General features: G+C 31.9%; 1 protein-coding gene, 2 long non-coding RNA genes and 1 pseudogene across 4 annotated transcripts; all 4 read right to left on the bottom strand.

Annotated features, from left to right (window-relative positions):
* Positions 1 to 3,815: 3,815 nt before the first annotated feature.
* LOC134245528 (uncharacterized) lies at positions 3,816 to 8,034 on the bottom strand. 2 transcript variants are annotated; one of them, XR_009987451.1, is made up of 4 exons: positions 7,936 to 8,034; positions 7,739 to 7,835; positions 6,137 to 6,766; positions 3,816 to 5,425 (listed from the first exon to the last, which is right to left on the bottom strand). It is a non-coding gene; the product is annotated as an uncharacterized LOC134245528 (long non-coding RNA). The 2 variants fall into 2 exon arrangements; XR_009987452.1 differs by lacking the exons at positions 7,739 to 7,835; positions 7,936 to 8,034 and having other exon boundaries at positions 6,137 to 6,290; positions 6,389 to 7,016.
* A 1,750-nt stretch (positions 8,035 to 9,784) lies between these two features.
* Positions 9,785 to 10,434, bottom strand: LOC134245518 (uncharacterized). Its single transcript, XR_009987449.1, has 2 exons — positions 10,348 to 10,434; positions 9,785 to 10,177 (listed from the first exon to the last, which is right to left on the bottom strand). It is a non-coding gene; the product is annotated as an uncharacterized LOC134245518 (long non-coding RNA).
* A 12,039-nt stretch (positions 10,435 to 22,473) lies between these two features.
* On the bottom strand, positions 22,474 to 51,134 carry LOC134245540 (uncharacterized). Its single transcript, XM_062727821.1, has 6 exons — positions 50,893 to 51,134; positions 49,765 to 50,652; positions 26,747 to 27,018; positions 24,040 to 24,210; positions 22,762 to 22,915; positions 22,474 to 22,514 (listed from the first exon to the last, which is right to left on the bottom strand). The coding sequence occupies exons 1-6, from the start codon at positions 51,095 to 51,097 to the stop codon at positions 22,474 to 22,476; spliced, it is 1,731 nt and encodes a 576-aa protein (XP_062583805.1). The 5' UTR covers positions 51,098 to 51,134.
* A 6,372-nt stretch (positions 51,135 to 57,506) lies between these two features.
* LOC134245529 (uncharacterized) lies at positions 57,507 to 59,158 on the bottom strand (annotated as a pseudogene).
* Between the last annotated feature and the right edge of the window lie 12,931 nt (positions 59,159 to 72,089).

Here is a 72,089-nt window from a genome sequence, read left to right on the forward strand (position 1 = left end):
TGACATTTAATCTCCGACAGTTTCTATCAAGTCAAACAGGACGCCATACATTTTGACTATTTCTTTTCCATTTTCTTTTCAGACGGCTATCGAAAAAATGAGTTAATGAGCATCTACTGATAGTACTCAAATAAAAAAAGTTAAGAACACAGTCCATTGGGTCATAAACCATTGTAAAGCTGCCGTTATTATTCTTTGTGCTCGAGAAATGAGCACCGTCTGAAACTGTAATAGGTCTTTGAACCCCGTCAATCATGCTATTTGGAATCTCTGATTAGATGCTAGAGATTGATAAACATTCTGATATTTGTCCTCGTGTAAACTCTGTCCACATGTCTAGGACGTGTTGTAATCCTCAAATTAATATTCATTTTAATGCGAACTGCATGTTCATATAGTAACACGACTCATGACATTAAAGTTCAGATGTGAACATTTTATTGTCCCCCACTTGAAAAGTGGGGGATATTAATTTGGGTTTGTCCGTCCGTCTGTCCGTCCGTCCGTCCGTCCGTCTTTCTGTCTGTCTGTAACGCTTTCGTTTCCACACGATATCTCGAGAACCCTTTGAGCTTTTGCAATGAAACTTAGCATAGCAACTCCCTATGGACTAAAGAAGACCCCTATTGATTTTGAGGTCAAAAGGTCAAAAGTCAAGGTCATAAATAAGCAAATTCTGTCTGTTAAAACACTTTCGTTTCCACACGATATCTCTAGAACCATTTGAGCTATTGCAATGAAATTTTATATAACAACTCCATGTGGCCTAATAAAGACCCCTATTGATTTTGAGGTCAAAAGGTCAAAGTTCAAGGTCGTAAATTTATACATTCTGTCTGTGTGCAACACTATCATTTTCGGGCGATATTTCAAGAAGATTTTGAGCTTATTCAATGTAATTTTATACCAAAACTCCCTAGGACGTCTCTCACCCCTCTCAAAGTGCCCCGCCCCGTTTGTTTTATTAGTATTTATAGTATTACATGTCGCTATTTATAGCGCAGGGGCATGACGAGAGTTATTGCGTATAAAACAGGTTCTCGGCGGACTTTATGTTCTTATTACATCTATTAGAACTGTTTAATAAAGGCTAAATAAATCAAACACCATGGATTGTGTAAAATTTTGAGAATACCGAACATGAAAACATGAATATATACATGTATGTGACTTCAGTTCTGCATATACTTTGCTTCGTGAAAAGCGATTCCGTGGTCTAGTGGTTATGTCTCTCGATTCAAATGTAAGAGGTCCCGGGATCGAATCTCGGTCGATCCTTTCTTTTTTTTTCTTTTTTTTTATTAATACTTTTTTTTTACTAAATGATAGTATTCAGCATGTGAAATGAAAAATTTATGAGGTTATAAAATCATCATTACAGTGTGATAAACATTCCATATAAAAAAATCTTCTGTACACATAATAAAGAATAAGCAATCAAATCTTTATATATGCATATTGACATACATGTATTTTATTTGCTTCAGTATACATGTATACATTTAACAATTCTACAAATTCAGTCAGGGGGAGCCGACTTTTTCCCTAAGCGGGGGACACGAATTCTCTGAATTAGCTTGTTCTTATATAAATAAGTACTGTTAAATTGAACTTTTAAAACAATTTAAAAGAAAAGTACAATATTCTATGCATGGGAAAAATATTTTGAATTGATAACGTACAGAGATAAATGTATGCCGAAAGAAAGTGTCGTCTATCTTCCAGTATTGATAAATTGGTTTCATCAGTAATGGGTACATAAATGGATCGCTCTCCGATGGAGAAATGCTCAATTGAATTAGAGGGTTTTTTTTTTATTTAATGACCAAAATCAATTGCATTATCAATCAGATTATTTAAAGGATGACAGCACTTAAGGATATGCGAAATTTGCGTCAAAATTAATTTTTAAAACATACATTTTTCTTTCAGTTGTAGAAATGATCAACATCTAATCTTCAACTTTACTTAATTACAATAAATAAAAGTATGTATTTACGATGTACGAATTTGTTTTCTAAGGCGGGGTTCACCACAATTTCTTCTATCTCCATACGATAATGAGGACGCCCACTTTCTTTACTGACTTTATACATAGTCAGCGCATGTTTGTCTATTGTTCTCCTTTTAACAGTAGTTGTATATTTGCTTTTTGTAATGTTGTGTTAAAAGGAGATTAATAGACAAACATGCGCTCATTGTTAAAAAGAGAAAAGACTGCTTCTTCTTTCACTCGCCCTAGACACGATGAATATTATAATTCACCACGTGATATCTTTCCCCGGGTAATTTTGTGGATACTAAATTCCGTCACGTGACTTATTGGTCGCATGTTTTGAGCTAACTAGGACGCTATTCTCGAACACGTTAAATAGTCAGCCATCGATTAAAAATATTCTTTACTTAAATGGATGGGATCATACCCTTTAAATCTTTGCAAATATTGTACTTATGCCGAACTACAGAATAAATAGGAGGATGGAAAATAGAGATCTCGTAGTTTTTAATACATGCCATTGTTATTCATCCAGTCTAATTTTAGATTCATTCTTATGATGTTAGCTCCACCTCTCATACATACATAATGTTCAGTCAAGGGCAGGTAAGTGTAAATGCTCTGTATTCGGAAAACCGTAAGGACAAAACACATGAAATTAATCACTGTACTACAGTCTAATATTATATTTAACATTTAAATTGGGTGTCAAATTGACATAATTCTGTAGTAAATATAAGTCAAGATTTTTTTTTCTTTTTTAAGCGTCGAGATTTAAAAGCAACAGAAGCGATCGAAAAAGACCCAAAACACAGCGTTAAGTGCGGTCATCCTTTGATTTTAAATAAACATTGTAAAAGACCACTTTGGTTCTAATGAAACATATTTCAAGATACAGCTAATTTGTCAGCTGCAATTATGTGGCAACATTTGAATATGAATTCATAATCCTTTTTTTTAAATTCCACATGTATTATATTATACCATTTTGCCTTACATTGTGCATTTCTGAATCTTAACAGTATATCTACATTTAAATGCACAGAGAAACATTGGCTTCATCAACTAACTGGTTTGACGATGGGCAGTTTTCTGTCATCCAAGATTGTCATTGACAAACAAAAAGTGTACTGATCAAAAAGGAATAAATCTAGGAGATGTAGCTTTTCCTTCCCAATTGTTTAATCAATCCACTTGTTTCCAGACAATGTCCTTTCTTATATATACAAAGATCCTTTTTCTGGTGACCAAAAAATGCTAAAATTAAAAACAAAATACTCGAAGAACGAATCGAATGCGAAAAAAAGATTTTCTGGGTTCTGGTAGTAATGTCTCCAACATGTTGCAACATTTAAATTGGCTATCACCTGAGTTTTACAACACCAGTGAACACGGTTGAAATGCACATGTTACTATGTGAATTCACTGTGACCTTTTACCGTGACCTCATAGCCACCCACCTTCCTACATCAGTCGAACCCTACCAGTCAACCTATTCACAACATTTATTACCTGTTCTGTTAAAAATATGTGTATCCATTATGTAAACCTGTGTTATGTTCTCCTTCGCTTCGCTTATCCGAACATAAATTTCCTGTTCTAATATAAAATAAAACAAAACACAGAATATAGGGTAAGACATAGTTAGCCATTTATTAAAGTCAAATTGTACAAAGATCATCGCGTCTGTAGGAGGGCAAATCAGTATCCATAATGAAGGAGGAGGCGGCAATGTTGGGCAGATTAATTCAAACTGATTTGTAGAATTGATATAAACGCGTCCTAAGGTGCGTCTACAAAGAAGCTCTAAGGACTTGCTTGCTGCATTTATTAGACGAATACATTTATGAACACAAGTCTTCAATAGTACCAAATCTTTACCTTCCTTCTACAATGAATCAAAGAAATAATTAAATATATTACAGAACAAGAAGATGTTTAACACGATATTTATAGTCCCCACATCACTGAAAATATATTTTAGATTTTAGCTAGGCATACCAGGTCTTATTGGGTTGGACTTCGTAAATGAAAAAAATATGAAAAACGTAAGAAACAATTATGCTTCTCTCGCCGCCCAGGAAAAACCATAGATAAAAAACAACCTTTTGTTGAAAAAACTATGGAAACCTGTAAGTCCGCAGCAATTGCGAGGTAAACAAAATGAATGGCGGACTCATTCTCACAAACTTAACGCAAAAGTGTCATTAACTATAATGTACAATAAATTGACTTAATTTAGTAGAGCTAACAAAATAAAAACATATTAGAATGACTGTAAACACTACATCAAAGCAAATGCGGCATTATTGAAAGGATTCTAAATGGAGAAGAATACAAAACTGCAGCTGAAATGTGAAATCAGTAAACATCCTGATTGAAGGAGTTTTCCTATTCAACAAAACTTTTTCCAATATCTGAAAATACATCTAAATGAATCGTCGAAAGTAATATTCATAAAAACTTGTAAGTCGTTGGCTAACTTTTGTCGAGTGATTACAATAGCCGATTCCAAGATTTAAATACCCTAAACCGAATGCATGCAACTTACTACGATAAACAAAATAGTGCCACTCAAATTGCCAACATCAAAATTAATTTAAATACACAATACTTGCAAGCCTTGCTGGTCCAGTGGAATGAGCGAAAGCTCCCAATATCAAAGGTCCCCGGTTCAAATCCATCGAGGGACACGCATATTTTTTCTACTTTTTAAAAACGAAAAGAAATTTATTTATGTTCTCCTTCGCTTCGCTCATCCGAACATAAATTATTTCCTGTTCTAATATAAAATAAAACAAAACACAGAATATAGGGTAAGACATAGTTAGCCATTTCGAATAACAAACGTCGGGTGAGTGGAACTTTGTAGACAGATTCATTAAAGTGATATTAACTTACACCAATTCAAATCCAATATTATAGATATAGAGAGAATATTATAAATATAAATCCTAAGATAACTATCTTTACATGTAGCATACTTACTCTATCTTCTGAGCTCTTTTGAGCTACCTGTCTAGAATGTTACGCAATATGTTTGCTGCTGCTATAGCTCCAGCTGCTCTAAGGGAATGCGTCCAGTACTTTGTACTATTTTCTCCAAGCTTAGATAATGCACTTAAAGAATCTCTCGTGGAAAAATACGATGATTTATTCATAACACAATTTATAAGAGCTGCTTCCTTGAAAATAATTTTAAACACTCAACTAGACAAAATGAAGAATTAATTCTTGCAAAATGCACCGAGTTACCCATTCTGAATAAATCCTTATTTTGATTTCAATAATGCCAAATATATAAAAACTACACCATTTATAAAATTTAGGAAATGTTATATTTTCACAAGGTGGAATCAGAAGTTGATTAATCGATTAACTATAGATCTGACTGGGCAACAAAGACATACTAGTAGTCCATCCGTAAATCTGCAAAAATTCTTCCGAGTGTGAATGTGACAATGACTGGAAAAAAAAACCGAGCAAAACACAATTGAACAATAATGTCATCAGTATTCGAAACTGTGACGACAATAAGGGACATGTCAAATTAACAATAAAGCAACAGTGTATACTTGAGCAACATAACGTCTGTTAACCAATCAATACAAATTATGAATCAAATCTATAACATGACATTAAAGATTTCATCTTTATAAAATACAATCAACATAATCTCAATCTCTATGTAGTGAATTTGCCTCACAGTTAAATTGGCTCTCAGCCTTGACTCATAGTTTAGGTGGCTCTCAGCCTTGACTCACAGTTTAGGTGGCCCTAAGCCTTGACTCACAGTTCAGGTGGCTTTAAGCCTTGACTCAAAAATCAGATGGCTCCCAGCTTACTCTCACATTACAGGTGGCTCTCAGCCAATACTCACATTTCAAGTTTCTCTCAGCTTAGACTCCTAAGTCAGATAGCTCTCAGTCTTTACTTACAGTTCAGGTGGCTCTCAGCCTTGACTAGAAGTTCAGACCGCTCTCAGCCTATACTCACAGTTTGGGTGCCTCTAAGCTTTGCCTCACAAATCAGATTGTTCTCAGTCTTTACTCACAGTTTAGAAGCCTCCAAGCTTTGACTCATTAATTAAATGGCTCCCAGCCTGACACTAAAAATTCAATTGCTCACAACTATACTCACATTTCAAGTTGCTCTCCGCTTAGACTCACAAATCATATAGCTCTCACCCTAGACTCCAATCCTTTCAGCCCATAAGAATAACATTTTTAACCATTATTTCAAGCTCTCAGCATACACAATCTCAGATTTACTCTTGGAGTCTTCCCTAAGCAACCTAGAATAATAGTTCCGTAATATCTGAATCATGTATAAAACATGACAGAAAATCATTTTTTTTTTATTAAAAAATTACTAATAGTAAGTAAAGCTTACAACAAAATTTTATGTCCAAACATAGCTTAAGCTTCAATACAGTTTCTACATAAATGCATTGGACAAAAAATAAGTTTGCGCAAATATGCTCTTACCATCAGATCCTGCTATGAGAATTTTAAAAAATAAACCTAGGTATATCATAATCGTTACGAACAACCACAAATGATTTAAATTGTCTATAGTTATCAACCAATAGGGCCAACAATGAAAAGAGGTCTACCTAGGAAGTATAATGGTATCCATAGCTCTACAAAGAAACATATGATTTATCATATAGTTGGTACCAAACTAACCGGAAAAACAATCCAGGCGTTGAGTTTTTTCCAACTGTAATCTAAAGCGTCAACTCCAGAAATACTAGATGTCCAGAATTTGCTATAAAATAACTGATATTATTCCAATCGGCAAATAAATCCATGAAATAGATTGAATAGCTATAATCATGGGCAGAAACTTGTCAAAAACGTATATATATATTGCCTAATACTTTCTGAAAAGAAAATAATAGAATTTGTATAGACTCTGAGTTGTACCTCAACTCTTATAGATTTTCTGTGTAGCCGATAAGTATAGTCAGATCACCTAATAAGTATACCCAATAAAACTAAACCATTCAAGGGTTCCCAATATTCTTTTGTAAGTTTGCAACAAATCCTGCCTTACTTAAATTTAGATTTAAAGCATTTGTGATATCAAGACAGGATTCATAGATAGATGCAAGACCGAACGCGTCATCCAAAACATTACTATTCCATACCCCTTTTCGCCAATGTTTTACTGAAAGTTTAAGTAGAAGAGTAAAATGTTATGGAGCTAAGGTCAAAAGCTTAAACAGTAAAAACAATGTAAAAGAATATTCGTACATCTTATACATAGTTACCATTTTCTGTTCAAATTTTGAAATGAAGTTATTGACTTTTAATACTCTGAAGTATGATTGGAACTCTTTAATGTAAAATAATCATTTCGTACACTCTTTTTTAAAATGACATAGATCTTAGATAAGTAAAAATTCCCCTTACCTTGAGAATTTTGAGTTAAAATACATGATTTTCAAGAGTGGAAAAGAAATTACATTTCATGATTAAAATTATACATTTGCTTAAAAGACGATGGATTTCAAGGTCGTCTTTTTTTTTTTTTTTTAAGAAACAGACTTAATGTTCAACGAATTAATAGGCTTAGGAACACATTCAAAATCATTAGAATAACTGTAAGATGTAGTGATGTAGTACTAACAATAAATTTGTCAGCAATAAAATATTTTTCCCCAAAAAAATTGAATGCTATTATCTAAATTGCCTTTAACAAGAATATCATTTTCTCAGTACATAAAGAATTGCATACCATGTTATAATATGTCTGATCCGGTACTTGGAACAGTTTGAGTTGCTGTAAGTTTTGTGATCCCCAGTATCCGAATGCATAAGAGGCACTGATCTGGCTAGAATATATTCAGTGTAAATGAAGTTGGAGTTGTCAGAAATTGGGTCGTCTTTATATCATCTGGGCATGACACATCCATAATAATCAGCATTACGTACACCCCGATTGCTTTTTACTGATCTTTGGTTTAACTTATAGGAATCTGCAATGAATATCTCTAAGCCAGCAAAATTACTACATTCAATAATTTTTCATTATATATATATATATATTTTTTTTTTTAAATAAAACTGCAATTCCGATAAAAGAATTATAAATTATTAATCATATAAACCTTTCGTAGTGATTAACAAACTTAAAATCAAAATTCTTATATGTTTTTGTTGAAATTGCTGTCCTGGACTCCAAATCCTCTTATTCGAACTTATATGCAAACAACTGGTAAGCCTCAACGTTGAAAAATATTTGGATAAATCGGCATTTCCAAAAACGCAAAATGGCCCTCCTTAAAGTCTACAATTCAGCACGTGCGTAATGGCGACTTTCAATAATGTCAGGCATCGGGAAACTTGTAAGTCGTTGGCTAACTTTTGTCGAATGATTACAATAGCCAATTCCAAGATTTAAATACCCTAAACCGAATGCGTGCAACTCACTACGATAAACAAAATAGTGCCACTCAAATTGCCAACATCAAAATTAATTTAAATACACTATAGTTGCAAGCCTTGCTGGTCCAGTGGAATGAGCGAAAGCTCCCAATATCAAAGGTCCCCGGTTCAAATCCATCGAGGGACACGCATATTTTTCTCCTTTTTTTTTTTTTTTTTAAAAAAACGAAAAGAAATTTATTGATTGCGTAACCTTAAACAAAGTTAGGTAACATTTAGTAAAATCCTTTGTTTTATAACAATACAAAGTTGTGGACAACATAGTTGTGATAGACCCAAGCCTCTCTTTAGTTCCACAGACTATACCACCGACACAGGCAATACAAGTTCTTCTTACTTTCAAACCTTTTTTCACTCACACAATTTAAATATAAAGCTGTTTAAAAAATATTTCTCCATGCAATGACATTATAGAAAATTCTCTTCCACGCTCAGTGGTGTCTGCAGCCTCTTTGTGGTCCGTTCAGAACCCTGATCCTAATTTAGTTGTACATTCATTTGTACTAACATTCACAGAGTATGATGTAAAAAATATATATTTATTTTTTGAAGTATGTTCATGATCATTTAAGGACTTATTTTGAGTATTCAATAGTTGAAGTGCCTGGCATGATTCGTACAGCGCCAACGTTATATCATAAAGTTTGATGAAACTTAGATGCAGATAATCAGCCAATTAGTCATTTTGCTTGTGATTTCAGCAATACACAACAAAATTGCTACTTTTCTTGAGTATTAAGAATGAAAATAAATTTTGTGAACGTGTAAGGATGTGTTGATCAAACGCGTCTATAAATTCGAAGTTTCAATATCTTCCAGAAAAATTTTTTTTATTAGATTTTCATATGAAATGCAATAGCAACATATGAAATTATACAGAAAATTTGAGAAAACATTAAATCTGTATCAAAGCGCCTTTAATGGATGTTTGTAAAGTATATACTTTTGTTGAATTGTTTGCAGCGCTGTTGGATTTTTTGTATTTACAGAAATAACTTTTTTATATATGTACCATGAAATTGTTAAAGACACTTTTTTTTTCGTGATTGCGGGGAATTATCCTTCAAGCCAAATGCTTACATGATATATCACATTCATATACTTAGCTTACATTTAAGCCAATTGCATAATTTTTTTAACTTTAAAGTTTAAGAGCGCTATAAAGGTCAAATTGTGCCTACTTCTTAGTTGAAACATTTGTTTTGAAACTGCTCCCGCAAACACCACGGATCACATTGATTAATTATATTATTTCCAATTTTAAATTATACTTACAGTTAGATTATAAAAAAATACATCCATAAAAAACCTTTCTCAAGCAATAAAACGTATAAGATTATTTTCATATAATTTGATCTTTATTTCAACAATTTGTAAAATTATTCAAACATGAACAATATATATCCATTCCTGAACAAGATGTTGCATAACCTGAAAAAAGGAAATACGATGTGAGAGATTTAAATCTGAAATTTTTTTTCTGCATTGAATCCAAAACAAAATAATTTGATTGGAACCATCAAATTAGATTTACAACACTTGCCTTTTCTCAATTATCCATGCCAGCTATAAGATCCCGAGCTGTCGGAACTTGACCAGCTCCTGGACCATCTCCCGGGAGTAGCGAAAGACCCCATCACATAAATGGTCAAGATCACCAGAACAAGAAGCAACAATAGCTGAACAAAGTTCATTGTTATCTTTGAGAAAGTTTTTCTGTCAAACCAACCTAAAATGTGATAGAATTGCAAAAGTCTTTTTGAACATTTGATATGACAAATTTCAATTAAATGTACCACAATATCAAAAAACTTTTAAACTTGAAAAACTGTAATAACGTTCAAATACGTTAAATACTAGTATATATCAGAATAGAACATTTTCAGATTCAATTCTTACCAGATGACTGTCTTTAAAAACTTTCTGCTTAACAAACGAAAGGCTTCCTTTATATATACACAGATGAATTTGAAACCTTTATACGTCAATGACGTTAAATGAAGGATCTTAATTGACGACCTTGGATGTATATTTTTCCAATGTCAAGCAACAAATTAGATGATAAAGCCAAAATAATATTTGTAGACATTTGCAATTGAATAGATATGATGCAGTATTGCATAACATAAAGAGCAAAAACGGTACTACACGTAGAATATCTTCATGTTAAAAAACCGCATGTCTACAACTGGCATTTGTTTTTAGAATTATATTTGATTGAAACTTTGCTGACTTTGTTAACAATAAGAATAAAAACCAGTTAAATCACCATTCGATTGATTTATTGTATGCTGTTTAACGCCCTTCTCGAATTTCTTTTACGCATATGGAGACTCCTCCACTTGCCGCTTGAGAGCTAGAAATTTTGTCCTTTTCTGGGCACTCAGGGCCATTGAGCTGTGAGGGATTTTTTTCGTGCCACAACCTCATCCGAAGGACCGGTCTCTATGTCCCACAGTTGGATTCGAACCAGCGACGTAAAGATCGACTTCTTACTTCGCAACTCTAGAGCAGACGCTATGACCACTGGGCAACACGGGCGACTCACTATTCTTAGAACTCATACATTGTATTTGTAGACAAGGGCATTGTATCGACTATTACGATCTGACAAACATTTACTTTCAGAGTACTGGGTTGGAGGTGGGGGTGGTGGCCATTGTTATACTACACATTTATATTGATCTCCTTTAGAAGAAAATTTCCATATAAAAATATACAACAATGATCAAATTTTAAAACTGAAATGTATGAAATTTTTCTTTGTCAAATAATAGTTGACAGTTTAAGATATCATATCTACAAAATTAAGTTAAGGTCTAAATTCGAAGCCCTTCGCCGGTAAATGGTAACGGTATACTTCTCTGTATGAAAAATATTTTGTTAATAGGAGGTTAAAACAATACAAAATTGGAGCAGAGAAGGAAACACGAAGCTTGAAAGCATCAGAAGTGGGATCAGGTGACATGGAGGAGTGAGCATCCCCTGCCAACCGGTTTCACTCGCCTTGTGCTCCTTGTCATGATCGGCAAATAACGGAAAACTCCGTCGTCGATTCAGTGTATAAATAATGGGCTAACAATTAGTATGAAAAACGACAGTCAGCATTTTACTCTATGATAAATTGAATTTGCTGACAAGGTCATTCTAACGACCATAGAACTTGTCCTACGAGCTGATAATCATATACTCATATTAGCTGATCACCAACTTGTGAGAAAGACGTTTTATTTATACTTTTCCGTCTTAATATTATTCGAACCAAACATTATTTATCAGGAATTATATTGAAACATTAAGATTTTGTACTGAATTTTTTAAAAATTTCTTTAGATGTTAATAAAACCACGTATTGTCACAATGAAGTTTTATAATAAATACGACAATCTCAATTTTTCCTTCGACAAGCTTTATTATTGTTAGAGAAAAAACATCACCAGTTTATTGAGTTTATATTTCTCATTTGATTTGAATCGCGAGGACATGCTTCTAAAAATGAAGCAAGTAATTATCTTAGAAAACTATTGAATTACAAGTTGATCAAACAAGATCATTAATGGCCTTATATACTTTCAAAATAAGCTTCCTTTTTTCTTACCAATTTAAGAAGATCTTATTTTTTCTCTATTAGAACAATGTATTTGTAGTAGACCATATGTATATATTTTTTTTATTATAACTATCTAAGTTTCTAAACTTGTGTCTAATCCTTTTGACTCTTTGTCAATAAAATATGTTCAATCAATTTATTAACGAACTCTTTATGATAGCTGGGGTTCAACAAATTAATCATCAGATATAGCTTAAATTTGTAGATATATCGTAAGCTGTCAACTGTTATTTTACACAGAAAAATATCATACATTTCAGTTTTAAAATTTGATCATTGTTGCATATTTTTATATAGAACTTTTCTTCTAAAAGAGATCATTATAAATGTGTAGTATAAAAATGGCCAACACCACCCCCACCCCCTGCCCTCTGAAAGTAAACAATTTGTAAGATCTATAGTCGATATAATGCCCTTGTGTGTAAATACAATGTATGATTTCTTCGAATGGTGATTTAACTGGTTTTCATTCTGTTACCAAGTTTTATATCAAGTATAATTTTGAATAACAAATGCCAGTTGCAGAGATGTGGTTTCCGTGAAGTACCGCAATTGCTCTCTGCTATGCAGTACTGCATCGTAACTATTCATTTGCAAATCTATGCACAGAATATTTTGGCTTTATCATCTAATTTGTTGTTTGGCATTGGAGAAATATACATCCGAGGTCGTCAATTAAGATTTTAAGACATTGACATATAAAGGTTTTAAATCCATATGTGTATATATAGAAGTCTTTCGTTTGTGAAGCAGAAAGTTTTCAAAGACGATCATCAGGTAAGAATTGAATCAAAAATGTTCCATTCTGATATGTATTTAACGTATTACGACATTATTGTAGTTTTTCAAGTTTAAACGTATTTTGATATTGTGGTACATTTATGTCTATGTGATAACCCCTGCGAAATGATATTCATGATTTTAAGAACCTTTATGAGTTGTTCATAATTGTTCATGAATGGTTCTTAAAGGATTCTTAACAGGTTCATAAAAGTAGTTCATGAATAAAATTCATGAAAACATTCATAATTCATAGTTCATGAACAAATGATGAACAAATATGAATATTGGTAATTTTCAGTTTAAAGAAAAAAACTTAGTAGTTTAAGGTAATGAATGTTCATAAATTTTATGAAGGATTTAAAAATGAAAAAATAATTTTAAAATTTTGATCTCTCAGAAAACATCATTACTCCCATACTACAACTTTTGCATGCAGATGCAATTGTTGAACAAGTACAAACTGATTTAATTAATAACATGCTTTTGTTTTGATTTTGAAAGTTTTTTATGGATCAGAAATTTTTTTAAGAGGTTAAAATATATATCTACTTATGTAATTGATAACTTAATATCTCCAGGATAATAAAACTCTGTTATGAACTGTCTAGACGGGAGATTATAATTAAATTATATCGAATTTAAAAAAACACTGCATCTTTATTGACAGCATTTTATTTCATATTGAAAAAAATGTTTTTCATCATTTAAATTGGCCAGCTATATTAAATTGTGCTTTAAATATCTCATTTTTCACGACACAAATACCGAATTTTCTCTATATATGTCAAACTTTTAACAAAAAAAATCAAACAGACTTACAGTCTAGGAAAAATTTCATAATCTTTAAAAACTATCATAAATTTATTGACAACTAAAAAATTATTATTCTTAGAGTACTGTACAGATAAATAATATATGAAAAGTTATATATTTTGATGCTTTATAAAGTCACATTTTTAATGTCCATCATGTGTAAATGATACAGCACAGGCTGCATGGTTGTGAAGAAGCTATGACATGAACCACATTCGTATTTTAGTTATTCTCCTATACACTTTCATATTACTCAGTTTGAGGGAGAGTGGTTCCAACAAGATATTTGTTGTCCTCTGATATGGAGGCGGCCATACTTGAATACGAAACTATGGCTCCAGGTATAAATTAAATGTAAAAAAAAACCAATTCAATAAATGATATAACTTTTTATATTAATTTAAAAAAAAATAATTTCAGTGAAAAATCATTCAGATAGTGTTTTTATTTTTTGTTTAACAAAAATCTTGGCAATTCGAAAATTTTTAATTAGCTCTGCATGACACTTTTTAAAAGGCGCAAACTTTGAAACGCGCGAGACGTTGGAAAGTGAATTCTGTGGGAGGATTATTAGCGTAGTCATTCTTTGTCAACCTTTGAAGAAAGTAACAGAATAACAATGAAGGAATATCCAAATCAATTTAATCATAACTGCAGATACTTAGTGGTGACTTACAAAAAAATGGAGGCAATCGCTGAATCTGTGAGATATTTGTCAAAGAAATTTGTAAGAGTTCAGTCAGATGAAAATTTTTCAAATTTATCATGAGTATAATAAACCAAATTACGTTTATAATACATTTAATAATTAAAGATTGAAACATTCATCCTGTTCACCTATAACATCTTGAACATGGTGGGCAAGGGAAACAGGCTAAACTCGTGGGCCGGAATGCTTTTAAATATGGCAGTGCCTATGATGCAAAATTAAATGAAACAATTATCAAGTCAAATTTTCATATTTATGAGCATTTTCAGAAGATCTTTGTCTTCTAAAAATAACAATTTCACATATAATGTATGATGATATGAGATCAGAAGGTTAAAAAATTGGCTGTTAAAAAAAAAAAAGCAATATAAAAAAAGGCTCTTGAAAAAAATAAAAGAAAGGAATGAAAATATGAATCGTAATCGATTAAAGTGATCCAAGTGATGAAATTCTGAAAATTCCACAGGGAAAGCCAATAAGACTTTTAGATTGAAAAACGTCTGCTCAAAATCCTTGAAGGCCCTTAATAAAACTGATTATATTTGCTGAACACAGTTTTCTGCCAGACAATGAGAAATTTGATTAAAAATCATGCCATTTTGTCATACACTTTAAGTTGCTGAATAGGTAGAGCATGCTCCTGTGTATCCAATAAGGTTAAGAGAGAACAAGTCCCGTTTGAATTGAATTTATAATGGATTTTGACGATGAAAAGTACATAAGTAATCACATTAATCGTTATAAAGCTTATTGAGTTGTTTACCAACAAAGTCTTTTTAAATTTAAAACAAATTCTATGAAACAGATGCTATTAAAATATTTTCTTTTAGTTTTTCATTTTGCTAACGGGGATACATTTTTGTTTACTAAAAGCATAACATGGGAATAACATTGTTAATAACTTTTACAAATTATTCATGAATAGTTCATAAATGCATTGAACCTATTAATATCATTCATGAACTTTTTTGAAAGTTTATGAATATATCATGAAGAGTTTGAAAGTTCAGAAGTTATTCTTGAAAATTTCAGGCATTTAAAAATCCAAGTTTGTTCATGAACAACAAATAATTCTTGAATATTCTTGAACTTGGTTTTCAAAAAAATCCTGAAATCTTGAGTGTCCAATTTTTAACTTCATGGGATCTTCAGAACAATGTGTGTACAATTCAAGTTTATAACACAATAATTTTGCAAAAAATCAATTACAATGTGTAAAGTCGATGCATTAATCTCAATTGTAATATCAAATGTTTTAAAAACACTTTTGCAATTCTATCCTGTTCTAGGTTGGTTTGACAGTTCAACTTTCTCAAAGATAACAATGAACTTTGTTCAGCTATTGTTGCTTCTTGTTCTGGTGATCTTGACCATTTATGTGATGGGGTCTTTCGCTAGTCCCGGGAGATGGTCCAGGAGCTGGTCAAGTTCAGACAGCTCGGGATCTTATAGTTCGGGTCGATAATGGAGTTAAGGCAAGTGTTGTAAATTTAAGTTTATAGTTCCGACTAAATTATTATTTTAGATTTAATTCAGAAGAAAAAATAATTTTAAAATTTTAATCTCTCACATCTTATTTCCTTTTTTACAGGCTATGCAACATCTTGTTCAAGAATGAATACAATCGTTCATGTTTGAATAATTGTACAAACAGTTGAAATAAAGATCAAATGGTATGACAATCATCTTAAACGTTTTTTTTTTCTTGTGAAAGGTTTCTTTATGGATGTAATTTTTTTTTACAAGCTTAATATGTTTAAAATTAGAAAAGAATATAAATATTCCAAAATAACAATGTCTGATATAATGTGATCCCCGGTGTTTGCGGGAGCAGTTTCAAAAACAAATGTAATATCAGACGCTTCAACTAAGAAGGAGGCACCTTTATAGCGCTCTTTAATTTAATGTTTAAAAAAATGCAATTGGTTTACATAAAAGTTAAGTATATGAATGTGATATACCATGTAAGCATTTGGAATGAAGGAGTATCATTACAAAAAAATAGCCTTTTTAACATGGTATATATCTAAGTTTTAAACAAAAAAATCCAACAGCGATGCAAACAAAGCAGTAAAAGTATAATTTACAAACTAACATTAAAGTATCAATAGCACTACGGTATTTTTCCTAGAGTCTTGCAGATAAAGTAATATATGAAAAACATATATATTTTGAAAGACAGCGATTTGCATAGGAATTTGATGAAAATGACCTGCAATGTAAATTTTGCGCTATAAAACACAAATCAGTAGTCCTCAGGGTTTTTTTTATTCCAAATCATTCAGATAAAATCTTTAATTAATGATTATCAACTCTAAATTTGTCGAGATATTTGTAGTATATCCACCTTTTTGCATAAGATTTCAATGTCGCTCTAATCAATAACAATTGAATCGATGAAATCTATGAAGATATCGTACAGTATTTAGGATTAACAGTTTTTTAAACAATACAAAAGAGCAAAGCAATCAAGGACCTCAAAAACATCAGAGGTTGAATCAGGTGCCATGAAATAAGTATTTCTTATCGACCGCTGACACCTGCCGTGTGCTCCTTGTCATGAATGGGAAATAACAGAAAAATACGTCGACAAATAAGGGTGTTAAAATGGCCTAACAATTAGTTTGAAAAACGTCAGTCAGCAATTGACTTAATAAAAAATTATATTTGCTGACAGTGTTCACCATAGAATTTACGAAATGTTGACTTAAGACGAGAATGCTGATATTGTCAATAACTTACCTGGTTTAAGAAATTGTTCATAGGTAGAGCATGCTCCTGTGTATCCAATCAACTAAGAGACACAAATCCCGTATGCAGGTGATGAAAGTATAATGGAATGTTGACGATGAAAAGTAAAAGTAATCACATTAATCATAAGCTTAATTGTTAGATTACCAAAATGTCTTTTTCAAATTTAAATATCAAGATATGATACTGATGTTTCAGACTTTGTGGTATCTTTTATTTCAAGCTCACGGGGATATATCTTATCGACATAACAATTTGGAATAACCATTGTTAATGGACCATACGTCGTCAATACACATGTCGAGTTGAAGGTCCTAGCAAGTGTTTTCTTCTTTAAAATTTATATAAGAGTTTGGACAAATTCAGCGTCATACGAATACAAAAATAGGTCCGTTAATAACGGCACATTTAGTACCCATGGGAATTCCGATAGATTGTTGGAAGATCTGGTCTTCAAAAACCACTCAGATATGGTTGACCAGAAGCATTTTTCTATATCAACTTCAGAGTACATGTATGTACAATCTGAATGTTTTTAACAAAATAATTTTGTAAAAAATCAATAACAAGGTGTGTAAATGTACGAGGTTCATTTGTATTGAAAAAGCAGCTGTCAATGATATCAAAAAGCCTTGACTTTGATTTATCGTGGGAATGGTTGTAAATAAAGATGAAAAGTCAAAAGTTTTATTGCTGTTGATTTTGGTAAAATTTTATGATTTCAATTTTTCCAAAATTTTCCTGGATTTTTAATATATCCACATCCGATTTACACCACTTCTTGAATATATTGCTGCACAGTACTCTTGAAGTTTCTCCTTCACTACTGTTATATTTTAGTAAGGAGTAAAGAAAGAGGCTTGGTAGAACATTTACGAACCCGCTAGTAACTTTGTGAAAATTTTTATGACGTTTTGGATTCCAATATAGATATGGTTATTCAAATCTGTTATGGTTTATTGAAATATTAAAAATATATAAAAGACAAGTGATTTTGAAGATTTTTTTTCCTTAGAAAGGTATGTATGGGTATAAGGTGGATGAGAGCTGGTAAGGGGTTTTATTCAGCTTAGGAAATGTTGAGCTATAACCAAAAAAAAATCTATAGTTCGATTCTCGTTCGCGACGCCGCGTCATACCTAAGACGAACATAGGTAGTAACTGTTCCTTCGCCAAGCGCTCGGCACTAGAGGTGAAAGTCACGGGTCTTTCGGATATGACCTTAAAAAAGTAGGTCCCGTGTCATGGTAGGCGTTGGCACGATAAAGATTCCTCACTGCTCAATGGCTCTGAGTACCGAGTATAGGTCTGAATTTGAAGTCCTTTACCGGAAAATGGTGACGTCTCCATATGAGTGAAAAATTCTCGAGTGGGACGTTAAACAATATACAATTAATCAATCAATGAAGGACTCCAACATTGTTATAACATCAATTTCAGGTTACTTAGGTGCACTTGCAGAATTTTGTTGATGACAAAACAGAAGCGATATGTGATTTCATGATGGACAAATCTATATTTGCATCATTGATTTGTTTTTTAGGGGAGTTTGTAAATTAATAATAATTATTACCTTTTCTTTTGCTACAGTAATTTTTTTTTTGTAAATTTTAATTCATATTTTTAAAAATTATTTCAAAAGTCACAATTTCAATTCACAATAGTTAATAATCGCAATGATGCCAAACATTGAAAATAAAAACATTGCATCAAGAAATATGTTTTTATTGCATTATTAGGTTAATATCGAAATGTAGAAAAATTGGAAAGTCCCAAAGTTGGTGTATGGTAATGCTTTTGCTAATATTTTTTTGAATGATGTGAATCATATTTATTCTAGTTGCAAGGTTGTGTGCATGTTACTTGATTGTCATCAAAAGGCATTTGCCAGGTACCAGTTACTGACAGAAAATTTCAAGGTTTTCGTCAAGGTATTTATTTATTTACTTTTACCAGCATAAAGTTCAATTTAAATGGTACCATTAGTAGAAGTATATAAATATGAATACTTCTGTCTTTAGATATAAAGGGTCTTGTGATTCGTTTAAGGCAAGACATTATAATAGAAAAAAATTAAGCGATACCTGTTATGAAATGTTTTCACTTGTTAAAAAAATCGTATACATGAATTTTTAGTTAAGCATTATAAAAGGTCCTAAATATAGGGAACCCCGGTCCTTCAACTGGCGTCGGAATTTCATAATTATGGATTCTGTTGAAAATTACGCCAGACGATGGGCCAGATATGAAAAAGAAGACGTTTACACTTTGTCAGAATGGATTAAATGTATCAGATCCATGTTAAAGTCGCGTATTAAAAGATTGAGAGGTAATATGAAAACCATTTATCGTTCTGTGTTTAATAATCCAGAAGTGAAAAAGAATTAGATAGATTACAGTCATAATCAGTACGTACTGGTCCCTGCCGACAAAGCAGGTAACAACATTGTCTTCGTTTGTAAGGCACATTATATAAATTGTATTTTAGAAGAACTTGGATTTAATTCTACAAGTGGTAATCTTACTTATACTCATACTTTCTCAGGAAGAAATTCTTCAAAATCTTATGTAAGTTTTGAATATTTTTAATATTCCACAGAGCCAAAATGAAATTGAACTACCCTATATATATATTGGATTCCGAAACTTCATAAGAATCCTTACAAACAAAGATACATTACGGGTTCCAGTAAAATTTTCAACCAAGCCTCTTTCGATACTCCTCACTAAGATATTGACAGTAGTGAAGGAAAAACTTCAAGAGTACTGTGCAACAATATATTCAAGAAGTGGTATGAATCAGATGTGGATACTCAAAAATTCCAAAGAACTTTTGGACAATTTGAAATCGCAAAATTTTACCAAAATCAACAGCTTAAAAACTTATGACTTTTCAACTTTATATACAACCATTCCCCACGATAAACTAAAGTCCAGGCTTTTTTATATCATTGACAGCTGCTTTTTCAATTAAAATGGAACTCGTAAATTAAATTACCTGGTCTTTGGTCATTAGCAAAATTATTTTGTTAAAACACATTCTGATTGCACATACAAGTACTCTGAAGTTGACATCGTAAAAACAAGATGTGCTTTTTGGAGAAGTTTCCAACAATCTGATTTTTAACAATGCGCTCTATGTGGTTTTTGTATTCATACACAGAATCCTGTGCAAAATCTTACCGTGAAAATACAGAAAAACTTTACGCCTTAAACGAAAGAACTATCAGATTATTGTAATAATTTTGAAATTCATAAACTGATAAAGTGATAATTATTTTTAAATAATTTTTTATTAAAATTTGGTCTCTATGGTAAAATATCCAAGTCTTAGTTATGAAGCCATAATCCTTAATTAAACATGTTTAAAAAAAATTTTACGATATTTTCAATTTCGTAAAGGTTACACGAAGAATTAAATTTGGTAAATAGTCAATGTTCACAACTTTTTTTTAATTTTTAGATACTCACTCCTGTCCACGAACTCTAACGGACAACCCATTTTCGTATATTGACGACGTATTCTCAATTAACAACCAATATATTTGTCTATTCGTATTTGAAGCAGATATATCCCGGTAAACGTACATAGAGAATAAAACACTTGCTGCGTCATACAGTCTTGACGACATTCTGTTTCATATATGGACTTTTATCTTTGTATTGTCAATTAAAAGATGTTAATGGTTATCTAAATTCAAAGCTTCATGATAAACATGATGACTTTCACTTTTCAATCGTCAAGTTCCCTTACTTATGCAGCAATGTACCTTTGTCACCTGCATTTGGATTTTATATCAATTAGTTTATTTGACAAGCCCGAGCATATTCTACGCATGAACAATTTCTAAATCGATTATTCACAAACAAGTTGATGAAGCAATTATATAAGCAGTTTCGTTGAAAGTCATCATTTCGTTAGGTCTATGGGCGATATAATGTCCTTGTTAGCAAATACAATTTATCATTAAGTCAAATGCTAACTGACGTTTTTTTTTTTTCATACTGATTCTTAGTACATTATGTATACACTGAATTGATTTTGAGCATCCCCGGTCGACCGGTAACACCAGTTGTGTGCTTTTTGTCATATTCGAAAAAAAAAAATTCAGGAAAATCAATGTGTAAACTTTTTCTTGAATTTTGTTCTCGTCCAACCAATACACAGGGAATCAATAAATAAAATTCAGATTGGAATTATTGGTTCATGATTGTCCTCAGTGAATCAGAAGGTGAAGGGGAAACTTCAGGAGTAATCGAAAAGGTGTAAATCTGATGTCGACATTTAAAAACCCCAAGGAACGGAAAATGACTATCACAAAATTTAATCGAAATCAATAACATTAAAAGGTACAGTTTCCAACATTTTAACAACCTTTTTCAAAGATTAATTAAAGTCCAATGATCTTTGAACGATCGGTTGGAATTCCCATAGGTATCAAATGGGCATATTACTAGACATATTTTTGTATTCATACAAAGCAACATTAATTCAAAAAATGTAAAATAAAAATAAGAAAAGGAAAAACAGGATGCTGTAGCTTGGATTCGAAAAAAAAATTACAGCGTTTGACACTTTTAGGCTTAATTACGAACTTTGATTAACTTAAGTGAAAATTTTGATTTACTGTACTTATCTAAAGTACTTTTAGGTGAAAATAGTTGGAGAAAAAGTATACAGATTACACAAATGTTCGCAACGCATACGTTTTTTTTATTTAAGACAAAATGCATTCCAAATAAGAAAACTATAGATTTTTTTAAAAAGTTACCAACTTCATTATCTTCAAGATGAATAAATATGATTAAAGAAAGTGCCAGCTTTTGTTCTCATTTCTTTTATCCGTCTCAATAATTGTCAGTAATTAAGGTAGAAACATCCGAAAAATCTTACTTTTACAACAACTTGTGTCCTTTTTCAGAAGATTGTTTAAATTTTCCAAAATATATAAAGATCATATTTTGTCTAATATAGAAGTTAGATTAAGATTTTATTTTATTTTGCAAATATAAAGAAAACAATTTTATATTCGAAGAAAAGCGATACTCAGAATTGGTAAGATAGATCCCTTAAAGTGTTGGCTAAACAAAAAAAGGTACTGGTAAAGGTTACAACAGAGAGAGATTAGGTAAATAATGGTATGAATAGTTCAAAAATGCTATGGAAAACTACAACTTTACATGTAGATTTGTGTTCTTTAAAATGCTCAAAAATACACTAAATTATAAGTCACACATGATTTGAACCTTCGACAAAACATTTTTTCAAGAAGAATAAAAAAAATGTTGTCCTTTGTATGTTCATTACTTCTATCTTTTTTCCATATCTAAAAGGATTTTTACAAAAAGCAGAAATATTTCAAGCATTACAAATTAAAGCCTGGGCATCTGCACCTGAAACTAAATAGAAATATTAGTGAAAGAAAAAATACTGTTTAATTAAAAGTTCGTTAAGGAATAAACTTAGTTTTCTTTTCTGATTAATTGTGCTGTATAAATAAAATTGGCAGCTTGCGGTGGTAAGTTAATATTTTTACGCTTCAAAAATAAAATGAATAACATATATATTATGATCTCAAAATTTAGAAAATCATAAGTATTGTATTGCAATATATAACCAATTTATACGGATGTAGGAAAATCTTACTAAATTCGTCAGATTGTTGAAAACGTATCGACTGGGAGACGGGGCCACATCTACCACACCATCCTGCACAGTGAAACGTTATCTGGGCATTGTCTTGAGATCGCTGAAGGTTTCGTATTTCTGGAGACCATCCGTGTATTGCTCCCCATGTCAACTGAAAGACAGGAATTCTTCATCAGCTAGTACTGTATCGCTGGATTTCAATGTTTTCTTTTCATTTCAGCAATATATTAAGTACCAAAGACCTTCCGATCGCGGAGCTAGCGCCAGGCCCATAGGAATCGATGTCAGTGTTGGGGGGGGGGGGGGGTGCACAGCTATACATTATAGGAATATGAACTACCAACATATTTTTTATAAGCAATGAGCATACCATGAGACATCTACCGTCTGAGCGACCATGATGGCTATTTTTTTGTCTGGAACAATACTTTTTCAAAATAATTTCCAAGTATATGTTGGTAAACTTTCACACAGAAAACAAAAAAAGAGGAAATGAAAGGTTTGGGTTGGATTCACATGTACACTACTTAAGCAATATAGGACTGTTTCTATGTATTGGATCTTTTTTCAGCAGAAGAGCTTAGGTGATAAGGTGTCCGTCGTCCGTCCGTATCTGCCTGTCTGTGAACATTTGTTTCAAAGTGCTATTCCACCTACAATTTTAGTCTGATTTCATTGTAACTTGGCACATCGGTAAACGGCACTAAGATACATAATTCAATGCATTGGGGTTTTTTTCTTTGATAAAAGATGCAGTCATGGTTTCTACAAATAGAAGTTTCTGTGAAATTCCTTGAAAACACTACTCCTCCCTCAGTTTTGGTTTGATTTAATATAAGATGGAACACAAGAGAGACTTTGTTAATTAAAGGTTTATTATTTTGTGCATTGGTTTTATTTTCAATTAACGGTGATGTCATTGTTTCTGAAATAAAAATTTCTGTGAAATACTTTCAAAATGCTACTCTTCCTACAATGTTGATCTTATTTCAATATAAATTGGAACTCAAGTAGACTACACTGAGGTTCATTTTTCTATGTTTATGCCTGTTGCAAAGCTTCAAATCCAAGTGCTACTTTTCTTTTGTTATTCGTACAGACCAGTAGAGCTACAGTCTTCTCGTTCTTTATGTATTCGGAGATCGATTTTGATGTACTAGCAAAGTCTTATTTCATGTATATTATAACTACAATTTCTTTATCCTGACAGGATATCCGAACCTTTTTTTGCACAGTCTAGATTGTAAAGAGAATAGTTAGGAATTTGTGTCTTACAGTAGGATCCACAATCAGCCCCGTCCCTGTGGTGTTGATGACGGCCTGTGAGAAACGAGGACAGGGGTCTTGAAAACTTTCGCCATTACAATCCATAGTCTCCCCATATGATATCGTGGGGGAACCAGTCAACAAGGTAAAGTTGTAATCGTTACCGTTGATTTCCATATTCTGCATAAAATATGTGTAAATTTTCGTTTTCATAAATGTGTTTACTTTTCGATTAATTTAAGACGATTTCTTAATCAATAAAATTTTCGATTGTTATTGCAGGAAAAAATGGTTGCGTCAGTGTTATGGTTGCAACCTTAATCGCCACATTAAAAATAAAGATTTTTTTAAATATTTCATTTTTTAATGAAATATTTAAATAAAATGAGTCGAAAAGTTATGTATTATGGTCTGTAAGTTAAATTGATGTTAGAGCTCACTTTTTATGAAATCTTTCGAATGGCGTTAAAAACAGGTTTGATAATTAGTTACATTGTTAATAGATATATAAGAAAAACAGTTTTTTCTTAAGAAATAAGGTATCATTTTGAAACATTAATCAGGATTTACATGTAAATATTGTTTGCTCATGTAAATAAATCCTATAAAGTCCGAAGGGTCAATAAAATAAAGGAGTAAAATTATTCTTATCTGTGTTAATGCAGGAAAGTCTGATTTTCTGTCATTTTTATGACCGTCATTTTTATATCAACATTCAAAGAATGATCTTATTTATACATATATTGTTTTGTATATATTAAGGATGACGATTACTGTGGTTTCAGATAACAGAAAGGAAATTTTATAAAGTATAATATGTTAAATCAAAAATTGTTCTAAATGGATAGAATAAGCAAGTTTTAAATCGAAATCAATTTAAAAATTTAATATTTTATTATTTAAAGAAAATATACAGGTACAAAAGTCAATGTATGGTAATGCAGAGGAAATTCGGACTAAATTTTTCATTTTTCATTTTTGTCAAAAATTTTGATTTCTTTCAATAATAATTACGAAGTAAAGGTTAAGGTTGTCCGATCCTCAGGTTTATAAAATTAGCAGTTAAGTAATCAAAAATACTCATAAAAGTATCTCTGAATCCACAAAGTTATGTAAATTTATCCACAGTATTTCTTTAAAGTTACATATTAAAGTTAATCATATTATATAGGGAAAATTGTTAAATCTTAAATATTTTTGCAGAAAAAGCGAATTGGAATAACAACAATGCATATTCTAATTGCAAATTGATCAACAAATATATTTTAGGTTTAAAAAAGATAGGTATCCAGGCATTCAGAGAAATTGTCATAAATTTAATACTTATTTGGTATTTTTTGTCTTCTATTTCCGTCATATTTTCCATAATACTTAATGTAAAAGCCTTTTTCTAGCATTGCAATACACCACAAATCACTTCTTATTTAATATCATGCTAGTAGGCATTGGTATCTTAGTCTGGATTCAAGAAAATCTTATTTCTCTAAAACTGCATTTTTTTCTCTTTTGTAGGGTACAAATTTAAACTTTTTAAAGACCTTTTTATTAGACTTCCAAAAACCTTGAATCTTATAAAGATAAATAAAATGAAAATTGTTGCATAAAAAAATTTCATTTTCAAGCTTCATTTTCATTTCAAATTAAAAATTAATTTTTGGAGTTATCCTTCCTGTCTGAGGATCGGATATCCTTAAATGTATTTTTAAACATAATTTTGCAAATATTATATGTGTTAAAGCTCATAAATTATTTCAAATAATTGAATGCTACGAAATAAAGAAATTCAAAAATATGTACAAAAACCATTCCAGACAATAATTTGATCATTGATCCCATATAATATTAATACCATGAGAATTAGGGCATCAAAAGTAATCTGAGGCTATAGATAGTTTAGAGTTCTTATCAGTCAGATTTTTGTAATATTCGATTTAAAATGGGGAAAAATATATAAAATGACAGAGGAAATTCGGACTGTTATAATTATCACATTTCTGGCCCAAACTCCAATCATTTCTTCATATGAAGCAACTGTTCAATTGCTATAATATTTCATTATTTAAAGAGTTTAGTTGCTTGTAATATTTTGTGTGTATAGAAAAAATTGGTCATAGTGTGAGAAATTGAGGTATTTCCCGAGAAATACTCAGGAGCCACTAGCATGAAAAGTAGGTCATTGACCTAGTCATTTGAAATTGAAATTTAACACAAGAATCATTGATGTACAATGTGCAATAGGTGGTTTTTCGTTCTTATCAGTGGAATTTTTGGTCATCTGAGTAAAGGTATACCTTAAAATATTATTTTGGATGTTTTCGGGGAAAATTTTATGTTGCATTTTGTTTTGTAAAGTTATGCAACAGGGGATATCACTTTGTCATATTCAGGGATTTTTATTAAAGCAACTTATGCTGTCACTTTTTTTCTGGATCTCCCCAGATGATTTATTGAATAAATAATTGACTTATTGTAATCCAATAATGACAGTATTCACACAACACTGTGTTATGTTATGGTTGGATGGTTGATCTGTATGATTTAGAACTTTGCCAGATCACAAATACATTGTAAGAAATATATTTTTAAACATTTTATCTTAAAGTTAAAATTTTAACAAAACAAGAGGCGATGAATAAGAAATAAGAAAAAATCTAACATTTGAAAACTGAATTTCATAATTCTTTTCACTCTGCTTATGTTACCGATTCTTTGTTACCTGAATTTGAATTCCGACTTTCATAAAATCCACTTTTTTAAGGGGAAGAAGGTAATTTGATTGGCATTGCTGAAACTTAATTGGCCAGTTCGTGGGATCGTGCTGGATAAAATAATTTGAATTCATTAGAGTTATGTACTCAGACGCGCCAGTTCCCATGTTGTGACAATAGATTTTTACTCTTTGTCCATTTGTTGCTTTGGGATAAATCCAATATTCTCCATCCGTCATCGTTCCCGAACAATTGAAAAGATCTTGACAGGACTTTGGTACTGCAATAATGTAGACACAATTACCTTCAATCTAAATTTTATTTATTATTGACAAATATACAACACTGTAGGTGAATGAATAATTATGTAGTATTGATAATTAATGAATTATATTTCTGTGTCCTCCATTTGGAAGTAAGAAACAAAGGGGCATTGAAAAATACATATTCACTTGTCTTCAACTCTTTTTCTTTCTTTAAAAACCCCAAAAATAAACTAAAAAATTACAAGATAATAGAAATTTGGGAAAACTATTTTGTGATTGCTTCAATAAGTCAACACTGCGTTAGACATAATTTTGATGTGAGCAGTCCCTGTCTGGGAAAATTAAATATCCGACAAATATCTGTGGCTATTTTGAAGAATTTTTATTACTCATATATACGTACAGATAAACAAAATATCACAGCTTTCTGTGTCCTTTAAAAGCAATGGATCACATGATCTGATGAATTGTTTCGGGACGTTTAATTGATGGTAAAACGAGTAAGGAAAGACGATTGGAAAGTTAAAGTAATAACGTTTATCATAAAGCTTTATTAGATAAAAATTAACATCTTTTTTAGTAAAAAATCCTAATATGAAACAGATTTATCAACCTGTGAGGTATCTTTCATTTCAAACTCACTGTGATTGTGATATATTATGTCAACATATAATTGGAAACAACTATTTTGATTGACAATACGTCTTCGATACATCTAAATGTCGAGTTGAAGGCCACAGAAGTGTTTTCTTCTTTTCATGTAAAGATTCTGAACAATTTCTGCTTCATATAAATACCAAAAAAAATGCTTATAACAGGGCGCAATTGGTAACCATGGGAATTCCCATGGATTGTCGAAAGACCTTGTTTTCAAAACCCACAAAGATTTTGTCAATCAGAAACTCGAGCATCTTTTTAATATCGACTTCAGAGTACATGTACTTGTGAGTACAATCAGAATATTTAAAAAAGTAATTTTGCAAATGACCAGTGACAAGATACGTTTATTTATGAGCTTCATTTTTATTGAAAAAACAACCGTCAATGATGTCAGAAAGCTTGGACTTTAATATATCATGGGGAATGGTTGTTTCTATAAAGTTGAAAAGTCGTAAGTTTTTATGTTTTTGATTTTGGAAAATTTGTGAATTCGAATGTTTAAAATTTCCTTTGCATTTGTTAGTATCCACATCTGATTAACGCCACTTCTCGAATACATAGTTAATCAGTACTCTTGAAGTTTCTCCTTTAATTTACTACAGTTAACATCTCAGTGAGGAGTAAAGAAAGAAGCTTGGAAGAACATTTACTGGAACCCGGTAATGGCTGGTATGTATCTTTGTCAGGATATTTATGAAGTTTTGGTATCCAATATTGATATGGCAATACAGATTCATTTAGGTTGTTTAGAATATCAAAAATATTGAAAACTGACATAATATTTTGAAAAATTTCCTCACCACTATAATTTAAAGGAACCCCTGGCAAAGGATGAAGCTAAATGTAGTTAAAAATAACGTCAGCCATTTCGAATTCATCCTTCTTCCCGGGACAACTTTTCAAAATGCCTTGTACCAGAAAATTACTCTTCACATGCATTGCATAAACTTCACAAGAGTGTTACCAAATATTGACATCAATAGTAGCCCAAGAACAAAGGTATATAATAAACTTGATGATTGCAACTTTTTTCAACTGTTTTGTTTAGAGTTATTATTATTATTTTTTTTTTTTGGCAATTCTAAGGTCAATGATTAGTTAACAAATATAAACTAACATTATGTAAAATGCTGATAATCTTTTTCACTTTTAAAAATTGTTAGGCTATGATTTACACACTGAACAGTCAAATGATTTTTTCCGTAATTTCTAATCATAACAAGGAGCACACGGCGGGTGTGATCGGTCGGCAGGGGGTGCTTACTTCCTTATGGCACCTCATCCCGCCTCTTATGTTTTAGAGGTCTGTGTTTGCTATGCTTCTGATTATTTTTTTTTTTTGATTGATTGGGCTATTTAGTTACAAAATGACTTTGAAAAACACTTTGATAACGAAATGCAAAATTAATTATATTCATTTACAATGGTGATCAGAATCAGGTTCTCTTTTACATTTCAGTATCAAGTAAAAAAAATGTGGAAAATTGTCAAATTATCTCTAAAATTTACAGCTAATAATTCATTTATACTTTCTATAGAGATTGAAAATTGGTTATGTTGCACAACGTAAATCAATCAATTCAGTTTCCTCAAAAGGTGTAATATGACAAAAAATTACTTGCATTTTAGAATTTAGGATTTAAAAGTGAGAAATGTCAATTTATGATCAAAATTTAAAAAAAAAAACTCATTGATTCAGAGAAAGGCTTGATATGAAAAATGTGAAAATAACGAGCAGTGATCAATCTCAAAGATTCCTAAAAATACAGTCGTACAAAGCATAAAACATCGGTGGAATCAGAGGCATAGAAGGAGTAATCATTCCCATCTGTCTACAATTACATTCACCATGAGCACTATTTATGTATTAATCAGGAAAACGAACTAATTTTGCAAAAAAAAAAAATAAAAATCATAAGACGAACATGGAACTTACGAAATACTGATTTTCAACATGATTTTTGAAATTTCTTGTAACAATACTTTATCTGTCAGATACCTTACTCGGTTTAAAAATTGAAATTAGAGCATGTCATTTTACAACTGATCAGATTTAGAACACTTAAATGTAAACATGATTAAAAATTTGTTTTGTAGAAATCAATGTTCAATGTCAAACTATTGTACTTGTTATGCTACGTACCCCACCGGGAACCTCCGCTATCCAGAATGTAATATTTGACAAGTTCATCGCCATTGCTTTCTTGAGCTTTGTAAATTACATTGAAAAGTTTACAGGAATTGTTCGTAGAACTGTACAACAGAGACACGCAGCTACTTTCATGCAAACACATGACACTGCATTGAGTCAAGCTTGAGAAGTATCCTGACCATATAGCTAAAGAAGTCTCTATTGTGTCGACTCTTGTTATTATCTGCCGAAAGTGAATTCCACCTAAAGATATAATTACTTGAATAATTATTGAATTTTAATTAAAAAACAATAATAAATAAATAATAAATTTTGTGGGATACTAGTATATATATTTTAAAATTATATTTCTATATATAATATACATTGTTCAGACATCTGTTACTAATTTTGACAAATCAAAACAATTAATTTAAGATCTTTTACGACTCTATTTTTCCATTCAAGTTTCTAAATTTATAGTTAAAAAGGGTAACTTACTTGCTTTAACTACTGAAAGTATCATTGCAAAATTGAACAGAAACTCAAGCATGTTATGCAGACACATGGCCTCCGTTTGCTGAGTTACATTTGTAGCAAGGAACACAAAATGAAATACCATATATTTACTTTTAAATCAATCAATCAATCACCTTCTTAGAAATATACGAGTTCTACATTCGAAAAAATGTCTCTGCGTCATCTGTTGTCGGTTACCTTTTCACGTCATCGACTTCTTTTCCAGAATCATTTAAATCACACTTAGCCTCTTAAAATCATCGGGACATTAGTTAAAAGTACCTTTGAGGAGATCAAAGCCAATCGACAACATTATCTCAGACCTATTACTATGTACAATTACAACTATGTTCAATTACTATTGAATTCTTTTTTTTTTTTTTAAGAAAATTTTAAAATCAATAATAAAAAATTAGCCACTTGTAGTTTCGGATTTAAAATGAATTTTGATTTTATTTTTTAAAGATAGATTGTATAAAGGTCTCAATTTTTTTTTTTTTTTAAAAACTTGTCAATTTCCCATTTCTCTTATATTTATTTCAATTTTTAAAACTTAATTGTTTCAGAAAAGAGACTGGAATTTTGCCTTCCTACCGCTTTTACATCAGAATACAATTCATTTTGCCTTTTTTTCCGAAGTGAAAGTATAAGAGGTGACAAATTGCAACATTATATTGGATATATATACTGGAAGTAGATATGTTAGATTAATTATAAGAATTTTAGATACGTTAGATGAATTATAAGAATTTGTTTATCTTTCTTTCGCCTTCCCTTTCTCAATTTTTGATTCAAAACCAATGTTGGTTTTACAAAAAACATCAATTAGGTCATCTTTTAAATTGTTTGTCTACCCTATCCTGGCCGTCTGGGTTTAAAATGGCCCGATGTTGTATCCTGCAAAAAATATTTTTAACGCCTTTTCCCCTAGCTTTTTTATTATAACAACAAGAATATTGAAATTTTTCTTTAAAAGATTTTTACCAACCTATCAACGAGTGAGGAGAGGGCAAAAAAACTTATTTTAAACATGGTCTCAAGTTTTTAATTAGCAAATTGTCAACATTGTGACTGCATTGTACTTTAAGGACAGACGAGACGTTCCTTAATAATAAATATTTTTTTCAAAGATTTTTTCATTGAAGTATTGCTACTTAAACATGTTTACTCACAAAAAATTGAGGTACCTTACCTGGCATTTCTACAAGATACCAGAGGTAGTTTTCCTTATATAATCCTTTTGGGAAGAAAACTAATTTTCCGATTTCAAATGTTTAAGTGCTTGCATTTTGTAAAAACGTTTAGAAACTGGTTTAGAAATCAGAATGTTATTAAGATTTAGAATATTTTTCATACATTAAGAAGATATACAAAACAGATATTGAGGAACTTCTCGTCTGACCTTAAATATCTAGTAGGTTGTCAAGTACGGTTGTTATTATTTATTGTCATTGCTTCTAAGCATGGTTGTCAACTCCACTGCTCACCATATGCTCTGTTATGAAGCTGGCAACAGAGTTAAATTTTAAGGGCCATTTATCTGTAACAAAGTACTCACAAATCACCACTTCAATTACATACCCGATTGTCCTCGTTTTGTGAAACAATCTTAGTTTTGTTGTACGGTGACAACTGGACTTTTTTGTCATCCATAGAAAATATTTTAAAGTTTGCCAATCTATTTGTTATAATTTGTTTTAGGAAAAAATTTTAAAGTTTTTTTTTTAATATCTCTGCAGACACTATTCTATCGATTACTGTAACACGCTCTGCTAGAAAAAAACACACTGAATATTGGTAATTTAATGAGTTCTTAAATATAACTAGCATAATGAGCAAACAATTAATTTATTCCCTTGACTATCTTGTGTACAATTTTCCTATTTTCTTTGAAATAAGAATTGAATTTACTTTCTCATTTAAATGTCTTACTTTAAACTTTGCTAATTGTAAATATACAGGATCTCCTATGATTTGAAGTTAGATATGATTTTTTTTTCAACAGTTCTCTCCATAACTTCTCAACAGTTAGAGCCAGGGCTTCCATACTTTACATATGTTTTTTTTTTTTGCAAGACCTTTCAATGGATACCAATGACCTTGACCTTGCAGATTTCCGTACTTATATATGAAAAAACCTTTAACCTTGGCCTACTTTCATATTTCACAATTGTATTTCCGGTAAGAATAAACTACTTTTGGTACCAATATATTAAATTTGCATTCAAGAAAAGTTTAATCTTTGCTATGTTGCTATACGGGGGCATCAGTGTTTCACAAACACATATTATTAAAAACTGTTTCTTGTTTATTATGCATGATTGGTGTATTTTAATTAACATTATTATGTAGTTGGAAAATAGCTCTTCAGAGCTAATGTTTTTCGTTGATGTACCCGACTTGAAATAAATATTATCTTATCTTGTCTTATATAGGACTCAACTTTATTCTGTGTTTACATATATATATATATATATATATATATATATATATATATATATATATATATATATATATATATATATATATATATATATATATAACGCAAAAACCATTGTTATATTGGATATATATAGGACCTCATATGATTTGTGGTTGGATAACGAGATGGATAAAAATCATATACAAATACAAATTATGTGAGATTCTATTTATCCCATGTTTTATACAGCACTATCAATGTTTACACTCATTCATAATATTATATAGACTCCACTTCATCTTACTTCATCACTCAAACGCAAAACCCATTGTGACGTCACAACTGTGGAATATCAAACAAAATACCCAGTATTAAAACCAGTGAGGTAAACAGTAACTAGTTCGTTCCCCTCGAGTATCAAGAGAATTCAGAGAGATGTGAAACATTTGGATATTTTCACTTTTTATTTTTGATTTTGCAAATTATCCATCAGAACATTATATTTGCAGGATTTTTCCCCTTTAAGTCATCTTGCAGACTGTTCACATCCTCAAAAAAATAAAATATCAATTTACGCATTTGTTTTTTTTTTTAATCTCGTTTTCTATTTTCACTCCAAATTTTATACTATTACAGTAAAAATATAATCAAAGGAAACAAACACAAAAGAAACACTTGGTATTTTAATGATTGGCATAATTCATTTAACATACATTCCAAACTAAATTCGTTATAAGTTATTATTACCGGATTTTTCATCAATCCCACCAGTCTCTTGAGTCCCTAGAGTATTCCCAGGAATCGGATCTCCATCGTCTTGGCCAGTAACGACGTGCCTCTGTAGTGGTGAACATAGAAATGGCCAGAACCAGCAGGATTAGGAAAACGAACAGAGTCAGGGAAAACTGCATCCTGGAAATTCTTAAAAGATAAACTTTAAATTATTTTCAAATTTCTACGAACAATAAAAAAGACAGCTTTATATTAAAAATTCACTCACAATAACTGTACTTTTCAAATGTTCATTAAGCGAGTTATTCATTCAGAACAGTTGCTGCATGCATCTCAACTTGTGATCAGTTTATGAAGTTCTGATACTGGTAGCTTCCTCCTGAACAGCTTATATACGTTTTTGAAAGGTCAAATTAAATTCGAAATCAAGATAACCATCTTAAAGATATTCATGTCATCAAATTGTGAACAAAAAATGTAAATCTGTTAATTTCGCTTAGTAGAAAGGAGTCAAGAGTATTAGAAAATTACTTATCATTTTGACCTCCAATGTCACTTATTAACACAAAGAAACAAAGTTCTTTGAATTAATGAAATGTAAAGGTGAGAAAGTTACAACCTTGATTCTGAAGTGGCAAATTTTGTCAAGCAGTAATAAGCATTAACATATCTTTAACTATAGAATGGTTTAAATACTTAACACGGAAGAAAAACAAACTTGGTTTTAAAATGACATTTTTTTTTGCTTTTTAAATGAATATATCTGTTCATGTAGAAATTCTTCCGATAAACAGATATATATAAATGTGGAATACCGAGTCGGCAATGTTTCCGCCATAATTTTAGGATCCGATCAATAACTTGAATTTTACAAGTTGATTTATTTTCTGCTTTTTAGATATAACTTTATATCTGATTTTAAGAACATTTTGTACATTTTTGGTCAGTCATGAACTTCTTACTCAATTAGAAATCTACAAAACATTTAAATTATAAAAAAAAACACATATACAGTGTAATTGTTTTATGAATTAAATCATATCATATCATATTTTTTCTAGTATATTTTTAAGGTTTGATTATTTTGTAAGATTGACATATTCTAATTAAAATCTTAGTAATTTAACACCAATGTTATCAGTTTCTCCTCTCTAATTTATTTCATTTGAGAACTTTTGTCGCCATATCTTAATGTACAGCACTGGAGGTCAGACTTTGGACTAAATGTCAATGAATTCTATTTCTACTAATTTAAAAACTTATAGAACACGGATAAAAACAAAACATCACGGAATTTGCATTTATGGACGACGTATGACGCAAAATTATTATTCAATAATTAATTTTTTGCCCTACCCGAAAGAAAAAATATTTAGATACAATCAGATATGTCTACGTTGAATTTATAGCGATAATGCACAAATTCATTGATATGAAGTTTTTTCTTTATTGATTACAAGCTTTTGGATGAGGCATATTTTTATGAAAAAGAACGTGGAATTTTCTGTCTATACTTACATATACACAAGTAGTAGATACATCCTAAATACATTTAAAGAGATCATTTTAAACCTTAAGAACATTATAATTACCGTGACAATGTGATAACAATACGATTACATGGATATTAAAATATTCATTTAAGTAAGTCGTGCATGTCCGCTAATATAATCAAAAGTATAGTCTCAAAGTATTGTTTAAATTCTTTTCTTGTTACGTTTTCAAGGACTAAAATACTCAGGATGCAGTTTTCCCTCACTCTCTTCGTTTTCCTGGTCCTATTGGTTCTGTCCATTTCTACGTTTACCACGACAGAGGCACGGAGGTACTGGCAACCAAGACGATGGAGATCTGATTCCTGGGAATACTCCAGGGACTCAAGAGACTGGTGGGATGGATAAAAAAACTCAGTAAAAATCAATTTCTTCCAAAATAATATCTTTTATCTACATTTTAGGGGATAATTTAATTGGGTAAAAAATAGAGATACTAGTATACTGTATGTATATGGTGTTTATTATTTGTACAAAATAAGCTCTTAGATATTTCAAGTGAAAATTTATTGCAGAGATATATGGAAAAATTATTTGAGATTTTCATTTGTGCGTGGAAAGATTATTCACTAAAACAATTCATTTTAAGCTAAATTTGGACATAAAAAAGTGACTTATAGGAAAAAGTATTCTCAAGGTGAAGAAAAATTAAACATGAGTGTGTTTTTATGTTCTGCTAAATAATAATTGGTGTCTTAACCCACCCACCCCCATTTTTTTTTTAAATCTTCTTCAGGTTTGATAAACTCGTATGTTTTTTTCCTACTGTCTGACATAAAACGATGGCCAAATTTTTGTAGAATATTTTAATTCGATGAAAAACATATTAATGACACTCTTTTCTGCAGATTAGCATTAGTACGTGGCCTTCACACCCCCTAAATATGTCAATTTCTGCTAAGTAAAGTATCCTTCTGCGAGAATAAAATTATGCAGAAGTACTTTTTTATCTTTTATCGCCCAGAAAAAGATAAAAACGAGAGTTAAGACAATTTTTTCAAATTATCTTGACATATCCCACAAAATAGACTCTAATGTTAAATGGCTAATTGAACAGTATTTCATAGTGGATTTTTAAACGAAATTAGTAATAAGAAGTGCAATATTGAAATAAAGTTGGAAAAGCAGCTTAACAAAAGATACATTTTGTTGAAAAGAAAAAATGGAATATAGGAATATTGAACGATGTAATGAAGAAATGACAAAACAATAAAAAATCTGAAAACAAGGTGGAAAATTTTTTTGAAATTCTGTAAGTGAAGTGCAATCTGTTTCCTAGAAAGAGTTTACATCTCCTAATGACTATCATTCCAGCTGTAAGTTCTATGTATTGATGGGATAGACGGATTATTCCTTTGTCAAATTAACAATAAATAACGAAAGCCTAGACTTTAAGAAACACATCAGTCAAAATAAGAAACAATGGGAGGTTATTTTGTGAAACATATGTAGATAACGAAAAGTATTCAAGATCAAAGGTCCATAAAACAATACAAAATGGGATCAGAGCAAACACAGATCTACAAAACATCAGAGGTGGGATCAGGTGCCAAGGAGGAGTGAGTATCTCCTGCTGACTAGTCACACCCGCTGTGTGATCCTTGTCATGATCGGGAAATAACGGACAAATCCGTCGTTAATTCAGTGTATGAATATGTCGTTGATATAAAGTCATTATTTCGTAAGTTCTATGACCGATACGATGACCTTGTCACAAATACAATTTATCAGTGAGTCAAATTCTGAATGACGTTTTTATACTAATTGATAGGTGAAATAAATAAGATTTTAAAGAATCGGTAGTTTCCCACAGTAAATATTCACTCCTCCATCTTCTGTTGGTATGTTCTTGCGTATATTAATCTGTCAACTGCATGTAGCAAGCGTCATTCAGTTTTTTCCTCATTATTTCCCCATTCTTTTGTTGTCATTTTTCTCTTTGTATTTATATTTGTTACTGCTCCTGTACTTATTCTCTATAATTATTTTCTTTGTTAATTCAACCACTTTCTATATTTGTTTTCTTCACATACATATTGTACATCTATTAGATTTCTTCCGTATAATTAGAACGTCACTTATTTTTCACTTATTTTTGTAATTTATCATGATATCATATTCAATATTTATGTCAATCTCAAATAATGTTGTAATGCAGCTTAAACCGTGTTATGTAACTATCTAATAAGGGTCTGTCATCTTTATCATTAATAATAAGGAAACGGATTAGTATAAGTTTTTGAAACTTGTTTCCGAATCCTTTTTGATCTTTGTACTTCCTATCTGTATTTCTTGCTTGTCATGTTCAAATAAAATATGGTTTATACTAAGTTACAAATCTTTTAAGAGAAGCTGCTTTTAAAATGGGTCAAAAGTTGCAAGTAAAATTTGGAATATTATATTTAAAATCCTACGGAAAAATAATTACTACCCTGTATTTTTAAATGGAAAGAAAATTTCTTATTACTATTTTATTAACTATATTTCCTCAAATTTTGGTGTTGATGCATTGTTAAATATGAATTTTATAACTGACTTTTTAAAAAATCTGGTATATCAAGATGCAGAAAAGATAATTATGACAAGACTTAATGACTTAAATGACTTAAATGGTTTTTCTATGTATAAGTGAATAACAGTAGCTAAAATAAAAGATATTTATTTTCACGTAGATATATATGTTTTCAAGATTATTTTTTCACTTGTACATGCATATACTTTGTTTACATATTTTAATGTTTAATCATATAACATGCTCACATTTATGAATATTTTTGTGAAAATGCGTAATTGATATATCCAAAAATTTTTATAGAAAAAATATGTTATTCGAAAATGTAAACATGATAAAACTTTGTAATTTATCTGCCAAGAACATGCAAGATAATAAGAAATTTTGCATATCAACAAATCTTTTAAGAGAACGTATCTTGCATGTATATGAAGACAAGATAATTATGACAAGATGCATGTTGACATGCAAGATATTTATGTTCACATGAAAGATAATTTTTTCAACATGTATGTCAACATAATTTTTTGAAAATCGAGTTATATTTTTATGAAAAAATGTTGACATGCAAGATAATAAGTTGCATATCAACATGTGCATGACATAATTATCTTGCATGTTGACATAAATAAGTTGCATGTTGACATAATTATCTTGCACGTTGACATAAATACATCGCATGTCTGAATAATTATCTTGCATCTTACAACTACAATGTCAGATACGAGCGTTAGAAAGTAAATTTAACCATATATAAATTATAGTTTCTTATTAGATTGGTAACTTGCATGTCAACATAATTAACTTTCATGATGACATAAATATGTTGCATGTTAACATAATTTATCTTGCATGTAGGGGCAGAAATATGCCACCATAGTTGTTTGAGAATCCTGATCCACTGTAATCACTTTTAGAATATGCTGTAGAACAGTACACCTGAGGAAACCCTTTTTACTGTAAATTGTATTTTCATGAGATGTCAAAATAAGTTCTTGTTAAATCATTTTTTCCAGACCAGGAGCTACATATCTTTGTTTGTAAGGATTTTATCGATCATGCTACTGAACTATACTTTCTCATATCAAGAAATCTTCAAACAAAATAGAAATACCAGGGGTTTATTTTTTCGCTTTTTTATTTGTGCATATTATATAAAATGATTATTGATCAGAATCATTTAATTTCAGTTTTCCTTTATAGACATCTTGTGGACTGTTCACATCCTAAAAGAAAAAATGAAAATAATAAAAATACGCAATTTTTAAAATAAGATTTCATTTTCCTTCAAATTAATTTTCATACAAAAAATGAAGTACGAATGTTTTGATAATACTCATTTTAAATTTCTCCATTTTCACTCAAAAATTAATTTCTATACAAAGAAAATCATGAAAGAAAACAGAATGTTTTCGACGCACTTGAAAATGGTATGTTTATGATAAGGTGAGAATTATTTTCCTCAGAATTCATTTCTCATTCATCTCAATCTAAACTCTGTATAAGTTATTATTACCGGATTTTTCATCAATCCCACCAGTCTCTTGAGTCCCTAGAGTATTCCCAGGAATCGGATCTCCATCGTCTTGGCCAGTAACGACGTGCCTCTGTCGTGGTGAACATAGAAATGGCCAAAACCAGCAGGACCAGGAAAACGAATAGAGTCAAGGAAAACTGCATCCTGGAAATTCTTTAAAGATAAAGTTTTCACAATTTTAATTTATAGAATTTAAATTTATAGAATTTTCAAGTTTCTCTAGACCATTCAATAATTATATTCATTTATATAAATGATTTTTTTTATAATAATGTTCTAATTTTACACACTTAGAATACATTTTTTCTTATATTAATTCAGAGACGTATTCATTCAAAGCACTAGCTACATGCATCTTACCCTGTGATCAGTTTATGAAGTTCTGATACTGGTAGCTTCCTCCTGAACAGTTTATATACTCTTTTTGAAATGCCAAGTTCAATTTCAAAGTCAAAGGTTATCATCTTCATTGTGCATGTCATAAAATATTGGCGAAAAATATGTAAAGCTGTTAATTTTGCTTTGTAGAAAAAGCCTCAAGAGTATTAGATACTTATCATTTTGACCTTTAATGTCACTTATTAGCATCAAGTAACAAAGTTTTTTTGAATTAATGAATGTAAAGGTGAAAACCTTGACTCTGAAGTAAAAACATTAGCCATGCATGAAGGAACATAATGAATATGATCTATAATTATAATATTTTAAAAAGCATAAAATGGTTCGAATAGAAACTTGAATTTAATCAATTAAAATGATATTTAATTGCTTTCTAACTATGTTCATATTTGTTTATCAGAGGATTTTCTGAATGAATAACAAATTTGTAAAAAGTATATTATGACTTTTTATAAACATTTTTGTACTTTTTTTTCAACTATGGGAATTTTAGTCAATTATCAATCATGTCAATCATGAGCAAGAAATATATTTTTAGAAAACATAATTTTTTATATAGAATTATGCTATATTGTTTCCCTGCATATTCTTAAAAATTGATTTTTTCCACAGATATAATCTTAAGATTGACATATTCATATCTACACCTTAGTAATTGAAGTATCAAGGTTGTGACTTTTTCCTATTTTATTATTATTATTGAGCACTTTTGTAACCAGATGTTAATCAGCAGTAATCGAGGTCAGACTATGGACTAAATGTCAACGATTTATATTTCTAATTAGCTAAAACTTTAACAACACGAAAAAAAACAAAATATCACGAAATTAGCATTTGTGGACGTTTGATGACGCAAAGTTTACATTCTAGAATTCATTTTTTGCCTTACCCGATATGAAAATTATTTGGATGCAATAAGATATGCTTACCTTGAATTATTAACAATAATTCAACAAATATCTTTTATTGCAAGTTTATAAACTGCTTTAAAATTTCAGTTAGTATCAGAGCTTTGAACACTGATCACATCGGTGAGATTTCGACACATGTTATATTAAAGTTTCGAAAGAAAATGTACATAATAAAAACTGAAGGGTGCTCTTTTACTTTCAAATATAACGTTGACATTGTGATAGCAATATGTTACAAGGATATGGAAATATTTGTGTAATTGATATATTTACATCTTAAAACATTTTAATACATTGTGCGTGTTCGTCAAAATATTTAGGGAATATGCCCAAAGATTTTGTACAAATTCTCTTCTTGTTATGTTATCAGAGACTAAAATATTCAGGATGAAGTTCTTCCTTACACTCTGTTCGTTTTCCTGGTCCTTCTGCACCCCTACTATTGTTATTGTGATTTAAATTCAAGACACGTGGTTTAGGTTGACCTATACAAAGGTTATAGGGTAGAACCGGTTTTATAAATAAAATTGGCAGTAAACAGGAAATTGTTATAGCATCTTTCTTTTGGAAACATGTCCTGTGAAAAATGTGTTTCAACAGAAAAGGATGGCTAAGGGGGGGGGGGGTAATAACAATATATCTTATCATAATTTACGGGGAAAATAGAGCTCATTAGTGACTGATACGCTGGTTAAAAAAATGTGTTATATCATCTACGCTGACAAACCTTTGTTTGCCTTCTATGGCTATTGTTATTAATGCGCACAGAGGATCTCACCACCAGCAACTGACCAATCGTTGAATGAATAGGAACGTTTACGCCAAATACATGTTTACATTTTACTTCGAACATGTGGTTCAGGTCAATCTATGGTCATGACAATGGAGTGCAAAATAAAAAGAAAATGTTCTTACAAACAAAATACAAAAATAAGAAACTATGAAAGATGTCACGGGCGTTTTTATTTGTTGTTAACTAGGAAAAATATGTTTAATACATGTAAAATGTAGTTTGTGTCAAGTTCAAAACACAAGCGCTTCAAGGGTAAGGAAAACAAGCCGCACATCTTAAGGGGGCCGACTATAGTTTTATTGTGTGAAAACTACAAAACTTTTTTTTATACCATATATAACTTACATTAACTTCAATGTACATGCAAAGTTTGGTGGAAATCTACCGTCCAGGTATTTTTGAGGGACCGTCTCAAGATACAGGTACATTTACTATAGGATTATATAGGAAAATGCCAATTTTTAGCACTTTAAAGCAAATTATACAAATACTACAATTTGACATTTTGTTCAAACTATAATATTTGAGGTAATACTATATTATACAATATATGCAAGAAACACAAAATTCTGCTTTAACAAATGCAAAAAATTAGCAAATATTGCTATTTTTATGCTACAAAATATGTACACAATGAATTCACATGAAACATGATAAAAATTTTTGCTTTAAAAGAGCGTATGTTTATTACTTTTTCTTTCATAATATTTTGATTATCCCTTTCTTTAAGAGCTACAGATTATCATAACGACAAAAAAACTGGTCTACCTATCAATTGCAAATCCGGTTAAAATATCGTTATATCAAATTGTACTTACATTTTTATACCTATAATTTCTTAATTTTGTTTAATTTTAATAATTAAGCGAAAAAAGTTGCATTAAAACAGTAAATACGCTTCATTTTACTATGATGCGCGAAATATTGCGCAGTGGAAACTGTAGTCGGCCCCCTTAAGCTTTTAAATGGACAACTTTTTTTTACATAACTATGATCATGTGTTTTGGCCAGGGAATCCACCTGACAATTGTATTCACCGATAGTAGAACAAAGCAATACAGGCGCAAATTGCTTTAACAAAAGAATTGTTTGCCATTGTGAGCATGAATAATAATAGAATTTTAAAAAAAAAAGATTTTCATTTACGTGAAACAGATGGGAAAATTGTCTTTGTGCTTTCTGATCGCCATAAGATTTTCCTATTTTCAAGCGTAAAATTCCTGTAGACGTAGTATTTGTAGTAACCCATAATCCAATTCTCATTCAGCTGATTTGTCAGTCAAAGTCATGTTGGCGCCGCATTTGCTAATCTGACGCCAAAAAATATAATCCCCGTTCCCATGCAAATATATTTGTCCAAAAAGAAATTTTAATTCTTGACTGCAGAAAATTGTATCATTGAATGAATTCAATAGAGATCGATTGAAAATATTTTAGGGTTGTGAAAACTGAAACCCAACTTTTCTGCTTACCATGTCTCCACGTGCTGGTCACTTCCAAGCCACATTTCCGTGCATAATTTACTCTATCTCGCTGTAACCTCGCTAACTCTCGCCAGAGCCCCTGCCAGGACTACTCTGAACTCATCGAGTTTTATAATTTGCAGAACACCGAAAAATAAAAGGTTCCGAACACATTAGTAGGGGTGTTCTGGGTCTAGCCATTTCTATGTTACCACCATAGAGGTAGATCGTCCATTTCCACATTCAAGTCCTATATGGAGATGGAGATATGATTCCTGGGAAGACTCCAGAGACTCAAGAGAATGGTAGGGTTGAAACAAAATGGTAATATAATTTTTAGGAGATATGATTCGTGGAAAGACTCCAGACACCCAAAAGACAGGTGGGGTTAAAAGAAAATGGTTATCTCGATTTCTTCCAAAATAATATCTTTGATTTGGATTTTAAGCGATAAAATACTTGGGTAACATTTTTATATATTTTTCTATTAGTACTTTATAACGGCCATTTTTGAAATTCTTTTATTTCGATGAAGGAATGAAGTGAATGAAATAAAATCATGTTAATCAAAGACATATTCATTTGTAGGTTATTATAAATGCCTGATCTCAACATCCTATAAATATCTCAATCTTTGCTATGTAAAAGCGTCATCTCTCTGCCGTAATATTATACGGAAATATTTCTTTTATCACGCATCGCCCACAAAAAGATAATTATAATAGTGGCAACATTTTAGTCGAATTCTCATAAAATAAAATATAATTCACACAATTCGATGTAAAATAGTTGACTGAACAGTTGTTAATTGTGGATTTTGAAACGAAATTAGCTTTAAGAAGTATAATGTTTAAATAATGTTAGAAAAGCAGCTAAACAAGTGATGCAATTTGTTTTTTAAAAAGGGGGGAAGGAATATAGAACGACGTAAAAAAGAAATCATAATGAAATATGTGGAGATAACGAAAGTATTCAAGCTCAAAAAACCATCAAACAATACAAAATAGCAGCAGAGCAAACAAAGACCTCTGAAACAACGGAAGCATCAGGAACAGAACAAACACAGACCTCTGAAACATCAGAGATGAGATCAGGTGCCATGGAGGAGTGAGCATCCCTTGCCGACCGGTCACATCCAACGGAAAATCCGTCATCAATTCATTGTGTAAATAATGGAATTAACAATAAGTATGAAAATCGTCAGTCAGCATTTGACTCAATGATAAATTGTATTTGCTGACGAGGTTATTGTATCTACCATAGAACATACGAAATGATGACTTAAAATGAGACTGCTGATATTCTTGTTTCATCAACTTGTTTGTCTAAATGTACCTCATTTTAGAAATTGTTCATACGTAGAGCATGCTCTTGCATATCGAATCATCTGAGATATATAAACTCCGTATACAGGTGACGAAAATCTATTGCAGCATAAGTAAGGGAAGTTGACGATTATAAAGTTAAAGTCATCAACAAGTGATGCAATTTGTTAAAAAGAAAAAAAGGGGAAGATAAGGAATATTGAACGACGTGAAATATGTAAACAAGGCATAAAAACGGACCTTTGGAAATTCTTTAAGTGCAATAAGCTTCTTAGAAACAGTTAAAACTCCCTATTGACCGGTCACTCCGTCTTATGTCTTATGTACTGATGAGTTAGACAGAGCATTCCGTAGTCAAATTCCCAATAAAAAAAAAACAAAGGTCTATCAATTCGTACGAAAAACAGCAGCCACGAAGTACTAACCAATGAATCGTTATATCATCTAACATTTTTTTAACACAATTACAACGAAGATAAAAAAAGGCCATCTTTAAAATAATGTTTGCCTGCCGTCTCCCGACTCATGGTAAAATTATTGGGTCGGTAGGTAGGTGGAAAATCTTATTTTGCTATTTTGAGAAAACTTTAAAATATTTGTTGACGGGATTTTAGGACTAAAAGGAAAAAAAAAATGGAGTATAGAAAAGAGTTTTGAGTCGGTCAATTTTTAGACAGTCGGGCGGGAGAGGGCAACCAAACAATTTTTAAACATGTCCAGGGTGTACACTTAATCAATTAAAAAAATATATCTCTATAACATTTATCTATCCTTCTGTAGCTTTTTAGAACAAAAACACCATATTAACTCCAGAAGCTGGTTATGATAAAAATATTTCTGAATAAAATGAAGAGTTTTAAATCTGCATATATAAGAAATTATTTCCAGTCTTCAAACTAAAATGTAAATCCCTTTGATTATGTTTCTGAATCTTTTACATGCAACTTTGACAATGCATTTTTAAATATTTATTTTATTATAAGTCAACTTTCTTTATATTTACATTAAAGTTTCTGTACATAATTTTCTGTCTGTATAAATGATTTCAGCACCGCAATGTTAACTAGTTTTGTAAACTAATTGTGCTATCATGTAAAAATAAAGGCCATCTTCATTATTTTTATTATAGTTGACTTTGCAAATACTGAATTTAAATCATGTTGCTTGTCATTCAATTTGGTAGATAGACAAAAACGTTCAACTCACAATTTACATTGTAGTTTTTACTTGAGCCTTATCGTTTGGAGTCGGCAATCATCAAAATATTAGTTAGTTGAGATATATTGAGTCAACACATAAATGAAACTAAATGATATCTAAATTCCAGAAGTTGTAAATTAACTCCGCTTTATATAGAGAATAAAACATACCCTTTACCATATCACATCCTGTATCGGCCCAAGGGCTGATATTGGTGTCTCGGGCTGATACAGGATGTGATGTGGAAAAGGGTATGTTTTATTATGTTTATTACATACTTGGTAATAAAATACAGTACACATTAAGATGAGAAGAAAATATTAGTATAATCATGCACCGACTTCTTACATGTACATGGTCTATTGTCTCATGCTGTTTGGGTTTGTTTCTACATGTACACCTATTTCGAATGCGCCCGATCCGTAATTTGAAAATAGTTTATTATTTGTCAAGTAGATTATCCTTACATTCAAAAAGTTAAAATGAAGAGAATGTGTAACTCCCAAAATAAGTGTATGATCACAAGTACTGTTTTTTGAGGTTCAATTTTCTAGAGGTGTGATATTGATTCGTATCAGCAGGGCTGATACGTACGAAAGCCCAGAAGGCTCATTCGAGATTCGAGTTTCAAAGTACGAGATTCGAAATTCGAGATTCGAAATTCGAGTTTCGAGATTCAAGATCCAAACTAACCAATCAGAAGCGAGTTTCAAAGTACGAGATTCGAAATTCGAGATTCGAAATTCGAGATTCGAAATTCAAGATCCAAACTAGCCAATCAAAAGCGGGTTCAACATTTGATTACTCCCCTTTATTATGTTTTTACTATGAAGAAATCGTTTAAAATAATTATAACAAATGGGTCATTTAATTATATTACAATGCAAGAAAGAGTGTTATATATATATTAGAAGGAAATTTTAATAATTATTGGATTTTTGATCAGAAAAATATACTTCAATCTATATTATAGCTTCTTAAATATTAAAAAATTTACTTATACCATGAGTATATATATTTATTTGTATTGTCTTCTAAACTTAATTTTTATGTATTTTCCCGCATAGGAAAACCAAATGTACTTGTGGACAGGGCATCCCCCCCCTCTCGATATTCAACCCCAGGGCTTATTGGACTTTTTTCACAACATATATCTAATACACTTATTCATCGTGTGTTCAATGCCAAAAAAAAAATCGTAAAAACCCAGAATAATCGCTCAACACAAAAAATACCCCACTATACATTATAAGAGAGAAAATATGCCACGTGCACTCCAGTTTGTTTACGTTGTACGCCCGCTGCTATTTCTAGGTTTAAAACCATGCATTTATTTTAACTTAAAGTGTTGATTAAAATTAACTGTCTCTACATATATTTCTGTCTTAGTCCATGCTATCGGATTGACTCTGCATCTCGTAATAATCCCATATTTTCTCCTTAAATGACACCTCTCTTGTATAGTGGGGTGGGGTAATGTATAATGGTTTTTTTTTTTTTTTTTTGGTTAAACGATTATTCTGGGGGTTTTACGCCCGTGATGTTTTCGTATTGTACACATTAATAAGTGTAATAAATATAATTTGTTAAAAAAATTGTCCAGTAAGCCCTGGTATTGAATATCGAGGGGGGGGGAGGGGTCCTGTCCACAAGTACCTGTGGTTTTCCTATGCGCGGAAATACAAAAAAAAATAATAAGTGTAGAAGATAATACAAAAATATATATACTCCTGATATATGTAATCTATTTTTTTTTTATTTATACAAAATTTTATTCACATAAGTGAATGGGATTGGGCAGCAGGCAAAGCCTATTTTAGCCCTCTCCCTACAAGGTCAAAATGAACACACAATACATGTAAATAGATATAAAAATAAATAGACAAACATAGTAACAAAAACAAAAGAACAAAAACAAAAGAGAAAAAAAAAGTAGAAAGAGAGAAAAAAAATTTACAATGAAATGCATGTACCGGTTATAAAGTGTTGGCATGAGTAAAATACATTACAATCAAATAAAACGTTTGGTTGCTGCGATGAAAGCATGTACTGCTTCAAATATTTGAGTATTAATATTTAGTCCGTGATTGGGACTACCATACAAGAGTAAATCAAGTTCATGAGTTTGATCACAATCAATGGGAGATAGTAGTGAGTTGCGTTCCCCTGCCTCCCGCTAGGCGGCGATACTATTCCCGGTCCATAGCATCTTCTTTACATTGGATGCGAGATTACTATCGTTCGTTGTTGTATTTTGTTACGTGTGTATTTAAGATCAAAACAGTTGAAAATTATCATGAATAACTCAAAATACGGTTCCTTGAGTATAATTGAGCTTAAAAACGAACTAAGAAAACGAAATGCAAGAATATCGGGTCGGAAAGCAGAACTGGTCGACAGGTAATTCGATACTGAAAACCGCATGCTATATGTCCAACTTTAACATGTGTAATTTCTGTAATTGGTAAATCAAGTAATGCCGCAAATATTTGCAAAATTAAACTATTAAAAACATGATAAAAACCGAGTATTTGTATTTTTAACAGACTTGACGCATACGATAGAAATGCCGACTTTGGAAGAGTTGAGAAGCTTGACCCAGATTTTTACATGATATTACCTGATTACGATACATACTCGGACGTAAATTCTGATTCCCCATTCCGTGGTTTGACTATGGAAACGGTTCAAGCCTATTTTGAACTATTTGAAAAGAAGTTTGATAATCATTTTATTCAACTGTACAATGATAATTTCTTAATATGTTACCGTATCTCCATTGATAGTAACCCCTTCACATACATCAAAGGCAAGTGTCGTGCCGAAATGAGAAAAGGTGTGTCGTATACAGTTGATCTCAAAATAACTGAGGAGGGGTCAATATCGGAAGCTCAGTGTGAGTGTGCTGCAGGCATGGGGCCTAATGCACACTGTAAACATGTTGGAGCTGTCATATATGGGGCGGTAATGTTTGCAAAACAGAAGTTCATCAAGACAGAAGAAACTTGCACACAGCGTTTACAGACCTTTCATAAATGTAAAAGATTTAAAGGTAGCCCAATGAAATCAACAGATATACATCTACCTGGTGCTGATGAATTTACAACTGTCAACTTTGATCCAAGACCAGAAAAATTTCAAAATAACCCAGCATATCCTGCTCACTTCCAAAATGTATGGCTCAATTTCCCTGGAATTTCTAAAGTCCCAATATTCCAAACATTTACCCCTGCCAATATGATGGCAGTGGCACATGACCATGACTACCTAAAACTGACACCTGAAGACCATTTCCTTCAAACATCATTCATTTCTCATATATCGAATTCTCAAATTGAGAAGATCAAACATCAAACAATGGGGCAGGGCAATAATAAAACTTGGAAAGCAGAGAGAACGAAGCATTTAACTTCATCAATGTTTGGGCGGATATGCAAATGCACAGAGAGAACAGACAAAAGAATACTTGCTCAATCTCTCACAGTTATCAAAAATATAAAATCAAATGCCATTGAACACGGCCACAAGCATGAATCAGTTGCCATAAAGAAGTTTAAAAATGATCACCATAAAGATATGCAGGCAAGTGGCCTAATAATTTGTAAAGATTATCCATTTTCAGCTGCATCACCAGATGGAATCATTAATGAAGAGGAACTCGTAGAGGTGAAATGTCCATATGTTTCTAGAAACAAGAAAATTTCACCGACTACAGTGCCATATTTGAAAACAAACCAGGAAGGGAAATACTTTCTTGATAATAATCATGATTATTTTTATCAAATACAAGGACAACTTCTTTGTACTGGTGCAAAATCTTGTATTCTGATTGTTTGTTTAGCAAATAATTTAACTGTAAATGACATTGTGTATATTCAAATCAAACGGGATGATACATTCATACATGAAATGCTAGACAAATTAGAAAAGTTTTACACCAATTTCTTCAAGGATGCAGTACTTGAAAAATATTACTACAAGTCCTACAACGACAATGAGTGAAAATCTGACATGACATTGAATTTCAGTAAAAAAAGGTACATGTAGAAAAAGTTCTTACACATTCCATACAGTCAACTGATCTTGTGAAATAGTCAAATCTCAAATGTACATGTATTATGACTGGGTAATGTTTACATGATTTAAAGTTTAAGAGATATGACTGTTCAAAAATTTTGAAAATATCTCTGTCCTTAATATACAGTAATATGAAGTAATGACAAAAGGGGTTCACAATAGTCAAGTGGTATTTTAATTGAACTTAACTGCATTTAAAATGCACTTAATTTACATAAAACAATCAAGCATCTGCTGGAATAATTTCAGTACGAAAATTGCACAACATGTAACAAACGAATACTATATCTGATGATAAACATGCCTCAGTACTTTTAAGAGGATGTGTTAAAATTTGATAAGTTTTTCCTAAACCAATAATTCTTTCAATATGAACCCTTTTGCTCGAAACTTTTCTGTCACGCAAAACTGTAGAACCTGACATTCTATTTCTGTTTTTAAAAAAAAGTAGGAATATTTATTGTAATATCTTTTGTAGCAAATATATTTTGTACATTAAAACCTTTGTCAGCCATTAAACTATCACCTTGATCACACAGATTTTTCAAACTACTTCTTTCTACAATTTGTCTGTCACTGGTTGAACCACTATATGCTGGACTAATAAAACTTATGAGACCCCCTGGTGTACAACCTATCAAAGCTTTCATCATGTTTCTGTTTTTATAGGTTGAAAATGTGGCTTGTTGTGCTCTCGGTGAACTTGGTTTTTTAATAGGAAACTCAGTTACATCTAAAATTGCTCTAGTCTTAGGAAATTTAGCTTTAAAATCTGAAGGTGAAAAATATCTGACAAGGGATTGAGGCGGCCATATGGACACCTCTTGCCATTGCTTTGACATGAATATAATCCAAGTATAAACAATATTTTTTACAGTGCTCTCAGATACATTGAAAAATCTAGAAAGTTCAAAGTTTGTAGTGTACCTTCTTAATTTCATTAAAGTCATAAAAAATTGATCTGGAATCGACACTCCTTGCACTCGAAAAAAAATATAATTAAGACAATATGCAGCAGGTCCAAGTGAATGAAGTACATACATAAATTTACTATATGTTTCTAGACCTGTATAAAAGTGAATGGCAGCATCATCTTTTTCAAAATGATCTACTGAAAATAATGGTTGTGATTGTGTTTGTGTCTGCATTTCTCTAAATTCTGGACTATATGATGTAATGTTAGTATCATTGCTTGTTGACTCATCAGCTGACACAATCTCTTCAACAAAGTCTACATTTGATTCATTAATGCTGTCCTCAAGGTCATCATGGCAAGCTTCCTCAAATTTTCTCTTTTTCTGCACCCGACCTTCTACTCGAGAAGATCTTGAAGTTGATGCCGCCGATGACTTTGTCCAGCAGAAAATACTAGGGACTGAAGAGCTCTTTAGTCTTCCATGTAATGGTTTCTGTCCTGTTGATAAACAATGTAGTGTATATCTATTCATACTGAAAACGCTATTTTTATTCGTTTTCACATATGTGTGCTTCAATGAAAATTTTAATGCAAGTAAAAGAACATGAAAATAAAAAAAGGGGGTTGTATAAAAATACAAATCGGCTATACACACAGCTGACACAGTTTGCAAGAAATGTTATCTTTTCATTTGCTACAACATTCGATAGTGATCAAAACAATGTTGATTCACAATACCTTGTATTGTTTCTGTCACGTAATCGTCAGGTTTAAAATGCCGTTTGCATACAACGGCAGACTTGGAAGGCTCCCATAACTTTCTCGTATGTTCGTCCAAGCGTTTAATTGCTATAATCCACTTGTCTCTCCTAGATTTTTCGGTCGGGAACTGATGCCCGCATCTTTCATGACATCCAGGTACACAGCAGCAACTACTGGGCATTGTTGTGTGTTCTAATTCAACTTATTACTTACTTATGTACTCTTATCCTTATTGTTTCACGTGTGTTTACTACGAAGCGGAAGTATCACAAGGACCGGGACATGTAGCGCCACTATGCTAGGAACGATAACTCACTACTTTAAACCATTATATTTTGAATTGTTTGTATATGTAATCTATTTAATATTTAAGAAGCTATAATATAAATTGAAGTATATCTTGCTGCAAAAATCCAATAATTATTTAAATTTCCTTCTAATATATATAAACAGAGACATATAAAACCAGAGATTCGCAACTTCTTATAAGCGCTTCAGAATAACCACGAACTCTCGCGTTTTCCGAGATAACGCGAGAGTGAGAATCCAGCCAAGGCGCCATCTTGAAATTTTTATTGACCGAGAGATAAGATATCGATTATTAAGTACCACCCGCTGTTCAAGCAAGCCAATCAAGTAAGTATATAGTTTTTATAAACACCAGAGATGATAATGGCTTCATTTAACGGTACATTGGGTGTCAAAATCATGCAAACAATGGATTAATTGGCCACGCGTCCCCGCCTCGGGGGCTCACGGCTTATGTAAACATTGCTACGGTCTTGTTTTCTTTGGTTGTTCATTGACCCGTGCACATATGTAGATCTCAAAGGTTATTAAATCATTCAGACTAATAGTGTTTGTAGTATTTGAGTGCGATAAATCATGCATTTCCGTAAATAAACTTCACATTTAAATTATTATGGTCCATTTTTAAATAAGAATGTGCTAATTTAATAATTCATAAAACTTCGAAAATATGCATTATTTTCCATTGAAAGTTATCAACATATTAAAATTAATGTATATAGCAATGTATTTGGCTAGTTTTTCAAGGATTTGATCCTCAGATAAGAAAATAAACATTGACCTTTTTTGGTGTCCTTTTTGTGAACGGCGCCATTAAAGCAAATTTAATAATTCCTAAAAATTCCAAAATATGCCTTTTTTCCCATCGAAAGGCATAAATACATTAAGATTAATGTATGCAGCAATGTATTTGGCTACTTTTTCATAGATTTGGTCCTCAGAAAAGACAAATTTACATTGACCTTTTTTGGTGTCCAATGTGTAAACAACAAAAATATGTGCAAATTTATAATCCCTAAAACTTCTAAATTATGCATTTTTTCTCATGGAAAGTTATTAAGAAATTGAAATTAATGTATATAGCAATGTATTTGGTTACTTTTTCATAGATTTGGTCCTTAGAAAAGAAAAATATACATGGACCTATTTGGGTGTCCAATGTGTAAAAACAACAAAAATCACTATTACCCCCTGGTATATTTATTTAAAATTTCCATGAACTGTTAGTCAACTTGGCAAATAAAAATATATATACAGTATCTATGTATATCTGTTTTCATGGAATCAGAGATTTATTGGTTTTTTAATGTGGTTGTTAGACAATAGTAATCTTATTTAATCACAATATACATGGACAAGTTCTCTTTTGAAGGAATGCCCTTAGGCCAAATTAATATGTCTATAATTAAAAAATAATATACCACTGGTAATTCATAATGTAGCAAAATTAGTTTCTTGTATTTCTTTACTTGTTAATTATTATTCAAAATAAATGATTCTCAATTGAATATTTAGATTTTACTTGAAGTGAATGGTGTGTATCTTTGACAATATAATCTTAGTCACTAATAATTTGTTGTGAAACTAGCATCCTTTTTATTATATATTTAAACACAATATAAAGAAAAAGAATGTTTTATATTATTATACCCCCATGCAAACAAAATTAAGATCATATAGGGAGAGTATTGGGGCTGAGTATTGGAATCAGCATGTCTGTCTGTGTGTTAACATGATTTTGCTCAGATATTTTTATGCCTAGCCACAAAGCCTGGGGCATATAATGTTTGTCATAACCATATTCCATCCTTCTGCCCCATCCATAATGAATTTCTACCTGTCCTTTTTACATGCTTTGTATTTAGCTCAGTTCAACATGTTCAAAGCACGGCTTAAAACAAAAATATTTATGACAAAATATTCTTTTGAAACTTCTTTGGTAACAGATATTGATGAGAATTCAGCTGAAAATCAGGTCATAAATGCTTTAAAAACTTCTCAAAAGGCTTGAAGAATGGCAAGGACAATCCCCTGCTCTGAGGAAAGACATTTCTCAATTCTTTAAGTTATATTTTTTAGAATATTGTTTATGTCATCTTTTACAAATTTAATTCTGTATTTCATTGTTTTGATATTTATGCCCCCCTCTGAACATGTTGAAGAAGGGATGGCATATTGCTCTGCTGCTGTTGGTCGGCCTGTCGGTCCACTTAGCTTCCTTTCATTTTCTTCGCAACTATTTAACATACCGAAATGAAATTTGGTATACAGATATATCCCATGAATATCTAAGTTAAGTTCGAGAACAGAATTGAGAAAAATATAACTTTTTCTGTGAATTTTGAAAATTGAGAAATATTTTTTCTTATAGTGGGGGATTGTCCACGCCTTATTTAAAATTATATTGTATAAAAATACTGACTTACACAGCAGATAGTGTAAATCTTTTTGGGCCTTAAATATAAATTATTTGTTTGCTGTTGCCTACCAAATAAAGGAAGTAAAATAAATTATAATAAATTGTACATTGTTAATATATCTATGTTGAAATCAATTTTAAATTAATTGTAGTAATTTACAACAAATCTTGATAATTTGGTAGACTGGGGTTGGTTTATAACCTTTTTTTAAATACCTGTGTTAATATTATGTGAAAAAAAAAAATTCTTCTTTATTTTAGAATGCCAAAGAAGAAAAGAGCTTCTGTGTGCCAGAAAAGGAAATATGGTGGAAAGAAGAAAGAGGACCCGATTAAAGACATTGAATGCCAGGTGATGAACGGCCCCCCTATAGATCATACGTATAGTGCTCCAAGTGAACTTGAAGAAGTGGAATTGTGTGATGAATCTGAGGACTGGTATACCATCACGAGATCAGATTTACAGACAAGTGAGGAAAGCATGGACTCCGACTTGACTGAGGATATTTGTGTTCCACTAACAGAACAAACCATCGAAGTTGAGACCGTACTGTCACCTTTTCAAATCCTCTGCCAGGACCTGCAAGCCAGCAATTTCCTTACCACGAACTATGTTGTGAACCTGGGAACAGACACTGTAAAGATCATGGAAATGTACCATAGTTCACCAGGGAGATCAGGTGTGAAACTTTCAGTTGTCATCGATGCCGACTTCCATGCAGTTTTATTTGTACACAGAAAAGAAGTTTCACCAACCCACCCATGCTGGAAAGGAATGCCTACTGAGTTTACATCAGCAGCAACCGTAGAGGACCTGATGAGACGACTATGTACATTCTCTGTGTGTTTTGGGAATCCAGATGAAGATTTTCAGAGCATTACACCTGTCGACTGTGGTGTCAGCAGTGGAATCACTGAAGATATTATTGCATACAGAGAGGGGGATTTTTGTGCCACCAAGGGAGATGTATCCTACAGCTCATGCATTCGATCTGTAAACTGCACTTTGATGGTAGAGGGAAACAGATGCAAGCCGTGTCAAGAAATTCGACGAATTCTGAGGCAAAGAAGGTCAAGAGAGGAAGAAAGACGTGCTGATACCCAAGAAAAGAACTACGTTCATAGCAGAATGGCACATAAGGTGATGAGCAGGGAAAATTTGCTTACCAAAATAAGGCAGCAAAGAGAAGAAATCAAGTCGTTGACCAGCGAAGTGGACAGGTTAAAGAAGATATGTGACCGAGAGATAAAGAAGAAGGGCATCACACTGGAGACTTTTGAAGAAAGTGAAATAAAAGACTTGATGGCAACCTGTAGAGAGGAAGTAGAAAGAACATTTCCTGACGAGCATTGTTTCCAGAGGCTCTTTTGGGACCAACAGCTGAAACATGCCAGTTCTGGAAAAAATGGTATGCGTTGGCACCCCATGATCATTCGGTGGTGTTTGTACATTCGTAGTAAAAGTGCTGAAGCCTACAACGCCATGAGGGACACAGGCTTCATAAAGTTACCAAGTGCTAGAACTCTTTTTGACTATTCTCATTACACCAAAAGTGCTCTTGGATTTCAGCCTGATGTTGTTAAAGTGCTACACGAGGAAGCCAAAAAGCTGGGAATGCTGGAGAAAACTTTCAAGTGCTACACGGGCATACTGTTTGATGAAATCAAAATCAAGGAAGATCTGGTATACGATAAACACACAGGAGAGCTTATTGGGTACTGCAATTTAGATGCTGTGGGAAACCAGCTACTTGAACTGGAGAAGAGGACGTCAAACTCCTCATCTGAGCTGGCCAAATGCATGCTCGTCATCATGGTTAGAGGTGTGGCTACTTCTTTAAAATTTCCATTGGCTGGCTTCGCAACCAGTAGCATCACGGCAGATTACCTTTACCCAATTATTTGGAAAGCTGTCTCTATCATTGAGGTCAATGTAGGACTTAAGGTTCTTTTTTTCACCTGTGATGGGGCGTCGGCCAACAGGAAATTTTTCAGCCTCCACAAGCTTCCTGGTTACAACGAGACAGTGTATTCAACTCCGAATCCCCATGACAACACCAGGGCCATATACTTCATTTCCGACGTCCCCCACCTACTGAAAACTACAAGAAACTGCTTCAGCAATTCTTTTTCCCACAAGAAGACGAGACAATTATGGAAAGATGGGAAAGACATCTCATGGATGCATATTGTTCGACTGTTTGAGGAGCAATGTGAACAAAGTTTGTATACACCCTGTCCCAAGCTGACTCGAACACATGTTGACCTCACGGCATACTCCTGCATGAAAGTTAGTCTAGCCGCACAGGTACTCAGCGGAACAGTTGCCAATGCCCTAGAGGAGTATTATGGACAGGATGTATCAGAAACTGTTAAATTTATCCACACCTTCAACAAGTTCTTTGACTGTCTCAACGTCCGACATTTAATGGAGGGGAGAAACAAAAGAAATCCAGACATCAATCCGTACAGAGATGTGGATGACCCACGGATCAATTGGCTCAGAAATGACTTCCTTGGCTACATTAAAGAGTGGGAGAGGAATGTGGAGACCAGAGACAGGAACCTGACAGCAGCACAAAAGGCAGCTATGCAACTCAGCCACCAAACAAAAACAGGACTTGAAATAACCGTCAAATCCATAACCAAGTGCATCGAGATTATGCTAGAAGAAGGTGCTGACTTTGTGCTGACTCATTGCTTCAATCAAGACCCTTTGGAGCAATATTTTGGACATCTAAGACACAAAGGAGGAGCAAATCAAAATCCGACAGTGTATGAAGTCAGAAATACTATGACGCAGCTACTAGCCACCAGAACTCAAGCATTGGCTCCCAAAAGAGGTAACATTACACGTGTGAATGATGAAAATGTTCCAGTCATTGACAATCAGCCATTACCCAAGAGGAAAAAGTCATTGTGAAAACAAGAAAGCCAACAATGAATCAGTTTTGATATTTATTTCATGGTGGACTTTTCTTTCATTGCGAAGGAGATTATTATGTTCAAAAATTATTTTGAAATTGTGCAATAATTGTATATATAGTACTATGTATGCAGGTGAAGTGTACAAATTAGACTCTCAACTGATACTCTCCTGAATTATTGTAAATATGAGTACAACACTCTCTTTAAAGGAAGACTTAATTTGGTTTATGTTTTTAAGTTTCATGCTTATGTATATATTTATGTCATGTATATATACCTTTTATAAGCCACAACTATACCATTTTTGATAGTGTACATATTTTTAAAATCTTTTTCCCTGTCCAATATTTATAATTTCATGTCGATGATTCTTTGTCAGAGCACTTTTTAATCCACAAATATTCTCCAGTTTGTATCACATTGACACAATATATTTGTACTTTTTTTATATGAGAATTTATTTCTCATTATTGACTACATTTTCCTTGACTGAATGGTCTCATAACTGGTTTTTGAGCTGAGAAGAAAGTAAATTGTTTTTTATACTTTATTGACAATATCAGCATTCAACAGTTGTTTATTCAATGTATTGCAACATTCAATGAAATGCATTGTAAATGGAACAAAGAAAGCACTAAACATTCAACAACATATTTTGTAATGCATGACAATTGAACAAGTGAAGAATAGCACTAGACTAAAACATGTTTTGAATATTTATAAATACCTTTGAAAATAAATTATTGAATTGTTTAATTGTTTTCCATTTTCTTTTTTGGGGTTCTGTCATGTATTTGTATTTACATTGATGAAGCATTATTTTTTATTTGATCCCAAAATAAGTGTCAAACTTTTATTTATGACATTTCAATACATTTATTTTAACTTAAGTTAAAACTGGACAACATATTTATTTTTTTGTAAAACTTAGAAAAAAAATAATGCTTTCCTGAAAATGTACATTATTTACATGACAAAGCATCCAGTTTATAACATAGCATACAGTTCATGATAGCATGTGCAGTTCTTGATAAAGCATAAACAGTGAACAACTCAAGAGTTAATGTCCTTTAGGGTACGGCGGAGTCCTGATGACTTTTTCTTGGGCACTGTGTTCTTGGCAATCTTTTGTCGTTGAACACGAGTAATCGAATACCCTCGAATGGTAAGAAAGAGACCGAGAATGTCCTCCAGCATCACTTCCTTGATGTGTTCATCCATTTCACCAAAGAGTTTCTCACAATAATGTTTCACCATAAATGCCTCAAGAACACCCTCTTTTAAGCGGTCACACAGCAGTGAGTTGGCGGATAAGTTGTTGATGTCGACCTGTTGTCTGATGAGTGTCTCAAATTCTCTAATGAGTAAGAAGAACTCATCACATGGATGTAGGAGGCCACCACGGTTATTCTTTGCAGTCCATGTTGTAAACTGGCTCACAAAGGTTGAATTTGGTGACTTGATCACTAGTTTGTCCAGGCACTTCTGCTTCTGGGAACACACACTTTTAACTTTAAGGTAGCGTTTCCTCAGGGAACGAGCAATAAAACCACAGATGTAGAATAATATGCACTGATCACTGTCGGAAATCCTGTCATGTTCCACCACTGCGTTTTTCAGTCCCCTTTTCACTTGTTCACTGATGAGGTTCCCAATGAGCTCCATCATGAGAATGTTGACAAAGTCACATATAGTCTGGCCACTAAAAGTTAATGTAGCAAACAAGAGCATGTATCCTCGTATGAAATCCTCACTCACTCTGGTCTGGTGGAATTTCTGGAACATGTACTCGCGGTCAAGGGTGCTGCAAAAGGTTTTTCTGGCAGAGAAAATGTCAATAAAAATGTCCAGGAAAAACTGATGAGCTCCTGACAAACACATGATGACACGACACAGTTAGATGATTTCACTGTCCCCAAATAATTGGTGCATGGGATCCTTGGCTATCGTCTCGAGGCTCATCTCGAATGCTGGCTGGAAAATGTTCTCGATGGCATGGGCATCTAGGGGGTTGCTTTGTTGTGTAGGGTTGTTCTCAGCATGCCCAGAGGAACTTTTCTTCAACTTGTGTTGATGTGCTGAAAAAGAATTAAAAATAATGAGTTATTTGTTATTTCACTTTTTGCAGATTCTGAAAACATTTTGCTCATTTATATCAGAGTGGTATAAATGTCTTTGATAATTTTTTTTGTCACAAACATTTGAATAATTTTATACATAATTTTAAAATAATAATTATTAATATTATTTAAAAATATTTGTTTAATGACTTGTTACCTTTGAGGTGGGGTTTATCATGCTGTTTAGTGACATGACCACGGAAACCAGCAATGGTTTTCAGAACTCGACTGCAAATAGGGCATTGAAAACCCTCTGAAGGAGGGTCTTTCTTTGGCTTTTTCTGCTGCACTTCTGGGATGTCATCCTCGGTGTACTCCCCAAGCAAGGCATCAAGATCTATATGGCAATCCAAAGAAAGAAAATCGGACTTAGCCATGTTGAATTCAAAATGCAATTAATAAATATTGGTGAATATTATATTCTGTGTGTAGCTACCAACGTCTCATAATTATCAAAATTATATCTATACATACCTTAAATGGCGGTCCTATTGCTGTCTTCAAAGGAAAGTACCATTGCCGATGAACTAGTTGGCTTGTAAAAATAAACTGGCGTCGTAATTACATTAATTACAATAATTAAGACAGGAAGAAATTACATAACATTAATACTGGTTTCAAGGCAATTTAAAGCGTAAAAAAAACATAGATCGGTTTCGTAAATGCCGAATTACATTTCTTCAGTAATTAAAACAACAAAAAGTCTGTTTATCGCCTTCTAAAGCCGCAATATTGATAAAAAAGTTTTTGTTTACATCGTCGGTAGCCTCCATTTTAACTCTCGCACAGTCCGAGATTTGAAAAATTGTAAACAATAGGACCCGCGAGATTACGCGAGATTTCGGGGAGTTGCGAATCTCTGGTTTTATATGTCTCTGATATAAAACACTCTTTTTTGCATTGTAATTTAATCAAATGACCCATTGGTTATAATTATTTTAAACGATTTCTTGATAGTAAAAACATAATAAAGGGGAGTAATCAAATGTTGAATCCGCTTTTGATTGGTTAGTTTGGATCTTGAATCTCGAAACTCGTATTTCGAATCTCGAATTTCGAATCTCGTATTTTGAATCTCGAATCTCGAATGAGCCTTCTGGGCTTTCGTAGATACGACTACTGTGACGTCAGGCATATTGCATATGCAAAAATTCTGTATTTATTACTAAGTATGTAATAAAAGAATATAAAATCAGGATGGCAAATAAAAGATAAGAATTTGTGATCATTTGATTTCCAACAGAGTGTTGGTAGACATGGTCTCCGGAAACATCATAAATCTTGTCATTTAAGAATTCAACATCCCTCTAATATCGAATTTCGAGTTCTTGTATATGGAGACAGAGTGCTCTCCAAAAAAGTAAATATGTTGATGACCAATTACAGGAAAGAAATTTCTGACTCATTTTTTATTGATGGAACAGTTCTCCATGATAATAAAAAGACTAGTTTTTGAAATGTTGTGAAATGGTTGCCCTTACTGTAGAAACGTTATTTAACTGCCTTTTTCTTAAAAACACAATTGTATTTTTAAGTTTGTTGACGATTTATGAGAATCCTTATCAGTTTTAAACACTATTAGTATATGCAACCGTTAGTATATAAAACAGTTCATCTGAAGAAACCTTTTTATAGCAAATTCCATATTTAAAAGAAGTCAAAGTACGGACTTGGTAAAGCATTTTCTAGACCAGGCCGGAATGTAGCTTTGTTTGGAAGGATTTTTACGGATCATTCTGTTGAACCATACTTTCTCATATCAAGAAATTTTCAGACAAAATAAAAAAAACAAACATTTTTTTTTGTCTTTTTTTTTATTTTTGCATACTGTATACAATGAGTATTTGATCAGAACCGTATAATTGCAGTTTTTATTCAAAGACATCATGTGGACTGTTCATATCCTGAAAGAAAAAATACACATTTTTAAAATTCATTTTTCCATTTTTCACTCAAAAATTAATTGCCATAGAAAGAAAATGGGAAAAAATTAATAAAATATTTCCACACACTTGAAATGGTATTTTGTGCGTGGTGAGAGTAATTTTCATACAATTCACTTCTCATCCGTTCCAATTCAAATTTTGTATATTAAGTTATTATTACCATGTTTTTTCATCAACCCCACCAGTCTCCTGAGTCTCTGGAGTCGTCCCAGGAATCAGATCTCCATCGTCTTGGTCGCCAGTAACGACGTGCCTCTGTGGTGGTAAACATAGAAATGGCCAGAACCAGCAGGACCAGGAAAACGAAGAGGGTCAGGGAAAACTGCATCCTGAGTATTCTGAAAATATAAAATTTACACTGTTTAGTTTATAGAATTTTCAATTTTCTGTGAAGCATAGAGTCATTTTTTACATGATTTTCTTATAATCATATTTCACGCTAGTCGCCCGCGTGGCGAAGTGGTTGGAGCGTCTACTCTAGAGTCGCAAAGTAAGGAGTTGATTCACATGCCGCGGGATGATTCCAACTCTGGGATGTGGAGACCGTATAAACCGAGATTCCGTGACGCATTAGGTGCTGGCACGAAAAAGATCCCTCACTGCTCGATGACCGTAAGTGCCAAGTATAGGTCAAAATTTGCAACTCTCCGATGGCAAGAGGTGGCGTCTCCATATGAGTGAAAAATTCTCGAGAGGGACGTTAAACAACAAACAAACAATGAATTTATACACTAAGAATATTTTTTTTTTAAATAAAGGTCAAGATCTAGTAAATGAAAGATGCCTACAGATTTATCAATGTCGAGAAACAAGTTGCTTTAATGATGTTTTATAACATTAGCTTGGTCAAATAAGGTGTTTCGGGGCTTAATTCGTAAGTTAACAAGATGAAAAATCAAATTAAAACTGTCATTTCTAATGAAAAATTAAGAAAAGCAGTCGTGAATATGGGAGTTTTTTCCATATCAAACAAAGAGAATGTATCCAGATTGGCTAATATCTTTCAGAAAACGGTAAGTTGTATGTTCATGGTCTCTTCTTTAAAATAATGTCAAATTTAATATTGGTATCGGGACTGCTTTTCATGTAATTTCAAATTGAACTCCATAAAATTACTTTATTTTCTACATAATTCTATTAGAGCCGTAAAGTACGGGAAAGGGAAAGTTGAAAGTGACGTCAAAATGGATCTAGCATAGATCTGAGCATTAAGAATATTTTTTAAATGTTCATTCAGAGATATATTCATTCAGATTACTAGCTACATGCATCTTACCTTGTGATCAGTTTATGAAGTTCTGATACTGGTGGCTTCTTTCTAAACAGCCTATATACTTTTTTGAAAGGTCAAATTCATTTTCGAGATCAAAGGTTATCATGTTAAATGTGCATGTCATCAAATTGTGAAAAAAAATGTAAATCTGTTTATTTCGCTCAGTAGAAAAGAGTCAAGAGAATTAGATATTTATCATTTCAACCTCCAATGTCACTTATTACCATCAAAAAATAAAGTTCTTTGAATTAATGAAATTTAAAGGTGGGATAGTTATAACCTTTATTCTTTTGTGACAAGTTTTCACAAGCATAAAGATTCACAATGAATATTACCTTCAATTATATTATCTCCTAAGATTGAAGGGTTTAAATACTTATTCAAATGTTCAGTGTGTATAACTTAGGGGATAGGGAACTATCATTTAGCAATTTGGGTTTTTTAATTCATTTTTTATTTTTATTTTTATTTTTTTAATTTTTTTTTACTATTATTATTTATTTATTTATTTTTTGTTTTTTTGTTTTTAGGGGGTATGTTATCAAAATTTATAAATCTGTTTATCGGAAGTTTTTTTTTATGAATTCAGAATGTGTAAATATGATATTTTAAAGGTATGTTATGACTCCAAATGGACATTTTTTGTCCGTCATGGACTGTGTATTCAATTATCAATTTTTCAACGCACTACCAGGCTAACAAAAAATGTCGAGGATTTTGATTGGGTTACTCTGTCAAGAAAGGCAAAGGTTGCGATATCGCAATGAAAGCTTAAATGATAATTGCGCTGCGATAAAGGCGCATATCCTGCAGACTGCGCAGGGATATGCGGAATTATACTAAGGTGTAAAATATAATATATTTCTCATAGCGGCATAAATTGAATTATCTGTGATAATATTGTTTTCCAGTATATTCTTACAAAATTGATTATTTCTTAAGAATAACATATTATAATTTACACCTTGGTAATTTTAACATTAAGGTTCTGACTTCTTGCTCTATTATTATTTTTATTTAAGCACTTTTGTCGCCATATGTTAATGTGCAGCACTCGATGTTAGACTATGGACTAAATATCAATATAGTATATTTCTAATTAGTAAAACTTTAAGAACTCGGATAAAAATTAAACATAACGAAATTTGCATTTTTGGTAAACGGGTGTCATAAAAGTTATATTCCAGAATTTTTTTTTTTTTTTTTTTTTTTTTTTGCCTCACCCGAAAGAATTTTTTGGATACAATCAGGTATGTTTACCTTGAAAAAATTAAAATTATCAAATATCGTTCATTGCATATATGCAGTCTTTTCCTTATTACGATGACGGCTGCTTTTTCAGCAAAAATGGAACTCGTAGATTTTAACATTATTTAATTATTATACTTGATTTCCAAAATTATTTTGTAAAAAAAAATCTAATTGTACACACAAGTACTCTGAAGTTACTTTTAAAAAAAGAATCTGAGTTTGTGATTGTCAATATACATGTGGTTTTTGGAGACAGGTCTTCGAACAATATATTGTAATTCCCATGGGTTTCAATTGCGACCTGTTATCAACGACCCCTATCTTTGTACTCATATGAAGCATCATGTCTAAAAACATTATATGTGAAAGGTAAAACAAGTTGCTGTGGCCGTCAACTGGACATTTAGATATATCGACGATGTATTGCCAATTACCGGTGCTTATTTTCATTCTTCTGTCGATACACTAAAGACGAAGTATTGTCAGTTAGCAATGCTTATTTCCTTTCTTTTGCATAGTCACGCGATGTATCCCGGTGATGAGTTGAAATAAAAGATATTACAGAGTCTGACACATCTGTCTCACAACCTGAAAATAATGTATGGAAATAACGAATTGTATTCACGATAAAAAAAATTAACAATAAAAATTTGGAGCAGAGCAAATACGGACCCCCCTCCAAAAAACAAAAACCTTTGGTGGGATCAGGTGGAATGAGCATCCCCTGCCGACCGCTCACTCTGTGCTTCTTGTCATGATAAGGAAATAACAGGAAAAAGGATATTTTACTAGAAAAAGATATCCATGGTAATATAACACCAAATAATGACTGTTTTTGATAAACCTGATGACTTTAACTTTTCAATCGTCAACTTTCCTTTGTTATGCAGCAATATACCTTAATCACCTGCATACAGGGTTTATATATGTATTTCTAAGTTTATTCATACGCAAATGCATGTTCTACATATAAACAATTTCTAAAAAAAAAAGAGGCGGGTTATTAACAAAAAAGTTGATACAGGAATATCAGCAGTCTCGTTTAATGTCATCATTTGAAAGTTTTATGGTCGATACAATGACCTTGTCAGCAAACACAATTTATCATTTAGTCCAATACTGACTAACTCTTTCATACTGATCATTAGTCCATTGATTACACATTGAATTGCCGATTTATTTTCCGTTTCTTCTCGATCATGACAAGGAGCACACGACAGAAGATGCTTACTCTTCCATGGCTCTAAAAGGAGATTAGTTGATGAAACAAGAATATCAGCAGCCTTGTTTAAAGTCATCATTTGGTAAGTTCTATAGTCGATACAATGACCTTGTCAGCAAATACAATTCATTATTGAATCAAATACTGACTGACATTTTTCATACTAATTGTTATTCAATTACTTATACACTGAATTAACGACGGATTTTTCCGTTCTTTCCCGATCATGACATGGAGCACACGGCGGGTGTGACCGGTCAGCAGGGGATGCTCACTTCTCCGTGGCACCTGATCCCACATCTGGTGTTTTGCAGGTCCGTGTTGCTCTGCTTGTGTTTTGTGTTGTTTTATGGACTTTTGATCTTTAATACTGTTCGTTATCTCCATACATTTCATTCTAGCATCCTTTAATATCAAATTCAGAGTTGTTGTGTATGAAGTCAAAGTGCACTCTGACCATTTAAAAGAAAGAAAAAGTTGCAGTTGTCTATGATAAAAAAGACTAGCATCAGTATTTCGTTTGGAATGGTTGTGTAAAGTAAAGAAAGTGGGTTGATTTATTTTGAAATTGAACTGTCTTTTTTTAAATGTGATTTTTTAAAAGTCTTTTGAAGTTTTTGAGAAGCATAATATATTTTAATCACGTTTAGAATATGCTGTAGAACAGTGCGTCTTAATTTTACCCTTTTTAGCAGCAACGGGAATTTTCAGAAGATTAAAATGAGGGCTTGGATAAGCATTTGTATCTCTGATTGAAAGCTTTTTTAGGAATCATGCTTTTGTTCCTGCTATTCCTATATCAAGAAAGAACAGTTAAAAATACAATTAAAGATCATCCTTCCTGAATTATTGAAACGTACAAAATGTAAAACACATATGACCTCCTATATGTGACGTCATGAACTTGTGTATTTTCCCCTATTTTCTTTAAAAATTGCAGAGGACAGCAATTTTTAGTGGAATATTATTTCAGAAAACCTACAGCACATGCATCAACCACAAAGATTTTGACATAAGTGATTTTTCAAAGCATTTTACACAATATATCCAAAAGCTGAAGTGGGCGACGGCTGTGGACACTGTTTTGTAAAGGAAAATAACTACAGAAATGACGCCATTCTTTTCTTCATGAATCTTAGAGATGTACCAAATTAATGACGTCATATTTCCAGAATGGTCCTCCTTCATACCCCATTCATTAATAATTTATTCATCTACTCAACTCATATTACAGCCAATTTCATAACGTTTTAGGAACATTCAATTTCTAGGGCTCAATCAAGACAAAACCCTACCTTCTTCTTTTAAAACATAAGCTTTTATGTTTCTTTTACTCTTTTTATTCATGAATATTTTGTACAAAGAGTCATTGACCAGAACCATATACTGCAGCTTTGATTTCTGTTACAGACATCGGGTAGTGTTCACATCCTGAAACAAAAATAACGAACATTTTCAATTTACTTTTTTCATTTTTACATTATTACTACCATTATTGGATACAATACAAAGGAAATAAAACCATTTTAATCACATTAATAGATATCTTTAAGATTAGTTGAGAGTTAATTTAAACATCATCTTTTTACCATCCATTTAAAACCAGAAAAGTTATAATTTATTACTACCGTGTTTTTCATCAACCCCACCAGTCTCCTGAATCTCTGGAGTCGTCCCAGGAATCAGATCTCCATCGTCTTTGTCGCCAGTAACGACGTGCCTCTGTGGTGGTAAACATAGAAATGGCCAGAACCAGCAGGACCAGGAAAACGAACAGAGTCAGGGAAAACTGCATCTTGGGAATTCTTCAAAAGTTAAATTTAAAATTACTAGTGTACTATCAAGTTTCTTTGAACAACATTCTATTCCAATGTTCATTCAGAGAGATATTCATTCAGAACCCTTGCTACATGTATCTTACCTTGTGATCAGTTTATGAAGTTCTGATACTGGTAGCTTCCTCCTGAACAGCTTATATACGTTTTTGAAATGTCAAGTTCAATTTTGAAGGCAAAGGTTATGTTAAACGTGCATGTCATTAAATTGCAATTAAAGGTTAATCTGTTAATTTCTTTCAGTAGAAAAACTTTCGAGAGTATTAGATACTGGCTTATCATTCTGACCTCCAATGTTACTTATTAGCATGCAACAAAGTTCTTTGAATTAATAAAATATAAAGGAGAAAAAGTTTCAACCTTGATCCTGAAGTGACAAAAATTGCTTAGCAAAAAATCAAAATATATTTTACACTTAGTTATAATATTACCATGCTTAGAATGACTAAAATATTGACAGAAATGTTTAATGTAAATGTGTGTATACATACATAGGATAGGAGGAAAATGAAAATATAAGAAAAAAAACATACATTTGACGTGCTTTTTAAATTTCATACCACATCGTAAATATATCAATATACCTTTTTATCTGATGATTTTGATTACGATAGATCTCTTTCAATTTTTTAATGCAAGGTTTCAAACAAGGTTTTCTGCTGGGTTGTGTGCAGACCCCAACATATCATAGATGTCGAGAAATCATAAATCAGCTGGTGTAGAATTGCTTGACCATTCCATACACTCCCGATATATGATTTTTGTATAACCCCTAGGTTTAGTACCGAAAGGTAATTCGGGTAACTTCAGAATAGATCATGATCTGTTTTTCCAAAATACGTGAATGCCAACATTCTAAAAGAGCCCTCTGCTGTGCACTATGATTCGATTGATAATGTCCGTTTGGTTTAAAAACTTGGTCATAAAATTTTAATGGCAATATCTGAGTTAAAACACACCTTTAGAATAGTTTCAATTCACTCTCTAGATCACCATCTATTAGGTTTCCATTCAAAAAAATCATTTTATTACGATGTGTGTTTACAAATGGAAATTGCCAGACCCATCTTATTATTTTTTGGTTCAGAAATTGTTCAAAGGATGTCAAAAAATCATTTCAGGTAGCAGACTTGCGACTTTCAATAATTGGGGGCTGCTATACGTCATTCATGTCAAAAAATCATTTCATTGTTGTAAGGCAAGGAATTCCAAAGGTGCGACATTATTATATTTCAATACCATCTACCTAGAGGACCAATCTGAAAAAGAACTCTGTCTAGTGTTTACTCTTACGCGCAGTGCCAATGTAAACCTAAAGGCCCCTTTTTTTCAATTTATTGATTTGCACTTCGGTTTCACATTCATTTGTTTCAAAACATTCAGAAAATATTCATCGGTGTAAATCCAAAATTATACAAAAAATTTAGTTTTCGTTTTGGGTAAGCACCTCATGCAGCTCTTTCAGGTTTTCTCTATGAATGCAATTCAACGTATTGGAAGATAGAAATCTGATGCCTAAGAGAAATATTAGGACATGATCTATAATATACCTTAACCTGTTCTCAAGACATTTTAATACCTAAAAAACATGAAGTTTATGAATTTGGAATATTATGAATTTTATTTTGCGCAAATCACAGGGACCCAACTCCCAAAGCTTAAGTGCACCCATCCTTTGTAATTGACTATTTCAATGACAGAAAATAGAATATTTATAAACTTCTGTTGTTCATATTTGCGATAGAACTTTTTATAAGCTTTGGTTGAAGCGAAATTGCATTATTGTCGTCCTGTACAATAGTGATTTCTTATATAATACTGCTCATTCGATTGTACATAAATATTTCTTCAAACATTTTCAAACTTTATTTGGGTCTTTTTGATCATTAGGGTTTAAATTACATACAAATTAATCATAATAAAACATTTTACCAGCAAAATAAAATTCTCAAAAATGCAGCTCAGATTACTTAAGCATTTGATAAAAAAAATAATATTAAATTCTAAACAAAACTAGTCTTTATTCTAAAATAATGAATTAAATAATTCTTGAACAAATCAGATTCAGTAATAGCATTTACAGTGTAGTGATAAGATTGTTGATTATTTGCTGTGTAACTTTATTATTTGGAGACCTTTGTAGCTAGAAATTAAATATTTGCGTTGGAGGTCAGAAAAAGAGAATACATTACATTTTTAATCATGAGCCAAAATGGCAAGGAACAAATACTAATTTCATTTAGATAATAATGACATCTGTATGTTTGAACTAGTGATTATAAAACGTTCTGATTACAAAAATATTACATTACCATGCAGGACAAATAATATTTGCATACTCTCTGATTTGTTAACCTTAGAATTCATTTAATTTATTCAAAATATAATTTCCATGGATAGTATATAAACTTCTAAAACGCAGCATTCAGTATCAGCGGTTAATACACTGATCAAAAAGGTACGTTTTCTACATAATTTGTAAATAGTTAACTATTCTTTTAAAAATGTAATTTTTTTCCTTTATCAAAAAGGGAGTTTGTACCTAATTTGTTTTCAATGTTCTCTCCTGGCTTTACTAAAGAAGCTCATTTAAGTTATTACTTTAGAACTTCTAAATTCATGAGTGCAAATTTTTGTGGAGTACTTAAATTGTACAAGTTTTGGAAACACTATTTCGTGTATTCTACAAAAATATTGCCTCTTGAACTCACATATAATCATTCGTAGGAGACGTTAATTCATGTACTATTATTTATGCAGAAAAATATATACCGATCCTGGCATCCATTTTTTTTTTGTATCATCTGTTCTTCATTAAAATATTATTATGGGTGTCCATTAACATATTTATAATTAATAATCAAAGATTCCTTAACAATTCTAATTGTGTTTCCAAGAAATCCCAGGATGCAGTTTTCCTTGACTCTGTTCGTTTTCCTAATCCTGCTGGTTCTGGCCATTTCTATGTTTACCACAACAGAGGCACGTCGTTACTGGCGACCAAGACGATGGAGATCTGATTCCTGGGACGACTCCAGAGACTCAGGAGACTGGTGGGGATGAAACAAAATGGTAACTTATTTTCAGATAATACTTTAATTTCATATATGTTATGTTATATATATATATATATATATATATATATATATATATATATATATATATATATATATATATATATATATATATATATATATATATATATATATATATAAATAGATAAAAAATTATTTAACTTAAACTTTTCTATAAAAAAAAGAGCGAGGAAGAAATGTGAACTAAATTTTATTCAAATATATTATTATTGATTTACAGGTTCACGCTTGTTCGTGGTCATCAGGGTCTGCATTCTGTAAATATCTGGAGCGAGTTAAAACATCTTTTGTTTGTTTGAATAAAATTGTTATGTATCCAGAAACTTCTCCTTTTTTTATTATACAATGATGGTGACAATCGAGAGAAATGAAATAAAAATATTCACACTATCAACTATGATACCTAAGTTTTGGAGCTGAAATTAATGTTAATTGTATTTATTCAGTGTCATTATCGATATCTTTGAGTGGACGATGATTTTCATTCTGAGGAATGTCTGAAAATATGAATAACATCTTTTCATTGACAAGAAAGGTAAGCTAACACTAATTGATACGCTTTCCAGCATGAAATGCAAAATTGTTAGCCAAAAGTATTTTGTATTTTGTTGTTAGGCAGCTTTTTGGACATTATTTTAATATGGTGAAACATATGGAAATAACAAATAGTATTCAAAGTCAAAAGTATATAAAACAATACAAAATAGGAGCGGAGCAAACATCACCAAAAACAAAACTCCAAAACAACAGAGGTGGGATCAGGTGATATGGAGGAGTGAGCATCCCCTGCCGACCGGTCACACCCGCCGTGTGCTCATTGTCATGATTGGGAAATTACGGAAAATCCGTCGTCAATTCAGTGTATAAATAATGGACTAACAATAAGTATGAAAAACTTAAGTCAGCATTTGACTGAATGATAAATTGAATTTGATGACAAGGTTGTTGCATCGACCATAGAATTTACGAAATGATGACGAACTGCTGATATTCTTGTCTCATCAACTTGTTTGTCAATAATTTACCTAGTTTTAGAAACTGTTTATACGTAGAGCATGCTCTTGCGTATCGAATTAACTGAGATATATAAACTCCGTATTCAGGTGATGAAGGTACTGTGAAATCACTCATTTCCGTGGGGATTAATTTTCGTTGTTTTCGAAGTATGGAGAGACATACGAATTCACGACCACCGAGAAATGTAAAATATCATATGCATTACTACAAAACATTTTCAAACCACGAATTCAAATCCCCACAAACTTTTTTTCCCCTCAAGCCTAAAAAATTTGACCCCACGAAAATATATGATTTTACAGTATAAGTTGAATTCATCACGTTTATCATAGAGCTTGGCTGTTAGGTTACCACTAACGTCTTTTTCACATAAAATATCCAAGTATGAAATAGATGTGTCAGACCTGCGGTGTATTTTATCTCAAGCTCCTCAGGATATATCATATCGACATAGGAACGGAAGATAAGATAATTTATTGAGATTTGGCTTCGTTGCCTCTTTTTTGCAAGAACCAAAAATTGACAAATGACACAAAATGTTACTAGTTTTTTTTTTAAATACCCGTATAAGTGGAAATTTTAGCGATTTGTCCTTAAAAACTGGTATTCTATTTTTAGCGAGATGTAATTTTAGCGATTTTAAAATGTTCACAAAAGACGCTATCATAAATAAAATACAATTAATTTTTAGCGATATTCAATTTTAGTGATCTCAGCACCCTCGCTAATAATGCCAAAATTAAATCCTCGCTAAAAATTCTGCTTATACGGTATATAAGAAATGTATAATATCTATCTAAACAAAATAAAGATGTGAAAAAGAATATAAAATCATGTGGAGGAAGTTTTGTCATGCAAAAGACATTCTAGTTCCAGGCAATGCAAATGGTCCTATTGGTTATATCAAAGACCTAAAAACATGTGCCACATAAACGACGTCATTTGTAATACAAGCGCTATACCGTTATTATACATTTATTGCATGATAGTGAGGGAAATATGAAGACTTATTCAGCCAAGAAAATCATATTCCCCGAGGGCTTCGCCCGAGGGGAATATGATATTTCTTGGCTGGATAAGTCTTCATGTTTCCCGAACATTCATGCAATGAATTGTTTATTATACCGAAACAAGCAAAACCTTTGAAATAAACATAAACTTTCAAATTCGGCACCTCTCTCAAACTCATTTACCTTTTTACGTAAAGTTAGTATAAAACCCTTTGTTCAACACATTATCATCAGTTTTGTGACGTAAACCAGGCTATTGTGACGTCTACTTCTTTCGGGAGTTTTCGTTCAACGAACGAGAACTATATTGCGGGAAAATACACTAGATGTTCCGAAGAGGTGGAATATGATGAAAAGCGTGCCGACGGCCGGGAAATATGAAGTTTTGCGGCGCGATCACGTGATAACTTAGAACCAATCAGATAATGCGTTGTTTAGAATATTTATAATGAGGTATAATAATATCTCGTATGTGCGAGAGTCGTTTAATAAATCATGTAACATACAGTATATCTTTATAAAATATGCAATATTAAATTTCCTCTTTTTTACTGTTGAAAAGTTCTATAAGAGAGCTCCTAATTACTGAAAACCCTGTGATTTTTTCCTATTATCCTCCTTCAATTTCAATTAAATTTCAAAGTAACCACGGTTACTACACTGAGCTGAAGACTGTTTAAAAATAATATTTGCCAAGAAGATCAAAATGGCAGCGTCTGGTTCTTCAAATAGAAGAACTTATTTTAAA

Source organism: Saccostrea cucullata, unplaced genomic scaffold, assembly GCF_032062105.1.
Source record: "Saccostrea cucullata isolate Sc308-1 unplaced genomic scaffold, CSIRO_AGI_Scuc_v1 ctg71, whole genome shotgun sequence".
Taxonomy (NCBI): Eukaryota; Metazoa; Mollusca; class Bivalvia; order Ostreida; family Ostreidae; genus Saccostrea; species Saccostrea cuccullata.

Excerpts from the sequence above, each read along its gene's own strand:
- LOC134245540 (XM_062727821.1), bottom strand. The coding sequence starts at position 51,097 with ATGCCCAGTAGTTGCTGCTGTGTACCTGGATGTCATGAAAGATGCGGG. Across the intron at positions 24,211-26,746 it reads AAGTCGGAATTCAAATTCAG|AATATGGAAATCAACGGTAA; the intron begins GTAACAAAGAAT and ends TATTTTATGCAG. Across the intron at positions 22,916-24,039 it reads GGCTGATTGTGGATCCTACT|TTGACATGGGGAGCAATACA; the intron begins GTAAGACACAAA and ends CCTGTCTTTCAG.